Below are 69434 nucleotides of genomic sequence, written 5' to 3'. Positions count from 1 at the left end.
AAGGCCCTGCTCTGAATCACCACTTGTAGGAGCATCTTTCCTCATCAGTGATTTAAAAAGACAAAAAAAAATCTAAGAGCCTGGGAAGGGTGGCTACCTCTGCCAGCAAAGAGAGGAGCTGGGAATCCCCCTCAGGCTCATTCAGGCACCCTGAAGCTCCCTGCAGACCCTGCCTGGCTCCTGTGGCTGGAACAGAAAGCTGCAGCACGGCTGCACTTGGGCCAGGGGATGGCTCATGGTTTGCACGGTTTTCTTGGCAGCTCACAAGCGCTGGGGCCTCTCCTGAGTTCTGCTTCCCTCTGAAAGCCCAGGGTCCTTGTTGGTAAGATTCTCCCTGGGGTTTGTGACTGCATTTAGAAAACTGACCTCTGCTTATTTTTCTGCGAGTTATAGCCTTAGATCAACATTCTTATAGGTTTTATAAATAAACCCCAGCCCAGCACATCCCTTGTGAACAGCAGAGAGGCTTTGGGCAGGACTAAGGAAAGAGAGCATTCCCTTTCCCACCAGCAGATATCAGACTGTCTCATTCTTTGCGTGGCCTCAGGCCTGTCCTTCATCCTTGCTTTTAGTGATTAACAATGGTTTTACGTGTTGTGTAGAAAAGCAGAACAACTTATCTGCATGCTGCTGGGTTAGTACAGATGTAAAAGACTTGATTCACAAACCCAAGCATGGTGCAGTGCTGATGCCTGTGTGCTGATGCCTTGCTCTGATCCCGGGCTGTCACTGGCTCCGGGATGTGCCAGGTCATTTGTGCCCCCTCTGTGGCCCGGGCTCTGCAAGTTCATCCCACCTGTGTTCTCTTGGATTTTGGAGCACTGGCCAAGCTGTGTGTGGCGCTTGGCTTTGTCCTGGCTTTCAGCAACCAGGATTCCCAAGACCTTTCCTCCTTTCCTGGTTTATCCAGACAGTTGGTTGACATAGCACAGCCATGGTTATGTGCTGGGTGAAGCTGGGAATATTTAACATGCCTTGGAAGCTGAGGTGCTGGCGTGTTTTTGCTTGAATTTTCTGTCCCCTACCAATGTTTCTGCCACAACTTCTTGTTCTTTCTTCATCTCCACCCTCTCAATCTCTCAGCCTTGTGTTGGAGACTGAAGAGATAAGGGTGTGAGCAGTGAAGAGTCCAGCAAAACATAAAATCCGTGTCACAATTTGCCAGCGTGGGGTGAGTTGGGAGAGCTGTGAATAGAGAGCTGTAGACAAGAGGATCTGCCGGCTTTCTTCAATAAAGAGATGTGACTCAGAATCCTTATTCCTTAAACAATTACATGGGCATAGAATGGTGCAAACACCATTTGGATGGTGCAAACACCTGTTTGGATTGCAGCAAACCACTGATGGAGCTCAGCCTGCAGAATGGTCCTCAGGGGATCTCTGAAGCAGCAAATCTGAACTTTTGAGGACAGGGGAGTTACAAACTTTTCCTTGAAGCCTCGAATGGAGGCAGGTGTGGAGCAGAGTCTGATCTGAGCCATTCCTGGTGCTTGGTGGCCAGCAGGGCCCGGGGATCTGCACTGCCCTGGCTGCTGCTGGGTTTCCCCTCCTGCCGAGCTCTCCGGCCGCCCAGCTCCGTACCCGGTTTCCCGTCAAGGGCTGAGCATTTCTCATCGAGAATGCGGCCTGTGGTGAGGGGGTGGGAAGGGAAGAGGGGGTGGGGTGAGTGCAGGGGGAGCTGGGGCTACTGCAGTTTCATGCCTCAATCTGTATTCTCCTCTTCTCTGCATGGCTTCCTGTTTTTTCACACCACTGCTCTTAGAAACAACAAGCTGCAAGAGAGCAGGACAGGGCTGGCGGTTGGCTGCCTGGAAGAAACCCCTGGAAACACCTGCAAAAGGTCTGGGTGCAGGCTCTGGAAAAGGCAGGGGGTGTTTGTGTGCTGCCCAGGTGTGATCCTGTCCCACAGAGGTGGCTCTCCGAGGAGGGGCTCTGTGGTGTCTGAGTGCTCCCCATAAACACCCTGCTTGGTGCTGTGCAGCAGAATTATCCATTCACCTTCCTCTTTGAGCTGTTTTCCTCAGTTGCTCTTGAGTGGACAAATGTAGAATTTGTCCTGTGATAATCAGCCAGGGGTACTCAGTGTCAGGATAATGTTGAATCACTGGTGCTAGTTCTGCAGAATCTGGGATTTGATGCTTGGAAAGCCACCAGGCAGTCTAGGCTTGTCAAGTGTGTGAAATGAGGAAGGATCTGGCCTGAAGAGCAGCAGTGAGGAGCTGCCCTCCCTTTCCATGACCCTGGGCAGCTTGCACAGCTGGACAAGAGCGAACTCTCAGGGAAATGGTTCCCAAACTGAGAGTAGTGGCAACTATTATCTGAAAATTCACAAAGAACTGAAAATTCTCAAGAGCTGTGACTTCTGTTTTTAGGGGCCTGACAGCATTCTTAAAACACCAAGAAGTTGCATTAGGAACTGTGCTGTCAGTGTAATTTCTGTATTTGCTGCCATGTGTCCTCCCTGCTGTTTTGAGAAGGGGAAATGGCTTGTTTGACCATAAGTAAATGGCAAAACATGAAGAAAGCTGCCTAAAAATCTGTAATTCATCTTCACAGGTGAATAACTGCAAGGGTTGAGGGAGCTGCTCTGCCACAGGCCTGTGTCACTTTGGTGTCTGATCTGTGCTCTTGTTCAATGCTGCACGTTGAGAGGCAGCAGGAGCCCTGTGCTCTAGCCAGTGTGATCACTGAGGAATGGCAGATTATTTTTAATCTGAAATCACTGTGCTGCTGCCTCACCTGCCAGCGAGTCCCAGGTAATTCTCCAGAAGCAGCAGTTTTTGAGGAATGGAGCTCCATGGCCCCGGATGCTTTGGCTGAGGCCATGAGACAATTGGGTGTTTCTGAGATGCTGTTTCTGCTGGTGACATCAGGGCCTGGCTTTGCTGGCACGTTGCTAAGTGACTCCCAAAGCTGCTCCTCTGGCTAATGACGAGCCCAGGGAAAGGCAAACAGAGGATTAGGTTGCACAGCCTTGTTCTGGCACCCTGCTCCCGGCAGGAGGAGGGTGGGCAGCCAAGGAGCACAGCTGCTGCAGCAGCTCCCTGCCTGCCAAACACTGCTGCGGGAAGGAGATGAAAAACGGGGAAGGTTGCAGCAATTATTGAGCCTTGTAAAAATAATTAGCCAGACAACAGCAGGCAAATGGGCCAGGAGGAGAAGGAAAAACAGCTGCCAAAGCAGAGAAGGAGAGGACTCTGCTGGGGATGGGGAATTGGGTGAGATGCCCCTTTAATCAGTGGCTGGGGAGAGATGAAAAATAATGAATGAGCTTTGCATGCACATGGCAGCAGGACAAGGACATCCCCTCGCTGAAGCTGCACCAGAGGCTCCTGCAGGTTGAGTGCCATTTTTGTGCCTTTTCAACACCCACCAGTGGTGCCAGGCATGGGCAGTGACACAGAGAGGTGAGCACAGCTCCTGCAAATGTTTGTCAGGAAGGGCTGCCTGACTTTTCCGTGTAGGAATTGGTGCCAGGGCTGTAAGGGACCTGGACAGAAATTTGGTTAGTCCAGGTTTCCAAACGATGTGAACAAATTTCCATTAGGATTCCTTTTTCTCCTTCATTCTACAGTTCCTTCCAGAGCCAGCAGCAGGCTCATGAATGATTTTTGCAGTGTAATGCTGTGGTCTCTGATCTGTGGGCAGAGCTGTCTGCTGTGACACAAGGATGCAGTTAATGAGATTTGACAGCGAGTCTCCACCGCGTGCTGAATGTCACTTGGCTGTTGGTGGCTTCATGGTGACACTCATTCATGCCTTCCAGATTAATTCCAAGCATTCTTGTCCTCCTGGTTGTTTCCCATGATGAACCTTCCCAGCACCTCTGTTCAGAGTTCAGCAGGAATCCCCTCCTTGCTCTCTTGCAGGGAGATTTTTCTGCATTACTAAGCAAATCCTTTTGGGCTTTGTAAACCTGTGGTGCACACAGACAGCACAGCAGCTACAACTGCCGTGTGTGTCAGAGGAAACAGCCTGTCACTTGGCTGCTCTTAGTCCTCCCACCAGAAATTTTTCTTCGGTGAAGGCAACCAGCCAAGGAGGGCAGGGAAAAGGCAGCGCTGGGAGAAGCCCCTTTGCAGGGAGCACTGGAACCTGCAGAGCTGCTGCTGTGCTCCTCTCCTGGGGACAGCCAGCTGCACTTTTATGCCAGAGGGTGATTCACCCACCCATAAGATCTAACAGATAATCTTAACCGAGGTAAATAAACAGGCACCAGCCTAAATTACTACTAGAGTTCAGTTGCCTCTCTGTAATGGAAGGTTTCAGGGAAATTTTGGGGGAATTTGCAATCAGAGCTGCTGACTTCTTATTCAGAGCAGAGAAAAACGTTGTATTCAGAATCAGTTATGCTGCTGGCTGGGGTTTTTTATGGCCTCTTCCTCTATTTTTTTGTGACATAAGAGAAGCAGTGTGACTGGATTTAATTTTCTGCTGTAAGACTGATCCCAAGGCAATGAGTGGGGAGCAGTGCTGGACAATTCAGTGTCTCCTGCAGCTGCCAGTGGAAGGAGGCCACTTTTCCCTGGACCAGTTTGCTGGGCTCCCTCAGCCTTTGCTAATTCACATGAGGGCAGGGCATGTGCTTACCAACAGCAGCTGGCACCTACAAGGTCTCCAAAGTACAGCCAAGGTAACAGGCACAACCATCTGGTGATGAGCTGAAAACACTGAGCATCAAGGAGGTGGTAAAAAATTAATCAAGGCTTGATTGTGCTGTGGCTGGTCACTGCTGCCCAAAGCGGCTGAAGGGCACTGAAGGGACTTTGCTCTGTCAGCTCTCTCCTGGACAAGTTTGTTGGGTGTTGTCATCTTGATTTTTTTGCAGCTTAGCAGGATTTCATGTGCTATTTTTTGTCATTTGTAAGCTGAGTCGGTGCTTGGCTGCCTTTCCTCGTGTGGTCAGCTGGAACCCCACAAAAGAGGTTCAGGAAGAGGAGAAAGGGAAAATGCTCTGGTGCTGTGGACTGAGCAATTCCCCCTGCCCGTGATAAATCTGTTATCACCAAATATTGTCAGAGATAAGGGAAGACAAAGATTCAGTAAAGATGAGAGCCCTGGGGGACAAGAGCTCAGCCACACTGGTGAATGAGATCAGATGCTGTATTTGTATTTTGCCAAGAGGAGGGATGCACATTTCAAATCCCTGCGGGCTTTTGCTGGTTCTGATTCAGCAGTGAAGAGCAGAGGTGTGGGTTTGGAGGGGTTTGCTGTAATTTGGTAATCTGAGGGATCTGTTCACATCCCCAGGTTTGCTCTGTGCATCCTTACAGTGACAGAACTGTGTCTGAGGAGCAGCCAGTGGTGCTGGTGTCTGTCCTCACTGTGGCAGGGAACACAGCATGGGCAGCAATCAATAAAGCTGAGGAGGAGGTGAATAAATAATGTAGGGAGGAGTCATCACCTGTTAGCAGGGAATGGGCTCTGAGTGGGTGCCCCCTGTAAAAGCCCCTGTGGCCCACCGGGAGCTCTGTGCTTTGAACCCGTCTGGCTCCAGGGTGGGAGCCAAGAGACAGGGGTGACAGACTGGGAAATGGCACTGGGAGAGGAATCTTCTGGTAAAGGAGAAGTCCGAGGAGGGGAAGAATGTATTTTTAGTGTCAAAGGGCTTCTGAAATGTTTCTGCTTCTGCTACCGAAGGAATCACATGTGTGGTCAGTGGTTGCATTTTTGTTTGCGTTGTTGTTGGGGGCTGCTGAGGCTGGGGAGGAATGTCTTTCAAGGCAATTGGAATTTGAGGGTTGAGTAGAGCACCTCGGCTCCCCAGCACCCCAGAGCACGAGGGCTGTGTGGTCACTCCATTCCAGAGCCACCAAGTGTGGCTTGGCAGCGTGACTGTGCTGTGCAGAGCAGCGCACACCCCTGCAGCTGCTGCTCGTGGAAAGAGCATGCAAAGATTCCATTGCATTTTCCCATTTAATCCCCGAGGCTAATTCAGAAAGCCAGAGCCGTGCTCAGTGCTCTCCTTTCTGGCAGTGCTGTGCACCCAGTTCTGCTCTGCCAGTGCCTGTCACTGCCCTCTGCTGTGCCCCAAAGTGTCCCTCTGTCACTGTGGCCAGCAGGCTCTGCTCTGGGTCTCTGCCCAAGGCTCTAAAGAAGAGCAGATTCAAAATCTGGCTCCTCACTGCAGTTGGTTTGCAGCAGCTGCTCAAAACACCAAACAGAAAGTGGGTAGGAGGAAGGAAATGAGAGGTTGAGTTTTTTCCTGTTGCAGGAGCAAGGAAATAAAATAGGAAATTTAATGCAAAGTTGTCATCTTGCTGGCTGCAGGTGCTTTCTGGCTGCTGAAATAAAATAGGAAATTTAATGCAAAGTTGTCATCTTGCTGAGCCCCCCGGCCCCACAGGCTGCAGGTGCTTTCTGGCTGCCTTTGTCTGATGGTTTATTCCCCTTCGTGTCAGGGTGAATTCTGGATTTCAGGTCCACGTGGAGCTGCAGAGCAGCTCCCAGCAGAGACCCTTTGGAAAAGGACACCCAGGCACTGGGGATAATACTGAGCTAGAACACAAGGGGAGCTGCTGTGAGCTGGACATTCCAATACAGACCCAGGCTATTGGGCCTGGTGAAAATGGACCTGTATCCAATTCAGTCCAAGGTATTCACAATTTTCCAGCCCAGTGAATGAGTGGTTGTATGGGCAAAGGTGCCTGAGCTCTGTAATTTGTCACCTGCTGCCATTCTGTGAAAATGGAAAAATCACTTGGGTGCCCAGGTGGCTCCTGCTGCTGAGGGGAGACCCACCCTCACTCACACCTGGCTGCTGCTGTGTTTTTAATGATTATTCTCTCATAACAAACAATGCAGCTTTTGACTTTATTTTTTGAGCCTCACTTGCCCTTGTAGCACATAATCCAAGTGTTTAACATAGTCAGAACTTGTCCTGCACAGTTTCCCAGTCCTGGTCCTGTTTAGGCTGGCTGGATTCTTCCCTTCTGTGAAATACATCTTCTCTTCTTTGTAAATATTTTTAAAGACTTAATGAAAACAAACATTATCTATTTCTAGACCAAAATTTGAGGACAAAAATTTTGCACTTTCCCGCTACTGAAAAGAATTTGTTTTTCCTTCATCACTGTTCCCATGGTAAAAGTTGTTACCTCCAGCTATGTAAATGAGTCTTCATCAATATGTCTCAGGTGGAAATTCCCCTTTTTGCAAATGGAAATTTTCCTGTGGTAACAGTAAAAATAATTTTCTTTCAGCTAGAGCCATCTCTCATGTTAGAAAGAAAGAAGAAAAATTCCATTCACATTCCTTTTCTCCTTTTTGTCACTGGTGACTCATGCAGTGGCCTTTGCTACTTATTTCTGACTCTTAAGTGATTTTTCAGGTGGCTGCTAAAAAATTCTTAAAGCATTTGTCACTGGCATCTGCCTCACTTGGTAACACGTACATGCATTCTGATTTTTATGCAGAGAGTGTATTCATTTGGGTTCTGAATGTTGCTTAGTTTGGAATACACATTTTAAGATGTCAAAGCTAAACAAACAAAAACCACTGAAGTACAACAAACTCTTGAATTTGTGCAAAATATTTAGCACAGGCAGGCACCTGCATCTGTCTTGAGGGTGCAGCCAGCCACCCACACACGAGCCTGCAAGATCCGGTGGGACTGGAAACAATGAACAAAGACCCCCAAAATTCCCAAACGGGATGAAGGGCTTTCTTTTTAGCACTGTGGCTTTATCACTGAGGTCTAGCTTTGTGGGCTTGAGCTGTGCTTCTCAGTGTGGGAAGACTGGGTTAAAAAAAAAAAAAAAAAGAGACAGGCTTTTCCTTCTGGTAGCAAAGAAAAGGATCCAGAATCCCCTAACAGTAATTTCAAGAATAAATAGCGTGATTTAGTTAAATAGGCAGTTACAATTCATAATGGGAATGTGTGGTTTTAAAGATCACTCACTCGCATTGCAAAAAAAGAAAACAACAAGAGAAAGGAAAGTTGTTTGTCCCTCCTGAAGAACGGACAGTCAGAAAAGGGATGGAGCTTCTGGCATCTGTGTCTGACATTTTTTAGTTTTGTGTCTGACATTTTTTAGTTTTGCATCACAACCCCATCTTCAACAGAAGTGAGCCTTTGGGTGGCATTCCCTGCGAGGGGGAGATGCTGTGTTTGCGTGGCACCGTGCTCTGGAGGGATGCAAAGGTGGGTTTGTGGCATTGCTGCTCTGAACGAGTGCACTCCACCAGCTGAACACCTCAGCTGGGCTGTACAAACAGCAGAGCTCCTCAGAGCACCCGTGGAACACGGGGAACATTCCCAGTGCTCTGCATGCAGGGAAACGCAGTAAAAGCTGTGCCAGTGGCACCAAGAGGAGCAGAACACGGTCCCTTCCCTGCCCAGGAAGCCTCGGGTTTCCACAGCAGCCTGTGCAACTCTGCTGGGCATTGTTGTTTGTTTGTGGGGCGTTTTCCCCAAACAATCTCCTACATTTTGCAGTCAGTAGCTCACAGTACCCCTGACAGAGCTGCAGCCTCATGTTCCTGGCAGGGCTGGGCCAGCAGCATCTCCTCCTGCCTCCCCCTAGGTCATGCCTTCCACTCCGTTTCGGGATGATGTGCTGCTTGCAGCACCCACAGAACTTGCCTTTTGCCTCAGCACTAAACTCCGGCATGGGCAGAGATGATAACTCAGAAATTCTGGTGAAGAAACAACGAGGAGGTACCAAACCAGCCCTCATTTTGCTAACTGTGAGGCAGAATCCTCCCGGGATTGTTCTGCTGTGGGACCTTGTGGTGCTGCTGGTGGCCAGGAGGGACCCTGGGCTGCCCCTGAGCTGGCCCAGGCCATGCCTTTGGAGACTTATTTCATTTGCTCTGCCAGCATTTGTGGGGCAACCAGGGAGGAACGCGTTGTTCTCAACTCTGCGCTATCCTTCATTTAAATACATAGTCACACAAATAAAACAGTATTTTTATCTGGACAAGGACACCAAATTAGGCCACTCTGGCCTTCAGCGAGAGGGCTGAGTATCTTTGTCATCATTCTCCCTTCTCTCTGTCATTTTGGGGTCACAAGATTGACACCATTTCAGAAGCTTTTCAAACAAACAGACTGCACAGGTCCTTGAATCTCACCCTTTAATACTTCACCATCAGCTCCTCGCAGCTTGTGAAAAGGTTTTTTTAATGGCATTTTTGTTTGAATGCAGGGTCATCAAAGAGAAAAACGTGCTGAAGCTTTGTTGTGGTTTTAGTCTCTGAAATCTCTCTTGTGGCAACATCAACAAGTAAACTGTGGCCTTTTTCCTGAAAGAAAAACAACTCCTGTTAAAACCACAGTGTCCTCAGCTGTCCCAAAGACTGAGCTGTGTCACGTTTGTCTTCAGGGCAATGTTCTCCTGAGAAAGTTGCTGGAGAGGAGAGGGAACAGCGCTGGTCTGGGGGGGTGAAGGATGTTGTGTGTCAGGATGTGACAAATTAGGGATGTGTGGAGTGGCCAGTCCAGGGAGCAGAGCTGGGGGCTCGGGGGAATGCCCTTGAGCCTGTTCCTGTGCTCTGTGAGGTGCAGTTACAATACTTAGTGCAGTTTATCCTAATTCTCCTAATGTTCCTTGACATGCACGTTGCTCGCTTGCAAGAGGACCTGGGTACCCCAAATATATGTATTTATATGTATGTGTATATACATATACACACATTTGTACGTTCAAATAAATCTCCAAAGCCTGTAGCAGTGTAGTATTACCCTGTAGCACTGAGAGCTTTTGTGTTACATGCAAAAGCAAACGGTGACCTTCAAATGCTGGAGCAGTTTGGCTTGGCCAGAGGATTTGGTGTGGCCCGTGGCTGTGTTCAGGCAGGTGACCCCACGCCTCGCCACTGACAGCCAGAGTGGATCAGGGCTGCAGTTTGGCTGGCTGTGTGATCCTATTTCAGATCTTGTAGCAAAAAAAGCAAACAAAACCCCCATCTTTTGAGTTTAAAGGCAGGCGGGCTCCCAGCCGTGTCTGCAGCCCGGCGCGGTTTCCCCGCTGAGCAGCGTGAGCCTTGAGCAGTGCTAACCACATGGAGCAGAGCCCCAGCTCTCCCCAGCCTGCTCGGGCTTCCTGTTTGCCTCCTGGTGCAATGAAATGCAGCGACTTGGGTCCGTTTGTTTGTTTGTTTGTTTGTCTGTTTGCTTGTCTGTCTGTCCCATGCCGGTGAAGGACAAGGAACGCTCTTCTGTCCCTGTCTGGAAGCAGGGAATACACCTCCAGAAGTGTCACTGTTCACCACATCTGCCAACACCTCCGTGTCCCCCTGGCACCCAGGAGGGCAGCCAGGGTGTCTGTGTCTCTGGGTGGAAGCATTCTTGCTGGGTGATCCTGGGAATGCCAAGGTGTTGTGGTTCTGTGTGCCGTTGCCACCCTCCCTCCCGCTCTTTCTGCTGTAAAAACTGGCCACGTCTCACCACTGGGTGAATTTTCTGAGAGTGGGACAGTGGTGACTCTTAGGCTGGGGTCTGCATCGCCCCCCAAGCAGGACAAGGCCCCCCAGACCCAGCAGCAGCGTGGAATTGTGTGATTCTGCAGATGCAGTGGCACAGAGCACGTGCCCACAGGCAGCGGGAGAGCTTCAGGGCTGAGAACACAAAATTAACCTTTCAGACTTTTAGGAGCAGTCTGGGTGAACACAAACCAGACTGGCAGGGAGTGGAAATGGACGTTGTGATCTGGCATGCCTTGCATGTCCCTCGTCTTGGGTGCATTTGAAATGATTCCACTTGCCCTTCTCAGCAGTGTTCTCTTCCAATGCGTTAGCCCTGTTTGGCTCTCGATAGCACAGAAGAAAAAGTAGTAACCCTCCTTTCTGTTCTTCCTGGAGGTCTCGGGTCTTAATCTTAGCAGGTTGCAGCTATTTTTTCTGACTGAATTCCTTTTTCCTTTCCCTTCAGTTTCTGATGTCCAATTTCTCACAGGCCATGTGGACAAATGCCCTGTTGCTGTTCAGTACAGCTGTACATGTGAAACTTGGAGATGATGAATAGAAAAGCTGTTGAAAATGGGGGGAAAAAAAGCCAGAACAGAAACCAGAATTCCTGTAAACAGTCTGTTAAAAATATCTTCAACACATGTCAGGGCCGATGATTTAAAATAGACAATTTCTGAGCGTTAAAAGGTCACATGGAGACACGATAGAAGATTCAAATGGAGTTGAACAATGAATGTTTCAACAGTCACATCTTGTACTGTTGGCAAGATATCTGTGTTGCCAGCTAGTAATGTTCAGGGAAAAAAAATGAGTCAGATTGCAAGAATAATGAACTTTTCTTGGACGATAACATAGAGAGGAAAAAAAAGAAGAATTTATACCTTAATCACATGTCTCAGCAAAAGCTTTAGGAAAATGGTGATTCTGGGAGTCATAAAACTGCAGGACCAGTCGAGGTGATGCAGTAGCACAAACCATGCACTGTACCAGGGTTTTTTGTTTCCATGTGTGGCAGTGAAATAATTAAAATCACAAATCCACATTCCCAATATTTTCTCATTTGTGACCCAAAGTATGGCGGGCATTTCAGAGGAGATGTGTGAAAAGAGAGAGACTTTTCAGATGAGCACATGGTCTTTGAGTATCTAATTGCTGCTGAAAATTTAATGAGACAGAGAGGAATGATTGTCTTTGAACACTGGAAACATTTCTTGTCCCCATCTGCTGCTGCTTTGGAACCACTAATTTCCCGTGACAGTTGGGAGAGCTGCACTGAGCAAAGGGTGATGGCAGCCCCAGGGGTGTGAGAAGTGGGGGACTGGTGGGATGAGACCCTGCACAGTGCTTTAGTGCCTGGGTGGGCTTCCCTGCAGTCCATGGGCCTGTACAACAGGTTGGGGAGAGAAAAAAACCCAGTGGGCAACCCTGTGTGTCCTTGGTATCCAGTATAGCAGTTAAAGGAGGGCTTGGTTCTGTTCCTGTGATGAGCAGGTGGAAGTGAACACCAGGTGTGTTAAAACCCACCCTGCTCCTACTTTGGCCTGCCTCGGAGGTGTTTCTTCTCATCCCCCAAATCCATTTGACTCTGTTTGGGATTTGGGGTGTTCCCCACCCTTATTGCACTGTTACCCACTGAGTGCTCTGCAGGTACCACCAGGGCCTCTCCCCTTCTCTTTGGGGCTCTCTCCTTTTCTCCTACAGTCCATCTCTTTTCCCTCTAAATGCCTTTCTCCCTCTTTTTCTCCCAGACTCGGTGTCAGCCAGTTTCCAGGGTCCCCACAGTTTTCCAGGTGAAGAAAGAGCAGTTGTACGACCGGGGCTGTCCAAGGAGCGCTTTCCAGGGCAGGAGTGAATGCCGGCCCGTTCCACACCTCCGGTGCGGGCCCAGGCGTGCGGCAGGAGCTGCCCGAGCGAGCCGCGGCTGCCTCCGGTTCGCCGCCAGTGCGGCAGAGGGTGGCGGCCACGTCATGCTGGGGACACGGTGCGCTCGGCTGCCAGCAGCGACTGCCGGCAGCACCGACCGCCGCCGGTACCGACCTCTGCCGGCACCGACAGCCGCCGGTACCGACCGCTGCCAGCACCGACTGCTGCCAGCACCGACCGCCGGCAGCACCGACTGTCGGCGCCGGAGCGGGGCCGGGAGCGCGGGAGCCCCGCAGCCCCCGGGACCCCCCGGCCGCCAGCGCAGGTGAGCTCCGGGATGGGGCCCGGGCGGGCCGGGGGCTCGGGGTGCGCGGCCGGGGCGCTGCGGGGCCGCCTGCGGCGAACGCCGGCTGCGCTCGGGCTCCTGCAGCGAGCAGCGCTGCCGCCGCTGCTCGGGAAAAGCGCTCCTGCCTCGGGGGGAGCGGGGCCGGCAGAGCCGCTGGCCGCCGGGGAGCACGGACTGTCCTCTGCCGGTACCGACCTCTGCCGGCACCGACCGCCGCGGCCGCGCCTTCCCCGCGGCATCTCCGGTGCGTGCGGAGCGGGGCCGGGGCACCGGGCCGGCAGCGGGACCGTGCCCGGGGCGGTGGATGGATGGATGGATGGATGGATGGATGGATGGATGGATGGATGGCAGGCAGCAGGCTGGCTGTTTTGGCCGCTAACCCCTCATCACCTGCCGGCCCACCCCTCCGGGTGCTGCTGGTGTCTGCCTGGCCTTCAGGTGGCTTTGGCACATGGCGCGTTGTCGCCACAATTGTCCCTCCCGGGCTTGGGGAGTGGCAGCACCTGGTCTGTCATCCAGACCTTCCCTGGCGTAGGGCTTGTGCTGCCTGGCTCAGCTGCTCACAGCCGTGTGTGCTTCTGCTGTGGCTTAGCTTTGGATCATGTTTTTGGCAGGCCATGAGAGTCTTTTAAGAGCTCCCAGAAGAGAGTCTGGAGCATGGCACGCTTTATGTGCCCGAGATGGGAACCTGAATGTTGAATGTCATGACAGAAGTCATTAGAAATGCGTGGCTTGTGTTTTGTTTCCATCCACAAGATGGACTCGGGTTTCTGGTATTGTGGAGCCGTTGGGAACAGTTGAAAAAGCCTAATTTCAGCAACTTCTTCAGATGGAAGCTTTCATTTATCACAACTTCCTCCAACTCCCAGGCTCTGCCTGTGCCAGCAGTAACAGCAAGGGTGCAAGGATCTCATGTCACTTTGCCAGCATTTAAGAGTTACAACAGCCCTCATGAGTTACAGGCTGTACTTGTGCATGTGAGAAAGCTGAAACACGGGGGAGTTCATTGTTTGAAGTTGTGTAGCAAACAATTGTCAGGTTTGGGAGCAGAGCTGTGCACAGGGTTGGTTTTCAAGCTTTTGCTTTCACCACTGAATATACGGTTTCCCGCTAGGTAGTTCCTCAGGCAATACTGTGAACTTGCCTAAAAGCTGGTTGGAAGTTTCCACCAAGGTTCTCAAGTGTCCCATCAGCTTTTCTCACTTTGTGGTGTCTCTCTGGTGATACTGTTTTACTCCCAGAATGAGGAATGGCTTTACATTTATTTTTCTCTTAAGTTGTTTTGCCTGAACTCCTCTTTCCCTCCCTCTGGCTGTTGCTTCTGGTTGGATCTAAGGTTCTGCTGAGCCCGAGTGATGGCATATTGCTCTGATGCTCTTCTGGAGCTGGGAGCCCCAAAAACTGCAGCCTGTTTTTATCAGCACGTGTGCATTCTGCTTTCCTATCTCTGCTCTTGCTGACAGCCCCTTTCATCATCAGCCCTGCACACAAACAAGGTTATCCCCAGTTCAGATCACATTAGTGTAGTTCTGCTTCCATTACTTTTCCCTGTGAGTCTGTTTTGTGGGAGTGTGTGTGTGAGGTGGGCATTGAACAATTTAAAAGCTCAAAGGAGTCTTTATTTCATTAAGGGAAGGGCCCAAGCCTGGGGATTCTTTAGCCCCAGTGGTTGTTTAAAGCCTGTTCCACATAACCAGAACACATCTATGGATGGTAGGAAAATCCATGGTTCTCCAGTGACATCTTGGTGCACAGAAGATGCTGAATTTTGTTAATTAAGTGCTGGTTTTCATCCGCACCTCTGGGAGGGAAGGGGATGCTCTGTAGTGTCTCAGAGGCCCGAGGAGTTAGGTGTGGGCATTTTCATCCCTTGCCAGGACAGTTCATGGTACAGCTACATCCATCTAATGGTTTGTGTAAGTAAAAGTCAGATTAGTCAGGGGCTCAGAAATATCTGAGAAAAGGCACTGTCAAAGCAGCATAACTGTGTCTGGTGTGTAGAGCTGGATGAACAATGAACTGCTGTTGAAAGAGTGAGTGAATCAGTGCAGGCAACTCTGTGGCAGGATAGGAGAGATCAATGTAGAAAATGGAAGCTGATAATATGAAAAAAAAACTTTATTTGATTTTTATATTTGGTGGAGGTAGAAGTCTTATGATGGTAAACCAAATAAAGGGAATTCAAATATTCTAAACTAGGGTTTGAGGAAGGTAAAAGGCCAAGCCCTTGATTTTAGGGGTTGTTCAGTGCTTGAATGGTTTTCCACACTTTCCTGAGGAGTCCCAGTGTTTTCCTACCTGGTTCATGACCTGAGTTTGGCTCTTGTGGTGTGTTGAAGGAGGAACCAGAGACAGAGCTGTGGTCTGTGCTGAGGCTGCAGCCCTGTCCTGGAGCTGCAGGAGAGCAGGGATGGCCCCATGGCACAGCTGAGACTCAGATCCTGCTTTACAGGAGGCTGCTGGAAGCTGTGATGGAAACTCTGTGGGCTCAGGAGCAGAGTCTGCCCTGTCACAGCAAAGGGAGGCAGCTCCAGCCTGCTTCTGTGTGTGGTGGAGTGTCTGGCACTGGGTGTGAGTCCCAGCAAACCCTGCCAGGGGGGAGCTCCTCTCCCAGACTCCCGTGTGCAGGCACGGTTTGACACACTCACCTGCTGCAGGATTCTTCCCAATCCCTTGAAGGGCAATTTGGGGGTTCCTTTTGCTGCCAGTCAGCACTCAAATGACTTGCCTGCAGTGTGGACCTGTTTTATCACCCTGTGACCCCAACCAAAATATCAAGACCAAGCCCAAAACCCTCTCAGAGCTCCCCGAAGTGCTGAGGGAGCTCAGAGCTGGTTCAGCTCTGCCCGGTGCACTGACTGTGTGCCAAAGCCATGTCAAACACGTGTGTACCTCCAAGTGCCGTGGTCTCCTCCCCAGCCAAACTCATGCCTGCAATGAAAGTGACTTCCTGCATCTCCCACGCAGCCCATCACCTGTGAGCTCTGCGCTGCTCATTTCCTATAAGCTGGAGGTATTTTGGTAGTCCTGGGGTTTTGTAATTTTACAATTTGTTTGTGGGTGTTGCTGCAGCTTCCGTATCTGTCTGATGCTGCAGCCTTGCAGAGGAACCCTGCTCCATGTCTGATCTTGCTGCTTTCTTTTTTGGTTTTTTTTTTTTTTTTGCCTTTTCCTCTCCAAAGCAGTTTCATGATGTAAACACCAGAGCTGCGGTTGATGAACTCCACAAGAGGAAATTGAAATTTGTCTTAGTAGGTTTTATGTTGGCTGCTGGCTTGTTAAATACTGTCTGGGTGGTTTTAGATGTGTCTCTTGCACCCTGACACTCTGCACAAATTCACCTTTCCTCAGATTCCTCACCTGTGTTCCTCCTGTTGCTGATGCTGTGCCTCTATTCTCTACATGACATCTGGTAAAACTGAGGTTTTATTTCTGTCCTAGTGCATGGACTCATCCCATGGGGACATCAGCTCTGCCTTGGCCAGCTCCCCTCTTTGCTGAAGATACACATTTATGACCTGCACACTAAATTCTGCAAGGGGAGAGCAGCCTGTAGCTTTCCTGCATAGTAAAGAATAATGAACTGAGGCACAGGGCACAGGGGAAGTTGTGGAGTCATCTGAAAAGTGAAATTTTGTCTCATGGTTATTTTCCTCCACCACTTTTACTGCCCAGTGATGAAGAGATCTGGGCTTTAAAAATTGACAATTATATTGGAGAATTTTTTTTTTGGAAGACTGCTGCAGTGGAAGCAGAGAGTATATCTCAGATTACTCCAGTAGTGTAAACCCTGCCGAAAAGGAGTGATGCTGCTGCTCACAAATGGCAGCACGACCCAGAGAAAAGGGAATTGTAATTGTGTACACGAGGTCAAGACAGTGCAAACAAGGTTGGAGAACTCTGTTCAGCTTCCCAAGGCAAAGGGGAAGAGGGAAGTCAGGCGGTGCAGGAACACCCATCTGTGCAGAGCTGGCCTCATGGAAGAACTGTCACATCACACCTGAGCTCCAGCAAGTAGGACATTCTGAATTTAGCAATGGCAAGGGGAGAGAGACTTGGTAAAAGATGTATTAGAAACCATGAAAGTCCAGAGTTATTCTTCCTTTGGTATATTCACACCAGGAAAAGATCCTGCATCCTCTAAATGAGGGAGTTTGGAAAGACAAGGTGCTGAGCTTGAGCTGACACTGTACTGCTCATGGCTCGGGCAGGCACTTCATATTCTCTGGGATGTGGAGCCAGACAGAAATCCTCAGCAGGAGGAAGCAGCTCAGCCTTGGCTGTGTCTCTGTCTGCTGGTCACTAGAGCTGTGGTAGTTTGCTGATTCAGGCTGAGGTAGCAGATTCACCCGAAACCTGCTGTTTTTAGTGTTGATGGGCAGAGAACAAGGCCAGCTTGTTTTGCTTTATTCAGCCTGGTGAGCCTTGCCTCCTCCCGCTCTGCTGCCCTCCCTGCAGGGCCCGGCGTGGTTTGTGGTGGTGCAGCTGAGGAAGCAGGACAGATAAAGCACAGCTCGTGTTTCTGGGAATCCTGACCTCACTGCTGACAGGGAAGTGGTGTGCTCCCAGGAGCTGGCAGATAAGATGCTGGGCTCCTTGTGCTTGCTGGAGCCCAGGGCTGGCTCCTGAGGAGCTGCCAGCAGCACTCTGTGGTTTGAGAATCAGCTGCACTTTGCTCAGCTTCTTTCAAAGCCTCTGCACCCACGGCTGCAAAGCTGCCTTTCAAGTTGTGAATGGGGAAATGCTGTGCTGCTTTCATGGGCTGAGGAGAAGGGACACAGACTGGCTCAGGGCTGAGCCCCTTCCAGGCTGTTCCATGGGGATGTTCCTCTGCTGACCTGGCAGAAAAACTGGTGAGAGGGACTTGGGGTGGGCTGGTTTCTCTGCTGGGGTGCTTGCAGAGAATTAGAGCCACTTCCCTGTGTCCTGCTGGGAGCCAGTGCCAGCAGTTCCAGAGTCCCCAGCACGTGGGGACACCACGCTCTGCCACTTGTCATCCAGAGGTTTTATTGCTGTAGCATTTTGCTTGTGGGCAATGGATGGAGGCTTTGTTACAGGTCTTTGAGAAAGGAAATGTCTGACAGGCTGCTGGTGAATGCCTTTTGTTTCATCCTGCGTTTGGAACCAGCAGTTTGTACCTGACAGCATTCAGATTCTTGTTCTCTTTGCATTCCTTGGATGTACTGGAAATAAATTGTAGCATCCTGCCAAGGGACAGGCTGTAGGTGGAATTAACAAACTTATTCTGATTGCCTCACCCATCAACTTCATTTTTCTATACTTGTAGAGAGGGGATGTACAGCAGAGTATTATTTGTTTGTCTGTATGAAAATGCATGCATACTTGGAACCAGCAACAGCTCTTTCTCCCTCTTGCAGACTGGAACTGAGCTCTGGAAAAACAAAGTGGAGCTTGGAGCATGTGGCCTGAGGATTGCCTTGCACAGCCAGGGGTAGGAACTGACTGTTTCTCTTGGCTGCTTGGTCAGGGATGAGCTATTGGGACAATGCCTTTGTTCTCCAGGGTAGATAATTCTCTTATTTCTTTGTCAAATGCAGGTGTAGATGTTAATCCTGGCCTAGAAGGGATTAAGAGAGGGTTGCATTGAAATACAAACAAATGTTGTAGTTACATGTGGCTCAAAGGCACTGGAGTGGAATTTTTACTAATGCACTAACTTTTCCTGAGTTTTAAGGCTGTGCTGACCTTCCTTTCTTTGGGTTCTTTTGCACATTAATTTTCCACAGAGCCCAGCACAGAACTGAGCAAATAATACATAGTCAACAGCACCAGGTTGTTTTCCCTTTTCTTGCAGGTGGTAGCCAAGCAGTGAGCAGGATGCCCCCAGGCATTTACTGCCCTACGGAATTCTGGTCCAAGGGGGAAAACCAAAACATCCAGGTGGACTTTTTGCTGCCCACAGGCATATACTTGAACCTCTCAGTGCCCTGCAATGCCAGCCTGGGCACCATCAAGCAGGTAACAGCCTTCCACCAGCTTTGGTGACAGTCTGGGTTAGGCCCGTCTGCTGCAGAGCTCTGCCTCCAGCAGCAGGCACTTAGGATGAGAGTCAAAAAAGGGATCTGAAGTCATGTGAGAGTGCTATCCACAGGGAGAGAAGCATCCTTGGGAACTGGATAGTGTTGACAAGACTTGAGAAGCTCTTGGCTCCTGTCCTTGGCACCCTGACAGATTTCATGTTACTGGGGGCAAGTTACTTAACCCAGTTTTGCTTCCAGTGTGAGTAATTGCTGTGTTTCACAGGACCAGAGTCAGCAGGTGCTTGCTGTGAGGTGTTCAGGTGGGGGTTATTTAAATGCTCAGGCTGAGGGATTGACATTGCCCAAAACAAAAGGCAGCATGGAGAAAGGAAGCGAGTTAAAGGGTGACAGCAGCACGGTGAGGAGGGTCACAGTGTGCAAGGTGACAGAGGGAGGGTAAGAGGGTAACAGTGGCAGGGTGACGGTGTGCAAGGTGACAGCAGCAGGGTGACAACAGCACAGTGAGGTGTGCAGGGTGACAGCAGCAGGGTGACAGCACAGCGACAGTAGGGTGACAGCAGCACAGTGAGGTGTGCAGGGTGACAGCACAGTAACAGCAGCGGGTGCAGTGACAGCAGGTGACAGTGACAGCAGGGTGACAGCAGCGGGTGCAGTGGCAGCAGGTGACAGTGGCAGCAGCAGGTGCAGTGACAGCACAGTGACAGCAGTGGGTGCAGCGGCAGCTATTGGAGAATGCAGGTGCAGTGACAGCAGGGTGACAGCACAGTGACAGTAGGGTGACAGCAGCACAGTGAGGTGTGCAGGGTGACAGCACAGTCGCGAGGGCGACCGGGCCAAGAAGCTCATCAACTCCCAGATCAGCCTGCTCATCGGCAGAGGTCAGCTCGCCCCAGGGCCACGGGGCTGCTGCCTCCGGGTGGCTCTGGGTGGCTCCGGGTGGCTCTGGGTGGCTCTGGGTTGCTCTGGGAATTCTGGGTGGCTCTGGGTGGCTCTGAGTGGTTCCAGATGGCTCTGGGTGGCTCTGGGAGCTCTGGGTGGTTCCGGGTGGCTCTGGGTTGCTCTGGGAGTTCTGGGTGGCTCTGGATGGTTCCAAGTGGCTCTGGGAGCTCTGTGTGGCTGCGGGTGGCTCTGGGTGGCTCTGGGTGGCTCTGGGAGCTCTGTGTGGCTCTGGATAGCTCTGGATGGCTCCAGGTGGCTCTGGGTGTCACACAGCCCATCCCAACAGCCTCGCTGCCTGCAGGGCTGTGCTGGGACACTGGGGCAGCCGCAGGATCTGTCTGCAGGGGATGCAGAAGGGGGACACTGTGCAGGGCCAGGGCAGGTGGTGCTGCCTGCTGGCACCACTGTGGGGACAGTGCCACTGCACATTGTCCATCCATCCATTGCTGGCAGCCTGGCTGACCCTGCTTTGGCCGCGTGTTAAACACGTGCCCAGGGAGACCTTCACAGACACTTGAGGAAAAGGCTCATTTCCCCCACTGCCTGCAGACGCTCATTTCGCCTTCCCCTCTTGCTTTGCCCCCAGGTTTGCACGAGTTTGACTCCGTGCAGGACCCCGAGGTGAGCGAGTTCCGTGCCAAGATGTGCCAGTTCTGCGAGGAGAAGGCGGCCAGGCGGCAGCAGCTGGGCTGGGCAGCCTGGATGGAGTACAACTTCCCCCTGCAGCTGGAGCCTGTGGCCAAGGGTCTCAGCTCTCTGCAAATCCCCACCCAGAACATTTTTGTCAACATCAGGTTCCAGTCTGGCGGGGTAAAGCACAAAACTTTTCTGTTGCGGTGTTTGATGGTTTGTGCTTTTCCTTTGGAAAGCTCTGTGTGTGTGGAGACAGAGTAATGTGTGCCTGGACAGTGTTTCCATGTGCTCAGTGTTCATTCTCCAGGCTGGAGATGGCTGGGAGGGAGCTGCTCTCCCTCTGCACTGGCTGTACTGGTTAGCTGGGAGCTGAGATTGCTGCCTGACCTTTTTGGGTTTGGGTAGGAAAGGAGCAGAGAATCCAGAGCCTGGCTTTCCTCTGGAAGCTCAGGAGCCTGCTCAGCACACACAGCTTGCAGGCACTGCTCTGTGCTGCCCATGGGCCCCTGTTCCTGCCTGGGCTCACGTTCTGCCTGTTGTGCCTGGGCATGGAGCAGGGTCACCCTCGCAGGAGAGCAGCCTTCAGAGCAGTGAGTTGGAGCGTGGGGACCCTCCCAGCCTCTGCCCTGCTGCTGGAATGACTGTGGGAAGGTTTTGAATGGCTGGCAGCCACAGGAACTGGTGATTCTGCTGAAAATTGAAGTTCCTGATTTCCAGCCTTGTGCTTATACTGCTGAAACTTGCTCCTGCACAGTCTGGCAGGAGCAATATCCCTTCTTATCCTAGGCTGATGTGTGTGATTTACCTTCCCATGCTGCTCCTCACTGCCAGAGCAGGAGTGTTCCCTGTGCTGGTGCCTGACAGTTTGCTGTGCTGTTGGGATTGCAGGAGAGCTTCATGTTCCAGATCTCCCCCTGGGACTTCCCCATCACCCTGATGAGCTATGCTGTTAAGAAACATGCCACCGTGTTCCGCCACGAGACCGTGCACAGGCCAGAGGACTACACCCTGCAGGTGAATGGGAAATGTGAATATCTCTATGGGAACTACCCCCTGCACCAGTTCCAGGTGAGCCTCGTGTCTTGCTTTATCAGTGGCTGTTCCCACATGGCCTTCTCTTGTGGGGGCGTGGGTTGGCACGTGTTGTGAAGGAGAGAGTGCTGTTTGCAGGAGTGCAGCACAAACTGACAGCACCTGCATGTTACCTAGGACACAGGGTGCTTCCAGCAACCTAACCCATCTTTATTTTTGGGGGGCCAATGGTCTAAGCCTGTCCCTGGCTGCCAAGTGCTGTGTAAATGCATTTACAGACTGTGGTTCTGGAAATATCTGCTGGCTTGTATGGTGGGGTGAGGGTTCTCCCATTGAAAGCTGGGCAAGTAATCCTGAATCATGTGCTGCTCTGGCAGGGCAGACTGCTGCTGGGAGTGCTGAATCCTCCTCAGTGTTTTCCCTTGATGCAGCCATTTGAGCCCATTGATGAAATGCCAGCTATAAAAGGCACTTCATATTCTCAGCTCTGGCAGCATGAGGCCAGCGAGTTGCAGGTTTATAAAGCAGGAGGAGATAATTGGGAGCTGGAATTGGATCGTGGCTGTGTCCTTGCCTGGGTCCCTGCAGGGCTGGTGGCTCTGAGGGTGGCCTGGCTGACCCTGTCCCCTCTCAGCACATCCGCAGCTGCCTGCAGCGGGGCCTGACCCCCCACCTGACCATGGTGCACTCCTCTGCCATCATTGCCATGAGGGACGAGCAGAGCAACTGCATCACCAGCCCCCCAAAGGCGGCCTGCAAGCCCCCCCCGCTCCCCAAGAAAAAGGTAAAAGGGGACAGGGACCCCAGGGCTCACCCTGGGCTCCTCTGCTGGTGGATGGGCTGGGCTGGGCTGGGAACAGCAGTGGGAGCTCCCTGCCCTTCTCAGGGCATGTTCCCAGCTGGGGAACAGGGTGGGAATTTCCAGCCAGCCTTCCAGCCCCCTCCACAGCTTCCCTGGTTGTCCCAGGCTTCTTGCTCTTTTCTGTGGGGCCCAAAAGCATGGAATGGGAGATGAGTTCTGGTGCTGACTTGAGAGGCCTTTGTTGCATCTGTTTCTGATCAGAGCCCTTTTCTCTTTCCAGCCAAACTATGGCTCTCTCTGGTCCTTTGAGCAGCCTTTCTACATCGAGCTGGTGCAGGGCAGCAAGGTCAATGCAGACGAGAGAATGAAGGTGGGCCCTGACTCACTCTGGGGTTTGTACCTGTGCCTTCCCAGTCTCACCCCCTGCTCTGTGTGGGAGTGCAGTGGTGGCTGGCAGTGTGATCCCACCTGCTCCTGTGGGGCTCCTTCAGCCCTTGGGCAGTCCCTGACCTGCAGCACGAGGGATGGGGAGGGAGGTGGGCAGGCAGCAGCCCAGCCTTGGGAAAGCTGCTGCACAGCAAACAGCTGCTGCCCTGAGGTGCTGGCACTGGGCAGGGCAAACCCAGCTCTGGGAGGAGTGATGGGAGAGGTGGTGGTGGCCAGGGGAAGGCAGGAGGCAGCAGAGGCCTGGGATGTGTGGGGTGTTTGCCATGAAGGGGAAAATGAGGAGAAGGGGAACAGCTGCCCTTTGGGAAAGGCAGGAAACTGGGCAAGAACGTGCCACATTAACCAATATGCAAGTCTGCATGAAGTGAGAAGATAACAGTGCCCTCACTGAAGCTGAGTAAAGAAAGGGGTTTCAGAACTGAGTGTCTGAGTTGGGAAAGAGGCAGGAGAAGAGTCCCTGTGCAGGGCAGGGCTGCCTGTCCCACTCCCCTTGGGCACACCGGGCAAATCAATGCCCGTGGCTCACCGTGCTGCCCCTGCTCTGCGCAGCTGGTGGTGCAGGCAGGGCTGTTCCACGGCGCTGAGATGCTGTGCAAGACCGTGTCGAGCTCGGAGGTGAGCGTGTGCTCGGAGCCCGTGTGGCGGCAGCGCCTGGACTTCGACATCAGCGTCTGCGACCTGCCGCGCATGGCCCGCCTCTGCCTCGCGCTCTACGCCGTCATCGAGAAGGCCAAGAAGGCTCGCTCCACCAAGAAGAAGTCCAAGAAAGCTGTAAGTGAAGCCAGCCCGGGGCTGCAGGGCACGGTCCTGAGCCAATGCCCTTGGCACTCGGAAAGCTTCAGGGTAATAAAACGGCTCGCGGGGCCACGGACAGTAACGCCTTCAGCAGGAGCAGGAAGCTGGGAAGTGGCTGCCATAAGAAAGGCTGTTTTTATGTAATTTCTTCTCTAGAAAGGTCATTGAGAAACATACCCAGCTGGGCCTAAAGGGGAATCACTTATCTCGGTGTCCCTGTTTCGCTCTTCTGCAACTTCCTTGTTTTGTAGTTGAGGTTAAACCATCATCGCCGTTGCATTTTCTTTCTAACAAGGTCCTTCCTGCAAATCCCCAGTGGAGCAAATTACCAGCTAGGGAGGGGCAACATACTGGGGAATGCAAACATTGATTATGGCAAAGCATTAGGCAAGGTAAAATTAAAGTGCAGATTCCTCAAGGTCACTGTTCAGGTGTTGCAAACTGACCACAGAAAGTGTTACATCACCTTGGAAGCTCTTGATTTGAGCATCTTAATCAGAGGTAGTGATATTTTTCACCTTCCAAAACTTCTATCCCATTAATAATTTGGTAACTAAAAGCAGATCCAGCTGCAGCCTGCAATTGAGTTGCTGATTTCCCAGAGTTGTAACGTAAGCCTCAAGCTCTGTTCTTTACGAGCAGCAAAGGCATTTGTGCCTCTGCAAATTGTTGTCTCTGCGACCACAAAGACTGTTCCCATGCCTTCAGGAGAGGGTTACTCATGCCATCTGTGCTGGAGTGCAGAGGAATGAGGCACTGGGGAGTGAGATACAGGAGATTTCAGTTCTGCTCGCTGCTGGGAGGTTCTGAGCTGTGTTGTGCTGACATCAGTGGGGTTCTCAGGGCTGCTGTGCACTCATGTCTGGGAGCCAGCTCACGAATCCTGCTTGTGGGGACCAAGTTCTGGGTTGAAGGCTTCAGGCTGGAAACATTTTGAGGCCAGGATCAGGATTAACAGTTTTATTGTTGGGTTTCTTTTCTATTTAAGAGCAGCAGAACCCCAGCTCTTGCTGGAGGCTTTTGTTGGGCAGAAGATCTGATTCATCCACAGGCTGGATGCTTGTGGTCACACTGGAATAATTTTCAGTTTTGAAGCAGTCAGAAGGAAATCTTGCTGTTCTGATTGACAAAACAGAGCCAGTCTGTTTAGCTGAGCTGTTAAGAGGATCTTATTCATCTTTTTCCCCATGGTGAGCTACAGCTCTGAGTGAAGTGCCCAGAAATAATTTCAAATTATTGGTAAAGGCAGTTTACAGAGTGCACCCTGATTTTGTTTGTTTGTTTGTTTTGATTGTTATTTTTTTTCCTTACTCAGAGGTTAATTCCATCCATGTTGTTTATATGCAGACTGTCCAGAGCAGATAGGTGGGACTAAATCATTTATTACCACAAAAGCAGGCATGTTTGCAGGCTGACTGGATGAGTCAGAGGGTTAATGTCACCCAGAGGGTTGGCTTCCAGTATTTCTCTAAATCATGCAGGAGATGGCTGTCTTTAGAGTGCTGGATCCTTGTTTTGCTGGACCTTATCCACCAGAAATCTTGCCTTGTGTTTTGGCAGGCTCTGAGCTGTGCTTAGATGTCATTTTCTCTGTTAGAAAAGGTTATTGCTGCTGGTGGTGTTTTATTTGGCTTCTCCCTGTTGTCTGGAAGCTGATGTCTGAAATGTGATTTCACTGAAGATATTTGGAGTAATCAAATCAGCACCAAGGTTGTGAGAGGCAGCTTGGGGTGACTCATTTTGTCACGTCAGAGGGAAATGGGGGCTCTGTTACCTCCCCCAGTGCTGGGGTGTTCTGTGGGGCAGGGCTGCACTGTCTGGAATGCCCCAGATGTGTCTCTGTGGCTCCTTCCAGCGTGGCTCTGTCTGTGGGTGCCTCAGTGCAGAATTTCTGCCTTTAACCCCTTTTCCAGTTGTTTCTGTGCTTGAGCCCTGCTGTGATCTGAGCTCTGAGTGCAGCTGTGTGAGGTCAAGTGTTCCATCTGGGGAACCTGCCTGCAGGAAAGCTGAGCTCCCTCGTGGAACGTGTGTGTGCTCTGGGGCTGGGAGCTGGCTGAGGGCAGGGGCTGGGTTCCTGTCCTGGCCGTGTCCCAGGCACTTCACTTGATGGAGTCTCCCTCCTCCAAAACAGGGCTGGGTTGGATTTGTGGGGTTTATTTTGGGGGTGTGGTGAGGGATTGGCAGCATAAAGTTTGATTTCTATAGTGTTTATTATTGTACAAAGAAGCCAAGCCTTTTTTCCTATTATGAGCTATTTCTAGCATCCTTTGTCTCCTTTTCCAAAATCGTGCCTACTCTGTGTTCCCTCTTTCAAAATTGAAGTTCTTCTCCCTCCCCTCAAATTGTGAAATATATGAAATGTGTCATAGTTCCCTCAAATACTGAGTTTAGAGTAGCAAGGCCTTGTTGGAAAATTAGAGATTCTTCAGCTTTGCCCAGTATCAGGTGGTGAAGTTCCAGACACGTTTGTGGGGAGCTTTTGGTGCCGTTCAGCACCACACAAACAACCCCAGGTTTTGGCAAGTGCCCGATGCCACCTGGCAGTCAGCTTTGGAGAATTGAGCAGGGGACAGGCAGGGTGTCCTGTGCAGGGGGTCCTGTGCAGGGGGTCTCTGTGCCTGCTGCAGCTGGCAGGGCAGCCCCACGGCGCTGTCTCCGCAGGACTGCCCCATCGCCTGGGCCAACGTGATGCTCTTCGACTACAAGGACCAGCTGAAAACGGGGGAGTGCTGCCTGCACATGTGGTCCTCCTTCCCAGGTACGGCAGGAGAGGGAGCTGCTGCCCTTGGCACCCTCAGTCTCCCCCTGAAGTGGAGTGGGCGCTGCTCCGTGCCCTGATGGCAGCTGGAGCCCTGCCAAGGCGAGGCTTTGCTGAGCCTGGCTCTGCAGGTGTGACCTGAGAGGTGGCTGCTCACCTGAGGATGCCACGTGCCCCTCTCGGGGAGGGCTCAGGAGGGTGGAGTGCCCAGGGACAGTCTCTGCTCTGCTTTCTGCACCAAAGCTTCACAAGGTTTGGGCTCATGGGTTTTGTGTGCTTTGTTTTCCAGATGAGAAAGGGGAACTTCTGAACCCCATGGGCACAGTGCAGTGCAACCCCAACACTGAGAGTGCAGCAGCCTTGGTCATCTGCTTCCCCAGCGTGGCAGCACATCCTGTGTACTACCCATCCTTTGAGCAGGTGGGGCACAGGGACATTTTTGGGAATTCCCTCACTGTCCCTTCCAGTGGGGAACCTCTGGGGCAGCCATCCACAGGCACTGGGTGCAAGCAAACTTGATTAATAGATATTGTTAACTGAAAATTTCACTTTTTCCTCTCACCTAATGGATCTTTGAGTGAATACTTTTCTGAGCTATGAATTACTGAAGTAAATAGATGAGCATTTGTTTAAAGAATGGGTTTAACTGAGCTGCCTTCAGACTGCATTAGGCTCTGTAGGAAGGAAGAGGAATAAAGGGGAAATGAGTGAAAGTAGGCAGCTCCCTCCTTTCAGCAGAGTGATAACATGCCATGTGTGAGCTGGAGATTTTCCATCTGTCACTGCAACTGGCCAGGCAAGTGGAGGAAGAGATGTGCCTGTTGCAGGGGAGGAGGGAGATCTGTCTGTGCTGCCAGGAGCAGGGTCTGGCCCAGAGGCTGTGCCAGGCAGAAAGGGGAGCCCGGGAGGGGTGGCAAGTGACTGACCTCCAGTGCAGCATGAGGTGATGGTGCCTGCACTTACAGAGGAGCTGAGAGCCTTTCTCACCCTCTCCATTTGTGTCCCAGCTGCTGGAGTTGGGGAGGAATGGAGAACAGCCCCGAGCTGCCCCAGAAGATTCCGAGGAGGTGAGACTTCTGGCACCAGTTTTCAGCTGCCTCCAGCCTGGTTTCGTGGACTGGTTGTTTCCCCCTTGCCCCCCCAGCACTTTTCACCCAGCGGGCTGCTGCCCCAGCCCTGCAGGGTCTCTGTGGGCTGGCTGAGCCCAGAGCCTGCTCTTGCTGTGCAGAAGCTGCAGCTGAAGGAGATCCTGGAGCGCAGGAGCCACACGGAGCTGTACGAGCACGAGAAGGACCTGGTGTGGAAGATGAGGTTCGACATCCGCGACCAGTACCCGCAGGCCCTGGCCAAGCTGCTCGTCATCACCAAGTGGAACAAGCACGAGGATGTTGCCCAGGTGAGGAGGCTGGGGCTGCCAGCCAGGGCTCCTTTTCTGGGCCATCTTTCAGTGTCCACATTCCTGTGCTGTGCTCGGGAGCCCAGCTCAGCAGGGCTGTTCCACAGTTTTCTCAGGGAAGTTCCCAGCTGGGGTCTGGCTCTCCTGGGCTCTGTTTGGTTCTGGGGGCTGTCCCAGATTTGTTACTGGCCAGCAAGATCTTGTTTAGCCCTTCAAGAAACTGGAGGCAAAAAAAAAAATCTGTATAATTCTTGGGAAAAAAAGATATCTGGCTTGAATACTCTTAAATAATAGTAAGAGATCAGCACAAGCCCCCTCAATGGATCACTTTTTGACCTGCTATCTGCAGACTTGCTGTGAGGCATCTATAAATAGTGACCCCCCCTGCAAGGAGCTGCTCTTTCATCCGTAGAATTTCAGATTTATATCCATTGTCATAAAAGCCTTGTTCCTTTTGGTAGCTATTTTCTTTTTGCTCATTACAGATGATTTCCCTGCTTCAGACCTGGCCTGAGCTGCCTGTCCTGAATGCCTTGGAGCTGCTGGATTTCAGCTTTCCTGACCGTTACGTTGGCTCCTTTGCTATCAACTCCCTGAAGAAGCTGACGTAAGTGCTGTCCCCAGGGGAGAGGCAGAGCCCTTTCTATTTCTGCTCAGGGCTGCTGAGGGGCTGTGAACAGCAGTGACAGCCTTGTCTCTGCAGCTTGTACAAGAACAGTTATGGCACTGAGGACAAGGTTGTGTTTCATGTTTCCTTTCTGTCCCCAGGGATGATGATGTGTTCCAATACCTGCTGCAGCTTGTCCAGGTGCTCAAGTATGAATCCTACCTAGACTGTGAATTGACCAAGTTCCTGCTGGAAAGGGCATTATCCAACCGCAAGATCGGCCACTTCCTCTTCTGGCATCTCAGGTGAAGAGCAAATCTTTTAGGCTTTTTCTCAAAAATCAAGGGAAACCAGCCTTTACTGAGTCCTTCATTGCTCTGTGGTGTGGGAACTGCTACTTTTTACCTCAGGTGACTCAATAAGAATTATTCCAGGAGGACACAGTATTGGTTTTCTGTTCATTTCTTTTTGTCTTTTGTCATTGTAGTGGAGGTGTTTGGGTTAGGTGCTGTTTCCAGAATTTATATGTATTTGTGACTATATACACACATGCCTCTGAGCTAGAATTTGCTTTGGGCTTCCATGGCCACCTGCCAGCTCTGAGCCATAAGCTCTGAACTGTTCTTGCTCCCCAAGTGATGTTCTCAAAGGAGGGCTTGGGGACTGAGTCACCCAAAGATGTTTCATCACCTCAAGCAATGGTTTTCCCCCATCACCTTCTGGGGTGGGGGATTTTTTGTCCTCCCCCACTGCCCAGGTCTGACAGCAGCCAGGTGCTGTGCTGAGGCTCCCCTGGCTCCCCTGGCTGCCCTGCTGTAACCCCTGCTCCCTGCAGGTCGGAGATGCACGTGCCCGCGGTGTCCCTGAGGTTTGGGCTGATCCTGGAAGCCTACTGCCGGGGCAGCACCCACCACATGAAGGTGCTGATGAAGCAGGTACTGATTGCTTTGGGCCTTCCTCTGCCTTGGGGCTGCTTCCCAGCTCTTGGCTTTCCCAGATTAATGTCACCAGCAGTACAGGAAAAGCCTCGTGAGGGCTGCTGGCTCTGGGGTCCCCTGGAGACCCCCAGCACGTGTGGAACTCACCCACGCTGAGAGCTGGGGTCTGACCCACGCTGAGAGCTGGGGTCTGACCCACACTGAGAGCTGGGGTTTCACCCACACTGAGAGCTGGGGTCTCACCCACACTGCTGCAGTCTGTGTCCAGAAGGGGCTGAGATGTGCAGGGCACTGCTGTTTCCAGATCAGCTGGCTCAGGGGCTGTTCAGTGGGAGCTGCTCACAACCAGAGCTCCCCAAAAGCAGCAAAGGGCAGGCTGGGCTCTCGCTCTCATCCTCTGCACTATTCCAGCCAGGGCACCTCACTTCTTCCTTTGTGTGTGGTAATGTGCTTTATTCCTGCTGCAGCCATTGCCTTGCAATGCATTTGTGCCCAGCAGAGTATCCACAATTAATTATGGATCTTCCTCAAGCAGATACTACTACATTTGTTTTGCTGCAGTGTGTGAAATTGCTACAAATTGAAGAGGAAGTAAGAGATGGAACCAAGGTTTACATTTCACAGGAGATTTTAATGCTTTTTAAACTTTATCCAGGAATTTCCTGTTTGTTAACCCTGTTTCATCCCTCTCTTTTTTCAGGGAGAAGCACTGAACAAGATGAAAGCTCTGAATGACTTTGTGAAAGTGAGTTCTCAGAAGGCCACCAAGCCTCAGACCAAGGAGATGATGCACATGTGCATGAAGCAGGAAACCTACAGGGAAGCCCTTTCCCACCTCCAGTCCCCCCTGAACCCCAACATTATCCTCGCTGAAGTTTGGTAAGGGAGAGATCTGTACCTCTGAATTCGTGTGGATTTTGTGCTTTGTTTCCCACTGGAGCCAGGCTTTGTGTTATCCCAAGGTTCTTTCCTCATGGAGGTCCCAAGTCCATCAGTGGGTGGGGTTGCTGTGGGACTGGCAGCTTGGATGGCTGATGTTTTAATAGATGGAAACTGAGGATAATATTTTTATTTCCTCTAGTGTGGATCAGTGCACCTTCATGGACTCCAAAATGAAACCTTTGTGGATTGTGTTTAATAATGAAGAGACAGGTCGAGGTGGAGTGGGTATAATTTTTAAAAATGGAGATGGTAAGTCTTTATTATGCTTGTGAAAATATCTTTTAGTCTCAAGTATTTACTGGGGTGAGTGGGCCTAAATCTGGACCATTAAGATGTTGTGTAAATTAGGAACTTTAATGTTTTTGGGTGAGTTTTTTGGTAGTAATCTGAAAATATATATTAACTCCCCTCTATATTTCACCTGCTTTTACTTCACCTGCTTCCCCCTTTAATTAAGATTTGGTGCAGTGGTGATTTGGATAGCTTTGAACAGTAAAATGATCTTTTCCTCCGCAATGCTGCCCAGATCTGCGCCAGGACATGCTGACTCTGCAGATGATCCAGCTGATGGACATCCTGTGGAAGCAGGAGGGCCTGGACCTGAGGTGAGCAGCGTGCCCACAGCTGTCCTGCACTGACAGCCAGGCTGGAGAGGCTGCTTCCTCTGCAAGCTCCTTTTGCCCCCAGCAGCTCTGTCTGGAGCAGCTGGGCAGCTTCTGTGGGGCACAGCAGCAAGGGAGGAGACAGGGCAGGCAAGGGGAAGCTTAAAAGTCACCACGAGCCATTTGTGGGCAGGATTTCAGTGGAAGGGTTTCTTTCATCTCTGCAGGATGACCCCTTATGGCTGCCTCTCCACAGGAGACAAGACGGGGCTCATTGAGGTGGTCATGCACTCGGACACCATCGCCAACATCCAGCTCAACAAGAGCAACATGGTGGCCACGGCTGCCTTCAACAAGGACGCTCTGCTGAACTGGCTCAAGTCCAAGAACCCGGGGTGAGGCTCACCTCTCCCTCCCTGCCCCTTTTCCTTCAGCTGGGGCTGCCCCCCTGCCTGGCACACCTGGAGGCCTCGTGTGGATCTCATTTCCACCGAGATTTTGGCACCACCTTACTCAGAGCCCTTCGCTGGCAGACCTTGCAGCTCCTTTTTGTGAAGCAGGGGTGGGAGTCCTGCCTCCAGAGAGCACGACGGGAATCCAGACGAGCTTCCCTCCCTTCTCCTGCAGCTGCAAACAGCCCTCCCCACGGGGCAGTGCTGGAGCCCAAAGTCAAATTATCTTTCACTCTTTCCCACCCTCTCTAGGGATGCCTTGGAGCAAGCCATCGAGGAGTTCACCCTGTCCTGTGCTGGGTACTGCGTGGCCACCTACGTGCTGGGCATCGGGGACCGGCACAGCGACAACATCATGGTCAGGGAGACGGGGCAGGTGAGGAGGGGGCTGGGGCAGGTGAGGAGGGGGCTCGGGCAGGGGGCTCTGCCCAGGCAGGGCCACTCCCCTCCCTCCCTGACCCCTGTGGCCAGGATCTGCTCAATGCAGTAACTGAAGAGAGCTCAGCTCTGAGCAGCAAAAACAAGTAATATTCTGAATTTTTTTTATTTGCAGCTGTTCCATATCGATTTTGGTCACTTTTTGGGGAACTTCAAGACTAAATTTGGTATCAATAGAGAACGAGTCCCTTTCATCTTAACCTATGACTTCGTGCACGTCATCCAGCAAGGAAAAACTAACAACAATGAGAAGTTTGAAAGGTAAGTGCTGGGACTTAAACTTGACTTCAGCTTTTGAAGCTCTGAATTTTTAGTATTTATTTCCACCAATGAGTATTAGTACTATAAGTATTTAGTATTTATTTCCACCCATAAGGCAGCTTCTAGCTGCCTGTACAGATGGAAGTAAATAAATTAACTGGAGAGAGCAGGGTTCAGACTGCTTAAATGCTTTACAGAATGGTGGAGTTGCAGTGCTCACTCCTTTGGCTGCTCTTTGCCCTGCTCAGGTTCAGGGGGTACTGTGAGAGGGCCTACATGATCCTGCGGCGCCACGGGCTCCTCTTCCTGCACCTCTTTGCACTGATGAAGGCTGCTGGGCTGCCAGAGCTCAGCTGCTCCAAAGACATCCAGTACCTAAAGGTAAGAGCACAGCCCATGCAAGGGGTTAAACTGAGCACCTGATTTTGTGGCTGGGGAAGGAGGAGGAGGTCAGTGTGCCAGGCCAGATTCTGAGAAGCAGATGAGCTCCAGAACAGTGAGTGGAGTCCAATGCCCTGTGCAGGACATCAGAAATGCCAGGTGCTGGTGCTCAGAAACCTCCTCAGGTTCTTCACCACAAAGGCAGCAGGTGCCCACTGGCAGGAAGGAGGCAAAGCCCTTGGCTCTCATTTCCTAGTTTGCCTCCTGAGTCATAGCCACCCCTCCCTGGAAGCTGCAGAACACTTTGTCCAAGAGCAATCTGCTCTTCCCTGCACCAACAGAAGCAGAGTGCAAGTGTTTATCAGAGAAAAAACCTCCTGCAACTGCAGGAACAATTGAAAATAATTGGCTACTCCATTCCTCCCCTCAGTGGAGTAATTTCTCATGAATAAATGTCTTCCTGGTTGAGCAGTGCCTTGTTCAGCTGTGCACTGATTTGTGCCTCTTGCCTTCAGGACTCCCTGGCCCTTGGGAAGACTGATGAAGAGGCACTGAAGCACTTCAGAGTGAAGTTTAATGAAGCTCTGCGGGAGAGCTGGAAAACCAAAGTGAACTGGCTGGCACACAACGTCTCCAAAGACAACAGGCAGTAGAGCAGGAGCTGCCCCAGGTGCCTGAAGACTCAACAGTGGTGCAGTGGGCAAGATCCCCCAGAGATCAGACATTGCTGCACGACTGAAAAACTGCTGGCCTGTCCTCAGCCACACCCTGTGGCTGCTCTGCATCTCTGGGGGACAAGGGAGAGACGTGAGGCAATAAAACTACTGCAGTCAAGGTAGGGAGAGGTACTGGACCTTGAGAACTCCTTGAGCTTCAAATACATGTTTCAATGGAAGAGTCGAGGCATTGCAACATCCCTCCAGTGTGCTGATGTCTGTATTCCTGTTTTCTTGAAAATTTAGCTGAGCAGAGATCCCCCATGCCTGTAGCCTATCTTCTAGGACACCACTATTACAGCTTAGAGGCATTAACTTCAGCATGTGGTCACTCCTGCCCTGTGTCAGTGTCCACTGAGGTGGGACAGCTCAAAGCACACCAAAGCCAACTTGGATAAATGGTTTTACTCTGCCTTGAGACAGGATAAAAACATCCAGGCTCTCATATTGCTGTCTGTCTGCTCCAGAGGCCAAAGTGTTCTGAAACTGAGCTGGAACTCAGCTACTACTGTCTAGAACTGATGGCACAAAAGCAGCTTTGGGGTGGCCACTGGGTCAGGTACTTTGCTTTCCAAAGTTAGGCTTTAGTTGAGCCTCAAGTAATTCCTGCATTTCTGGATTTATTTTGGTTTCAAACCTGAAAACGCTAAGATTGCATTTTCAAATTAAAGTACTTACTGCTTTTTATAGAAGATGTTAAGCTGTGAGGTCTGTTCTGGTTTGGATCTATTCATACAAACCCTGTTGCCTCTCAAGCACCTGTTGGCAGAAGCAGCAGTTCTGGCATAGAAGACACCTCATTTTAATTTAATCTCACCCTGGGAGAGCCCCTTTTCCTACACCTTCAGATGATACTGTGACTGAAGCACTCAGGCTCTAACAGCTGCTTTGGTACTAGAGGGAAATACTGCAGGATTTAGAGCTCTATGCAAGCTGATCAGTGAGAAACAGTCCTGTGCCTCTGCTCCATTTTAGAGTAAATATTGCTATTTCCTTGCTTATTAAACTAATTTACAGAGCAAAAAGTCTGGGGCGCTGTGCAAGGTGAGATGCACTGAAACCACAGCCCCGATCAGGTTCTTGTGGAAGGGAAGACACTACAGTCCCAGAGCTGCAGAGGCAGTTCTCTTGCAGGGCAGAGCCAGGGGTCAGGCTGCTGCAGCTCTGGCCCCCTGCTCTCCTCATCCCTCTCACAGCAGAAAGGCCAGGCCCTCACAGAGTTCAGAGCAGTGGCTCCTGTCCTGTCCCTCACTTTGAGAAGTGCAATAACACAAAGGTGTAGCAGGATCAACTGCAAGAACTGAGCACAGTTTTACAGAGCTTGCTTGGTCTGGAAAACTTGACTTACCTACGAGCAGTAAAATCTCAGTGAGTCATGGTGTGGACCTTCTTCCCTGTACACCCTGGGGGAGAACCTTGGATAAATCTCTGACAGCTCTGTTGGGTCAGCAAAGAGCCTCTGACTCCAAATTTGCAAAGCAGCAGCTCACCTGGTGGTTTTCAGCAAGCTGAACTGTACTAAAGATTGAAACTTAGATCATTTTCAAAAATGTTCCATTTCATTACAAGTGGCTTCTCATTTTTATAAATATGCTCAGAATGATGCATATAGATGATGATAGACCTATTTCTATTTATTTAGAGATGTTTCTGTCATTATTTTTTTTTAACTCTGTACAAACTGATTGTGCTTATTCTGTTGCCTTTGAAAAATAAGTATTTTTTTAAGCCAAACCGTGGTTCTGCAAGAAGAGAATGTTTACATGTTTAGCTTTTCAGTTGCATTAGGTACATGTTTTGTAAATAAGAAATAAAGATATTGACAAATTGTACACAAATGCTGCCGAGTCCTTCTGTGCTTGAGAGCAATGACCACAAAACTCTCCTACTCCCCCAGCACAGGCAAATCAACACATTTATGTAACTGGATTCTATTTTGTTTCATTCAGTAAGAAAAAAAATGCAAACAACCTTTAGAACCAGAAATTTATTGTAGCTTATAGACTTTCCAAACTGACCTGTTACCAATATACACATCTGAAAAGTTATACCCACAGTGGCTACAAACTGCATCAGGACATTACAAGCCCTCAGTATTACCATTCATGATCAGTTTTGGTCTAAAATACAGCAGCTACAGCAACAGTATATGGAAGGATAAGTCTTCTACACATTAACACAGGACAACTGTCAGACATAAGTTAAAAGTTTCCCAGTTTACTTAAAACTAGCAGTTAATTACCACCTAAGTAGTCAAAACCATTTCCCCATTTTAGAAATCTAAAATTTTACATTAAAAAAAACCAAAACAAAACCAAAACCAACCCCAAAAAACAGTAAGCTCTGGTGTGGGTTCTTCCCCTGCTGCCAGGTCCATCTCTGTTTAAAGGCACTCCTCAGTCAGGCTCCCCCAGAGCAAACCCCATGGATCCCCGCAGGTGGGAGGGGGCTGCTCTGCAATCCAGCTGTACACACACGTGCTCAGCCCTGATCCTTTATCCCTCTGGGGCTCAGGACCCCCGTGCCCCTCTCTGGCCCTTCCCCAGTGCCCCTGGCCCTGCCCTGGCACGCTGGGCTCTGCGCCCAGGAGCGGACGCTGGCGCTCGGCTTACCGTGCTCAGGAGGGAGTGCAGTCCCAGGCTCCTGCTACAGGCAGAGCAAGTTACTCTTTAATCCACCTCCTCAGAGATCAAGCAGAAATTCATTATTCACGACTCTGCATCAGACCAAATAAAGTTAAACAACCCTGCCTGACAGAAAAAACAGCCCCCCCATGTTTGTACCTTCCAGCTACTGCCCTCTGCAACCCCAGATTGGAACTGGGATCAGAAACAACCCAAATTACATGAATTAACGTGATTCCCAAGGTTTTCTGGTCGGATAATTTATGCTACAGTTTTTCACCAGCAGGAAAACACAATTACTAAGTGTAAACAAAGGCTGAAAACAACAACAATCTGTACAAGGGGCTGCAGGGGAGGAGCAGGAGTGTTCAGTGGTATCAGCTACATCCCAAACCCTCCCACTTCCAAATTAGAAAACATTAACAACAAAAAACCCCTAAATCCCTATCCATGTAGACTGGTAGCCCAGGTGCTCAGGTACCCAGGTCTCAGACTCCCCTACACCCAGAGCTGCCTGCAGTGTGCACAGCCCACCCTGGACTCCAGGCACTCTCCCCAGAACTACCAGGAGCTGTGGCCACAGCCACAGCACACAGATCTGCCCACCATGCATGTAGTGTTATTTCCCCAATAACTTAAAAGCCTTTATGGCAAGCCATAATTGGAGAAAAAAAAATAAAATTAAAAACAAACTGTAGTGCACGGGGGAGCTGAACCTCTGCAGAGGCTCCTAAAGCCTTTACAACCTCTCACAAGCTTGTCTGTTCCCTCTGCAAAAAAAAAAGGAGATGAAAGAAAAGGAAGGAGTTGAAGGAGAGCGGGGCATGAGCACACATGGCATCAAGGCCAAGACAGAGTTACTGAACATCTACACTAAGAACTGTGCCCGTGCTCCTGCTGCAGTAGGATGAGACTTGGAATAGTTCATGCTGCATGATTTTTCACTTTAGCATGTTTTAAACCCCAATCCCTGTTTTCACTACCACAAATGACATAATTACATAATTCCAATATATTTACAAAATATTAAAAAGTCTTGTTAATCTTCTACATATTAACCTCATTCTGCCACTTTACACATGCACTAATTTGGGGAAAAAAAATTAAAAGAAATCAACAGGCTGAAATGAGCAGCTTTACCCTTTGTCAACAAGCAATCTTTGCATCGTTTAGAAAGAGAAAAAGGAACAAAGCCAAGTTTGTTTCACTGAGCAAAAAAAGACAGTTCAGAAATTCATGTGCAATGGCTACAGAGCTGTAGAGTCACTGAGCTGAGATGACATGAAGAAAAAAGTGCAAGGTGGTTCCTCACAGAGCGTAAAAAAAATCCAGTCACTGAGGCATGGCTGAAGGAAGAGGTGCTAACTACAACCCTAAACACCAGGAACTAGCTGACAGAACACAAACACGGCTTGTGTGGGGGTCAATCTACTGGCCAGAATGAATTTTTTTGTTTTAAACACCATGAATCCTTGGTACCAATGGAGTGTGTGACAGTGGAGTCTTCTAGAGCGGGAACAGAAAGACAAAGGGAGCAGCTAGAATCAATAACTGAGGGTAGAGTCATCCCACTCCAGCTGCTGCTGTCTGTTGACATTCTGTTGGTCCTCCTCCTGCTCTCCCTCTTCCTCCTCACTGCTTTCAGACTCTGCACTAGTGATGTCATCTTCTTCTCCATCTTCACTTTCTTCTTCCTCCTCCTCCTCCTCCTCTTCACTGCTGTGTTGATCCTCATAAGTCTGTTCAGACAAAAATTAGCTGTCATTACGAAACTGGCCAAAATTCTTTTTGTTCTTTATTCAAGGTATTACATTGAGGAAGAGCTATTGCAGATTCCTTGCTGGATTTAGAAGTTCAGCAGGAATTAGGCAGAAACCAGAAAAGACAAAGGAAGTAGCACATTGTAAAAGAGTTCTGTGATACTGCTGTCAGTCCTGGCACTCTACACAAAGTGGCTCTGAAGGGGATCCAGTATTGGAAATTCTACTGGAAAAGGATCTTACAACAGGACACAGAGCATGAAGGTCACACATCTTTCTTGTCCCCAATTTTCTAAAAATTCATGTCAGCCACAGGAGAAGGTAACATCATAAACACAGATGTTCTGACAATAAATTCCTGTGAGTTTAGACAAAAGCAGGCTGTGTTTAAGGCACTGTGCACATGATGATGAACACTAGTGCTGGACACTGGCCTGTAAAATCCCATTCTCCATCACAAAACTCTAACCCCTGCAAGATCCCAACCAAGTGGCCCTGGCATTTGGCACGTTTGTCCTAAATTCCCAGGTACTGTCTCTGCCCCGTGCTCAGAGCTGGTTCTGCTCTCCTCCTGTGCCCAGGGGCAATCCCAGGGAGAAGGGCACAGGTGGGAAAGGGCAGCAGGTGCCCAGGGTTACCTCCATGGGGTTCACAGTGATGGTCAGAGCAGAGTCGTCCCAGTCCATCTCGTTCTCCTTGCCCGTGTCCTGGTCCCTCATGGTTCTCTGGTGCGCGGCGCGGATGCGGAACACGCCCAGGATGATCATGAACACCAGGAAGCTGACACACACCACGATCACCACCGTGGCTGTGCTGGGGACAACTGCAGCCAAAAACACAGCAGGGGTAACTCTGACATGTGCCAACAACTCCTCCCCTTCCCTCACCTGCCAGGGGAAATGGCTTTACACAAGCATTTCGTGTATATTATTATAATTCATATTTATTACACAAAGGCAGTTTGTCTACAGGCACTTAAAAAGTCAGTAGGAAAGTAAGAATTAGGCTTCATTTCCTTAAATATAATTACATCAATCTGAAAGACAAAAAAGCAGCTCAACTTCAATGGCTGAGAATCCTAACCTGAAAAGGGATGAGGGTTTGCCAAGTTGTGCCCAGAGAGATCAACAAAGGAATGATGCACTGGGTGAATGAACTGTGGCTGTGCAGCAATGTGATTGGCATGTTCCACTGGGCTGGCTGTGTGGATAACATTCACCTAGAGACAAACAAAAGTGTTAAACTCCAGCAGTCCAATAGTTTAATTCTGAAGAAATAAAGAGAAAAAATTAAAATTTTAGCGCTTCTAATGCCACTTTCTACTGTACTTCCATCTATTTGATATAAGCATACTAAACAATAATTAGCCTGTACCCTGCTGCAGAGTTAATGCAATTTTAGCCTCTCTGTGCTTTAAGGTAATCCCTTAGTATCAGAAATTTACACATCACGAGCAAAACAACGAAGGGCTCAGCACATCCATCTGTGGCATCCCTGGAGTGACACACAAAGGTCACTCAGCTCTCTGGGCAGCACCACTCTCACTCCATTTGCTAAATTAAAAATCTGTGTTTTCAATGCAACCTTCACACCTTAACCACACTATTTCTTCTACAAACAACTTTATTTCAAGCTGAAACACAGCACTAAACCCACATTTATGTACAAAATACTGCCTGAAATGGCCACATTTCCTAATACTCATGTACAGGCCAACACCTAAATCAATAACTGATCAGTTATCTATCAGCTAATAGACAGAATGATGAGCTGGCAGATGACTGCCCCAAGGCCGGGGCAGGCACCCACCTCCACCTGGAACTCGTTGCTGACGTAGCGGCCGTTGAGCTCGGAGCAGAGCAGCCTGAACTTCCTGTCGAACAGGGACGCCGTGCGCCAGTTCCGGTAGCGGATCAGGTGCAGAACCTCCTCGTAGTTAGCCATGGTGTCCACCCCTGTGGGACAGACACAGCTGCTCTGCAAAGGACTGGCACGAATTCACAGCCCACACAAATGTTACTCCATTGCTCCACCTCAGGTTTCTTGGATTTTCAAGGGTGCAGGAAGGGTAACACCACTGACACACATGTGGGGCTCCACTGAAATCCTGTGGGCTGGTTTTGTGCTAAAATCCTAAACCCAGTGAAGCTCTGAAAGGGTTCTGGGAGCTTTTCTGTGGAACACTTTAACATAATAGAAAAGAATGATGCATGTTCCTAGGCACTGGAGTACCCGTGGAAGGAACAAGCCTTTTCTGGGGCAAAATCTACCTGCAGTTCCACCTGCTATTTGGAACAGAGTAAAGAACACAAGGAAGGTTCTAGAATCTTGTATTTTCTAGAACCACAGCTTTCCACAGAATTGCTGTGCTTGGAATTCTAAAAAAAATGAACTATTTGGAGTAAGGAGTTACAAACCACCTCTCTAGAACTGCTCCCTTTGACAGTCCCTTCAGACCCTCCCAAGAGCAGCAGCAGGACCCCCACCTGTGATTATCATGCCCAGGTTGGAACTGCTCATCTCAATGCCTTTCTGCTGCAATCGTGTCATGTCAATCTCCAGGCTCTCTTGTTCCTGATTTAGTTCCTCTCCCAGCACTGTCACCTCACACATATCCAGGTTGTGCATGATCTCTTCAGATACCAAAGACTCTTGAACTAAAAATCAGAGAAAAAGGCAAAGATTTAAGCAGAAACACCAGAACAAATGTTAAAATCTAGGCCTGAGGAGAACAAGCATTCACAAAATAACGATTTAAAAAATAAAATACAGAATACAAACAAGGGATGTTTACATGAGGATAACAGCCTGGACTTATCATCATTTCCAGGTAAGCTTCTGTTAGCCCAGACCAGAGGATCCACACCTTTTTTTCCCCTTACTGGATTCTGCATGAAAAGCCCACACCCAGGAGCACCGAGCAGGTGGGGTGGGACCCTCACCCGTGGGATCCTCGTCCCCGTCGCCCTCGGGCTCCACCTCGCGGGTGATGGTGCTGATGATGCGCAGCTCCGGGAACAGGGAAACGCCCTCGGCGCTCTCGAACTCCGAGGCAGAGCGGGCAAAGTGGTTGATGCCACTCAGGCTGATTTTTGGCTCCTCCGGCTGCAGGACCATGACATACCCCTCCACAGAGGGAATGGAGACACAGGCCTCTTCATTGAAACACCTGAGAGACAGAAGCAGTCAAGGTGGTTATTTCAGAGGCAAGCACAATTACACACAGTAATTGCTTTATAAATTTTTGAAAAGCTGTCTCAGACCCAAGAGTCTTAGATAAATTCATCAGCTGCCCTGGAAAGTATGGAACAGCCACCAAGGGAGCAATCTCACAATTAATTTTTACTTACAGTTACCATTTGGCCTCATTTCCACATTTTGACGTAGAGCCACAGGTAACCCCTCTAATGAAGCTGTGACACTGGAGACACTCCCAGCACTCTGGCAGCACTTCCCTCCCCATCTTACACTCTCCCTACTCCATTCTCAGGCAGAGAGCAGAGCACTGGTGTGGAGAACATTTGCTGTACTGAAATGTGGGATGGCCACACAGCCCAGGAGTCCTCTGCTCCTCAGAAGTGAGGTCCATGAACAGCAGGCTCCACCAGCCCTGCACAGGGATGCTCCAGCTCAGCACCAGGACATACTTGGCAGTGCTGGTGATCTTCAGCCTCCGAATGCCAGGAGTTGGGAACTGGCGGGAGTTCAGGTAGGAAATGTGCTGCATGGCCTTGTCCACCCTGTCAATGTCATCCCCCTCTATGGTCAGCGTGGACTGGCTCGGGCTCATGTGGATCTGAAAACGAGGCACAAAACCATAAGAGCACACCCAGCTGAGTGACATGATCTGGCAATTCACACTGGACTTCAGCACTGGTAAATGCAGGACAATTGCAGCCACATTCAAAGCAACAGGGTCATTATTTCCTGGCCTTGTGCACACAGTCTGAGCTCCCTACTCACTGCCTCACCCCAGTGCAATGTATTTGTGCTTCAATCTTTAAGAAAAAATCTAAGCACATATCATAGTTCTGGTTCTAGTAATACAGAAGAGAGACATCCAACATATAAGAGAAATTTAGCTCTGTTCACACAGCCCTGCTAGTGAAAAAGCCACATAATCTCATTTTATGAAGCTGCTTGTTAAAGATCTCTTATTAGACAATCTGCACCGCTGATAAAACAGAGGCTTACAAATATGGAGTTTCTCTTCAAGACTTAAAAGACAGCAGAGTAACTTTCATTTCTAAGATCAGGTTTATACAAGAAAAATTTCCTAGTTTTATGTAATATTAATGCAGAATGTAACAAGAGGTGAGCTTGTTATATTTGGGGCACCCTGTTAATGCTGCCAGTAAAACTTGCAACTCTGATCAGGGAAGGAATATCCACATTCCCTTTTGTTTATATGCAAATTTACCTTCACACCTTTGCCAACGCCATCAGCCATCTGCAAATCCAGCCCCTCTTTGCAGGTGTAGAGGCAATCAATCACCTTCTTGTTCTCCAGTTTACCAGAACGGATCATCAGCCCTGCCAGATTGCCTCGGAAAAACTGAGCCATGCGCAGTTCACCACCTTCAAAACACGAGGGAGGAAAAATCTTCACTTGTTATGATTCTTTTTGCTTTTTCTTCAGTAAAACAACAAGTATGTATGCCAGCTGATACACACAGTATTATACACATGCGGGTTAGTTTTCATCCATTCTGGGTGTTAACCTTGTGATTATGGTCAGGCACAAAGAAAGAATTGAACAGTTCACCATGCACGTGGCCTTCAGACAGCTTGGCCACCTTGAACTGGCTGTTCCATGACAAACATCTCAAAAGAAGCCCCATACAGCGAGGTGGTGCTCAGAAATCAAACACGATGGGATGAGCCATGAAACCTGAATCCTCTGAGGTAACACCTCCTCCTAGTCAGGACACAGGGCAGCATCCCTGCAGGTGTGAGGGCTCACCTAAACCAGCACTGCAGCTTCTCCCTACACGCCAAGGGGAGAAAGGAGCTTTGCAAAGTCACTCAGCTCGTTCTGAGAGAGCTGTCCAACAGTTACCTGCCCCCTCTAAAGGTGCCATCTTCTCTCTGTGGATTCCAGTGAGCAGCTTGAACCCAGGTAACTCAGCTGAGCTACGTCTGATAACAGCAACCTAGCCAGCCCTTTATTCCTCGCTGTTTTTGAAGGTGATGCCACAATGATCAGCTAGTCCATCTTGCGAAATCCTGGGGCCACAAAACACCACCTGGAAATGTGTATTTTCAAGCCCATGACTTACTAAGCAACCTGATTTTAGAAAGATGTCTAAGCTTGTTTTCGAAATTCTAAGTGATAAAAGATTCTTGGTACAACTCAAATATTCAGTGGTGCAATGTCCTGTTAGAAATTACACAATTTTGATATAGCTTCAGCTTCTGGAGCCCCTGGATGCTGCTCCCTCCTTGCCAAATTAAAATGCAATGCACAGCTAGAAACCTCTTGCCAGTTACATCCAGACTATTCCAGCAATTCTTAACTTTTACAGGCAGGGTACATATCTTGAATCCACTTTTTAAAATATACACTAATTTTAAGTATCCCAACTCAAGACACAAAACCCACCAAACTATCACTAAAATCTGTTATGAGGAAATAACCCTGTAGCAAATCTGAAATACCTGGTAGCCCTTTCACAATTAGAATTTTGTATAAATACCTGACCAAGTGAGTACCCCCTGTAAATTACAGGTCTGTCTTCATGAGGAGCCTGATCTAAATATGAAATCAGTCTTGTTCTCAGAGGGGAGCAGAGGGTGCCCAATGTACTGAATAAATTCTATAATAAAGACACATACCTACATGCATCAGTACATACATTTATATAGGATGACGTGTGTTTATGCTTTAACAAAACTGGATGAAAGAGATTATAGCTGGTATTTTACAACAGCAACTTTTTTCACCACTTCACTGCAATCACAACTGTTGCAGATTTGTACATGGAAGTACATTTGGACGCAACAAAAAAAATACCCAAAACAAACAAAAAACCCCAAAACCAAGCAGAAGTCAGCTGATGATGCTCTGCAAATAGAAGCACAATGAAGACACAAGCCTAGGAGAGGATTATGTGAAGGTCAATGGCCCGAATGCAATGCCTGCATTTCATGCTGTGTGCGAGATGAAGCAATGTCTTGGCTTAAAAATGAAATAAAACAGTAGGGAAAAAAACTCCAGCAACCTGCAGAGGTCTCGGGCACAGTTTCATTGTCATTTTCACTTCCTGTATATTCTGTAGAAAAGCAAGACAAAGAATAGGACAATAGGGAAAGGACCAAGTAGTTACAATTTGGCAAACTCTCAAATCCCAGAAAATACAAAGCAGCACATCCCCCAAAGCTTGCTCATATTGGAGCCAGCTCCTCAAGGGTTATGAGTTCTTGGAAACACAAGGAGCTGCAGTGCAGGGACACATCACTGTGCTGTTACAGAACAGCCATGGCACCACAGCCCACAGGGCCCCACACACAAGCAGCAGTGACACCAGCAAGAGCTGCAGAACCACGAGAGGAAACCTCACACAAACCACCTTTAGTAAGAAAACACAAGTCTAACAACTGGCTCCATTTGAGGGGAAATTAATGTGAGATCCAGACTAATACAGTACATCACCAAAAGGTACTGTAAGCTGATCAAAAGGAGCCACTTTCAACACAGATTCCTTAATCAATAATAGAATCACATGTATTGAGCAGTCAATTTATCAAATGAAAGCACTAAAAATGAAAATTGGCTTTTAATTTTTTAAAATAAATGTTAAAAGAACTTCTTCAGAAGGATAAAATCTTTTCCTCCTTGGAGAAGGGCTATATATATAACTTGGAGCAGCCTAAATGGAGCAGACAATAAAGCAGATGTCTGTTTTTGTAAGCAGAAATGGTAAAATACCCAAGAGACAGCACTGCCGTGTTGCTCTGCAGAGCTGTCTGCTGGACAGGCTTCCATTGATGAGAACACTTTTCCTACAAGATGCTTTTCAACCTACTTGAAATGAGGTGTTCTGCTTGGTAATCTGAAGTATATGAGGCATTGTTAGAACTACTATTAAAAATAAGCTAACAGTATTCCCCATGGCCACCACAAAACTCATGATGATGGAATACAGGCTGGTGAGCAGCCTGGTATTTCACACACCTGTGGCCAACGAGAAAACAAACACTCATGGAAAAAAATGACTCAGAAATATGTGATACCAGCTTGGAGCAAAACCCATCTGCAAGAGGCAAAACAAGTTACATTCATGCACTAGGACCTGCTGGGTAACGCTAGATAACCACAGAGACTTCATTAAAAGAAGTTAATTAGAAGTATTAACAATTGTCAATATTTACCTTGCCAGCATGCTCCAACCACCAGCTGTGTTTCTATCTTGGAAGGGTGGAGTGGGTAATCCTCAGTGACTGGGAAAGGATCGTAGGAAACCCCATCCACGTACAGAGACACGGCGGGAAATTCGACGTTGACAACGTAGTGGTGCCACTCTTTGTCACACACCTGAGCACAGAGAGTTTTAAAAATTCTGTTGGTTTTTTTTTCCCATTACATTCAGTAACTGATCTGGTGCCATGTTTTACATAAGCATACATGCAGATGTACCAACGACCTACAACACAAGCCTATACAGACACAGTTGATCTTTCACACACATGGCACACATCTGAAAAGCAAACTGACTGCCAAACATTAATAAAAAGTTTCTTTATTCTGTTGCCAATACAGGAAGCTGCATATACTTACTTTCCTTTAATTTTTATATTAAACAACAGCATATTTCAATCTAAAAATATATATCTACATGCATGCACATCCTGAAGTACTGTTATAAGACAACCTTACTTGACAAAAGACAGGTATTTGCTGAGAGAAACTGTTAAACAACCATGACGATTTATCATAGATCTCAGGGGGCTGAGAAGATGTCACATGCTCAGAAGTACTTGAACGCTACAATCAACCTGGAAAACCTCCTGTTTTCTCATGCACTCCACCTCAGAGTGCATTTAGTGAAGACAACTAAAGAGACAACAGACTCACAGCTGTAAGACTGACGCTGTATTTTCTACTTTATAATCAAGATGAAAAGCTGAAGCTGAGCCTGCCACTTATCACAAGTAAAGCAAGCACTGCTGGGCTCTGCAGAACAGGAGTGTGCAGTGGCAGGAAGTATTTATTACCAAGTACACTGCCAGGGACCTTAGTCCTCGGTGGCTTTCACCCTGGCACTTTGCCCATCAGCCCCAGGCTCACCTGATTGAGCTTCCAGTGGAACTCGGCAGGTTTGTAGGACTTTCCCTCGGAGGGGTCCTGGCGGAACAGGAAGACCAGGCGGCAGTTGTGCACGTACAGCATGTAGTGGTGCCGGTTCATATCTGCGGCAGGGCAACGGACAGCGTCACCTCCTGCACCCTCACCAACAAAACAACCTGCTCTGCAATTCCACACCTAAATACCACAGCCACTGCTAGGCACTAATCGATGCAGAAGGAAATCAGGCAGGGTAAGAGGAATGTAAAATATCTGCAGCAGTAGTGAGGACAAACACTCCTGAAGAACCCGTGAGGCTGCAGAACAGATAGAGAAGTCTCTACCCAAACCCACCCTAAAGCAAGGCACAGCACTGAAGAGCCAGAGATAAACCTGTCAGCAGGAGAAGAAGAGCTCTACTTGCAAACAGAAGGGCTTTTTTTGATACAAATGGCAATTATGGAAACAGGGTTATCACATTTCCTTCTTATTAATGGCATTTTCCAAATTATTGTTTCTGTGTCATAAGCAGAGAGTGAAATTATGCACAGAATAAAAAAAAAAAACTTCATCCTTGGAGAAAGAGAAATTAAATCCTCCTAAGGAAAATAAAGATACAGCAGCAAATGCTGTCACTAGACCTGATATGTGTGTCTTAATGTTTTTAGGCAGCATCAAGAACAAGGCTATCTTTGGAGATGCAAACTCGAGGCTGCAGTGCCAGAATAAGTAATCTACCACAGAAAAAGAAGTGCATAATGTAAACTGAAATAGAATTAGAAAAACAAGTCTGCCCAATCTGAAGCTACATAATCTAAGGCCGAGCCTAAACATAAGCACAACAGTGATTTTTAAAGTCAACTTCATAAAAATGCCAAGAAAACCTTAAGGTAGAGAAAACACTGTCACATGCACTGCCAGAGCACATAAAAAACCGACCAACCAAGAAGACTGTTTATAATTGAAGTATTGACAAACCTGTCTTGTCTGAATTGCACAGAATTGTCTCTTTCTCCTTGGTTCCGGGCCCGTGCCTCATCCATACTGAAATCATGAAGGGCTCTTTCAGATTGACTGTGACAACACCATCTGGAATCTTCACAGCCTGAGTGCCGTTAAACTCGAAGACCTGGTCGCTGTCGTGGCCATTATCCGTGGGCAGCCCCACAGTCCAGTTAGCAGCACTGCTTGGAGGGGGGAGCAGCTCAGCTGTGCCAGAGGCAGCACCTACAACACAAATGCTCAAATGGAAACACAAATTTAAAAGACCACCACCGGTTTCAAATCCAACTGTCTATCTCAGCACTAATTTCTCAGCACCAACTGTCAGGATTATGCACTACCATCACCCAGTTCTCCTTTTAAACAGTGTGGCGCTAATTACAGGCATCTAATACCATGGTAACTTCCACAAATTTCACTTCTGGGTAGACAACTAATCTCATCATAAGCAAAACAGTTTCAACCTCCACAGCTATAGAATCTGATTTTGCCTCCATCTCAGGAACCCTTTCATTAAAGCCGCTTGTCCCTCAGCCCCAGGAGCACAATGCCTTTCTCTGGACACTGTACCTAGCTGTGAGACCAGAAGGGATCCAGCTGAGGAGGGCACAAGCACCCCCTCCCAGATCACTGCCTGCTCACAGCAGTCAGCAGCAGGTACCCTTAATGTCACACTGACCTCAGTCAGGGAAGAGCTCAGGAATTGCCTGGGTCTCTGGGGTTACATGCTACTCAGACTTTCAATTACCTTCAACTGCGGTTGACGACATAAATCATGAGTGATAATTCATCCTGTAATCTCAATTCTTCCATATGGCTACAAAGGATTCACTGACTTTTCTAAGACCTTTAACTGCAGTGTAAGTGGATGCCAAGGGCATTTATTCCTAGGGCAAGCATGGTACAAATATAACTCATCCAAGTTAACTGTTTTTTTCCAAACCACTCTTTCTTGGTTTTCTCTAGTTTTTCATCATGGATTTCTCAGATTGCAGCCACTATATCCATCATGCTCAGAAAAACTGAGGCTTTCACAGCTATACTCTTCCACACAAATTCTTCCAGCTCTTGAATACAAATCTCATGCAAGGGACGTTATTAGTCTAGTAAGACAGCAGAGAGGCAAAGAGATTCTTTACCACATTTGAGAATTATTATAGAAGTCACCTTCAGGCAATTTCATGCCTTTTGCTGCCAGTGAGGAAATGAGTTGAAGGAAACTATGTGCAAATGAAGACCAGATCTACTCACTAATTTCTGGTCTAACATAAAATTCAAAGTAGAACTAGTAAGCAAGAGAGACCACTTTTACTTTAACAAAAGCCTTCTTACCACAGAGCCTGTGGATGGATTTCTCAGAGTAGGTGTCTCTATCACAGCCTTTACCAATATGGTTGGTTTCTAGTTCCACCGTTGCTTCAACTGAGGTTATTGGCTCATCACATGTCTCCAAATGCATCCCAGGGAACAGAGCCAAGGAACCAGTGCCAGGCTCGTATTCTATTCTTTTGCTCCAACCTGAATATTTATCCAAAGAAACAATATTAAAGATCTCTCGTGTTTAACTGAAGGTACCAGCAAATGCTAAAAGCAGAGAGGAAAGACAGCAAACTAACCTTGCCAGCCAGGCTTGCACGTAGGCTTAATGCTAATTTTAACCAACACATCCTCAGCAGCTCTCTTCTTCCCACAGTCATAGGCTGTTACTGTCAGTTTATACTGGTGTTCTTTACCATAGCTTAACTTTTCTGTGTTTTTTATATAACCTGACACAGAAAAAAAGGCAATTGTCAGACATCAGGACAATTCTTCAGGGTCATTACTGCATAAATTGCATCCAGGTACCATCTATGTACTTCATACAGGCTTGAAGGAACTCATCTGCAAGGGAATCCCCCTGCAGTGTTTGACTTTTCAGTGCCAGCCCGCCGCGCCCAGCGCCGTGTCTCACCGTCCTTGTCGATGGCAAAGGGCACGTCCGGAGTCACGATCTCGTAGCTGCAGATCTGGCTGAACTGGGGGGAGCAGTCTGCATCCACGGCCTCCACCTTGAGGACGCTGTCGTACCTCTTGCCCTCGATGACCGTGGCCTTGTAGGACTTCTCCTTGAACACCGGCGCGTACTCGTTCACGTCGTTCACCTGGATGTGCACGGTGGCCCTGCAACGACACACAGGGCTCCAGGGACTGCACGCCCTGCTCCTGCCAGCACTGCACACAGCAGTCCCTCTCTGCCAGCACAGCCACGGCACTCCTTCAGCCTCAGCTCTGACCCTGCACTGCTCCTGTGCTATGGGCTCCCTCCAACCAGCCTGGACCCAGCCTCCCCACACCCAGAATACACCAGTGACATAAGGTAAATGGCATTTATACCACCAGAGAATATCTGTTGCAAGAATTACACAGATAGGTCTAACCAAGGAATAAGAAAGGAAAACCTGTGTTGGAAGTCTGTTTCCTAGGTACTTTAAACAAGCAAAAATCTGCATTTTACATCTGCCTTTTTTTCTTCCAGTCCACTTACTTCCATGAATGTGGAGATTTGGGGTTTGATTAATAGGAATATTTGTACCTGGTTCTGAATGATTGTCACTTTTCTCCTGTTCAAAGAAATGCTTTTAGGGTGTTACAGATTCTGCCAAATCAGTTTCTTCTTTTTCACATGAAGCCATCCTTCAGCATTGCAGCTCTCAGAAACAAGCAACCACTGACTAATAAACCCAACAATCTCAACTACCCTAACTAGGAAAGCAGTGGCTGTTTCTCCAGTGTATTGCTATATAGTTCAGTTTTGTTTTATTTTACATAATTCAGTATGTTTTGTTTATTACCACTGGTTATTTGCAAATAAAACTCAAACCCTTGTATAGTTATAGAATAGCAAGTTTTTGTTTGTCACCAAGCTGACCTCTGCTACTCTATTCCTCATCTTATTTATGCCCCTCTCTTTGCTTCACACAACTGCTCATCTCCCACATGCTCTGCAGATGTTCACACCAGAGTGTCAAACAGTTATTCTCAAGTAGGTTTTCTAGAGACTATTTTATATTGTGGTTTTTCCTTAGATAAAGATAAGCTAAAGGCTGCTTTGTTCCCATTCTTTAATGTAGGCAGAGATGAGCCCCATGCTATTGATCTTGGGTTCTCTGGTGGGGCTGTCTGGAAATGATAGAAACATGAATGCTTTGGCATTTTCTTAAGCTTAATAGACTGACTTGTTGAAACAGTTTTTTGGATTTAGAAACTGAATTCCAAAACAATGTCCAGGCCTGGTACCCCGTTGCAAACTCTACCTATTCAAGACAGATTTTAAGTGTATCAGCAGCTTCCCATCTTCTATCCCCACCTGGTTTTCTAACATAAATCCAGAGACACCAAGGGATAAAGCAGTACCACGTAAGATACAAGAGAAGGGGTCTCCAAGCAGTTCATGTCCATTTTGCTGGCATTTTTATCACTATTACTGCCCTGCTTGAGCAGGGAGGTTGGACCAGATGACCCAGTGTGGTCCTCCCCAAGCTGACCCATTCTGTGGCTCCATGTAAAGCCTTCCAGGATGAACACTTGGTTCACATTTACTCTCAATACACAGACCATAAATCACCACAAGCAGGAGACCCCTGGGAGCCAAACTTCCCCTCGGCCCACCCCAGACTGACTTACTTGTGGGATTTTTTTGCGTTTGCTCCATCTGGTCCCCTCCCACAGTCGTAGGCCTGGATGGTGAACGTGTAGTCCTTCTGCAGCTCACAGTCAAGCTTTTCCTTAGAGCGTATTATTCCCTCACCAGTGGATTTATCCACTACCACTGCTTCAAAGGGAACATTCTGCCCGTGGATTTTAAATCCACAAATCTCACCTACAGATTAAAGTAAAGATAGGTTAGAACTGGTCAACATGATGATGCATTTCTAAAATAAATGACCAAATATTTTGCAGCCAGGGGTTTGTGAGGGTCTGTGGACAAAGCAAGAGCATTGTGCCTTAAAATGGGTGAATTCTGGGAACTTTAGTAAAAAGAAGCAAACGTCTGCCTTCCAAGCAACTTGTTTACTTTGCATCCATTCATGCAGGAGTACAAAAGAGAAAAAGAGAAATGTAGACAGGCATTTCACAGGAGTACTTGAGACAGCTCTAGGGCAAGAGTAGATCTTATGTGAGCATACAGCCAAGGCCACTGGTAATATCTTCTATGCCAAGCTACTGGCAATAGCTGGGCAGGTGGTTTACTTTGACCAGAGCAAGAGGTTAAAATGCACAGTTACAAGTCAAGGGATGAAAAGGCTTCGAGTACAGGTTCAGCACCATAATTACAGAAATTCTGTCAACAGATCAAAGGACAAAGTCTTCCTGTGCAATGTACCTGGCTAAAATCAGGGAATCAAAATAAACTACTGAATGAGAAAGGTAGAAATACCAACTTCTCAGGCATCCATTTCAACAGCTACCTACTAACACAGGCCAAATGTTAGTCAGGGAAGCTCTCAGGAAACGCTTTAGAAGGCTTTCCTTCTAGTCAAAGTCTTCACCCTGCAAACTTGGAAGAGAAGTCCCCAGCACACCATTTTTAAGCACATCACGACTCTGGCTGGCACAGCTGGGTGAGCCCAGCACACAACAAAAGCCACTCCATAAACTCCTTGACCACCTACACTGTGCTTTTACCTCTGCAACTTGTTATATTTTGCTGGGGATTTTCTTACAGCAACAAACCCCACTATTTTGCTATTATAGTTGCAGTGGTTTCTTAGTACCAACAACACACTCCTAATGAAAACATGTCTAGATGTATTCAAAAAAAGGGGGGTGATTCATATTTTAAACCACTGAAGCCAGTCCTGAAGGGTGTGCACTGCAGGAAGGTGCTGTAATGCACTTCAACACCACAAAGCATGTGAAAACTTCTGTCCCAAAGAAGTGATCTACAAGTGAAATATCAGAAAATGCTAAATTTCCCCAAACAATTTCTTCACTGTCCACACAATGTACAATAACCCCAAATGGTTCAAATGGATGTCTGATTTACAGATATTTCTAACCAAGGGTTTGGTTACATAACACTTTTTATCAATATATTTTAAAATAGAAAAAAACTGGGAGAATAAATGGGATAAAAGAGCATGACAGGATCTTCTGTTTCAGTGCTGATTCCCCATTTCATAACCAAAGTTAGTATGTTAATATTCATAAAAGGGATAGAAAGAACCCTTTATCACCTTCTTTGGTGACTGTCACCTCAAAACTCTCTAAAGGGAAAAAAGACAAACCCATGTCAGTAACAGGAAAGGTTGAATGGGAGCAAATAAGGAAAAGGCAAAGATGCACACATTACACAGAAAAGCTTTGGAAAAACTGTATTTTAAAATTCCAGCGGTGATTTGCTGTAACTGCTACAATTTTAGAGTTTTAATTATGGTAAATATGATTTAATCTTTTAACTCCAGGTTTTCATTTGGAGAATTTTGAAATATTTCATACAATCAAGGCTTTGTTTTCTCCTTTTTTTTTAATAATACCAACTGCTAAACAAGGTATTTTCAAAACTGCATGTTGATGAATAACTGCCTATAAAGTAGAATTTATCTGAATTTATTTGCATTATTCTGTATAAAGTATTGCCATAATTCGTGACTAAAAAATATACACACTAAATTGTAAGCCTGATGAACACAAGTTTTAATTCAAGGAATGTGGAGGGAGCTATGTTTTTCTAGCAGTAAAGCATCAAATTTGACACAAAAATTATACACACTAAATTGTAAGCCTGATGAACACAAGTTTTAATTTAAGTAATGTGGAGGGGAGCTATGTTTTTCTAGCAGTATAGCATCAAATTTGACACAAAAACGCATGAAACACTATTGGCAACAAAATTTCCTCTTAGGTTTGCTACCAGCTATGCAAGTGAGCCACGGACGGGACAAGAGCAAAATCTGTTTGCGTACAGTGTCATCTCCTCTACAGGACACTTCTTTTGTAAGAATCCCCCTCCCACCCTGCCCACAGCAGCAGAGCCTGCTCCTAAGCACACTGGGGCTGGTGGCACCAGCACTGTCCCACCCCAACAAGGGAAGCTGCCTCCAGGGAGAGGGACCCCAAGGGCTTCCTGGATTTGGGGGACTTTTTAAAAGAATCTATAGAGATTCTGCAAGATCCTTTTCAAAGCTCTCCACATATCCGTACTTCAAATTAAAAATTCCTAACCCCCACAAAATATTACTTGCATGCTAGAATAGCAAGAGGGAAATGAAGGGCTGTGGCTGAGAAGTGGTTTTCTCCAGGGGTGGGGGAAGAGGGACTGAAGCCCTGCTACAGGCACATCAAAAAACCAAGGGAAACACTTCAAACATCTGGCTCCGAGAGCCTGCACTGCACATTCAGCTGTGAAGGCATCCAGATACAGCAGTGTCTGCTTCAAATGTAACAGAAATTCAGTTCCTTTATGCACAGTAAAGGGGAAATCCCTGCTTGAGAGCTTCAGCCAGCACACTGGTTTTAGGCACAAACAATAAACGTACAATAAAAAAATGTAACTGTCCTTTATTTTTTTGAGCAAAACCATTTAGGATCAAATTCCAGCATGATTCAATTTGATGCAGAATAGTCACTGAGGAACAAGAATGGTCACTGTCTTCTCAAGCAGATCTGTAACAGTGATGGTGCAGAAGACTGATTCCATCCTGTCCCTATGTGCCAGGCAGCTTGACAAGGCAAGCTGGCATGACTATATTCACCCTGTTTCCAAAAGTGTGTCATTTCACATTTAAAACCATACAAATAAACATCTACATAACCCCACTTATTTTTACACACCTGAATTTTAGGGTCCTACCCACAGCACAGAGTGAGCAAAGCAATAAATGTTACTTTTACTTGCCCCACAGCGCATGTACTACAAAGCATCCAAATGAACTCGTTTCGAGATGTTTCGACATGCTCCAAATTGAAATAAAGCAAAAAAGCTCCACTTAAAGTATTTTAAATCTGCAGACAGTTCAGAAGTTTCACAGCTCAGCTAGAGGGCACAATTAATTAAAATATCCAGCCTTTTGAAGCATGAATAAATTTGATTTCTAAGCAGGAGTAGAGCAGCAAGGCTGAAGCAGCCAGTTAATCCTGAGCAGCGCTTTGTTTGCTGTGAAAGCACACCCCTGGCCCCGTGGGCTCCTCACACAGAACCCCCCGACGTGCTGGGCAGCAGCAGTGCCTGTGCCAGGACGTGAGCACAGCTCCAGCAGAGCTGGGAACAGGCAGCACTCACCCAGCTGGGGCTCCTCAAGGACAGGCTGCAGGACTGCTGCAGTTCATGGCCCACAAACCCTTCCAAGAGCCCACAGCACACTCCTGCAGCATTTGTGCAATTCAAACCCAACAGCCTCATAACAAGAATTTCTTTGCAATGTTCATGTGCCATACTCTAAACTTAATTTCTTTAAATCCATTGGGCTAAAAAGGAATGTCCATTTTTAAAAGCCAAAATATATTGTTTATACAAATATATTCTGTTTATACAATTTCCAGTTGATAAAAATGTTCATTTAATGAAAGCAGGTTTATACAATTTAGATCAACCCAACGGGAAAAGTCTCATTTAAGAAATGCTTTGACATTGGATTTTCCTCTGCAAACACCACAAAATATCTGAAGATACTCTGACAGTACTTTCTTGAAAACATTCCTATCCAAGAGGAATAAAACTGCCATTTTCAGAATCTGTTCAATGCTGCTGAACTACCAGCACCTACATTTAAAGCACTTAAGAACTGCAAGAGGTGATTCACACTCTCCTCATCCCTGAGAACACAAGTCAGGCTTCCCATTCCTCTTCTTAATGAACAGATTTTGTGTATCCCAACACAATGGGATACACACTACTCCGTTTGGCAATGGAAGTTTTTTGTCCACAGACAGCAGTTTTATTTCCAGTTAAGACAGTAGAAGAGCCTCTGCCATATGTACCCAATACACGAGGAAGTTTGAATTTCAGAGGTTTAGCATTATCTCAACTTCTGAGTAGCAAATTTACCATTATCTTCAACTTCACTGGAGATAATTACAGCCTTATGATAATGCAACAACACTGTTACTTTAAGCAGCAGCTCAAGAAGATGGTGACCAAACTGCCACAAAACTGCAGCACTCAATGCAGTCAGCTGCTGAAGATTCCAAATTGCTCTTAATTTAATTTAATCATTCTCCTATCTCTTCCTCCATGAAGCCAGGCTAAGCAATGCTCCCAAAACTGGCTCATGTCACATCCATTAGGTACTTCACTAGGATTCTTAACTCTCAAATAAACTTCTCCAAATATCCAATTTAAGCTTGTGTTATCCACTACAAGTAATTTAAATACCTGCAGATGCCCAGTGGTATTCTTCAAACACATCTTTCTAACACTGTCAAATGGACTTTCCATACTATTGCATCCAATTAATGAATACAGTACTCCTAAAACAAAATTTTTCAGAAAAAAATCTACTGCAGAAGTTTATAAGAAAATTGTCAGTCCTTTGTTCAAAGTGAAGAATTAGCCCACACTTGGCAAATATCTTGTGTATCACTCTCTATATTTTTTTGCTAGAGGAGAAAAAGCCTTTTCTTCAGCCAGAGGAAGTTGTTCAGTTTTTAAAATACCTTAGACTGTTAAGCAAATTTATTATAGACATGCAATCCTAATTCTACTAATTAGTATTTTCACTTTATTAAGACACAAAAAATGCTAAGGAAGCCAAAACTCTCTTCAGAATGGTAAGAATATCATTGTTTCAGAACTCCCACGCTGAATGCTGTGAAATGCAGAATCAAGAGGATTGAGGCAAAGGATAGACACTACAAAAACAAAAATAAACCACCAGAAAAATTACTGTGTACACATGGAATTGAAAGAAGCAAAGTACATTCTGGTTTGGATACTTGGATACAGCTGCAAACCTGAAATGAAACACTGGTCCATGCACACATTTCCTAGGATCTAAAAGCTTTGAAATGTTATGCTACTGTTAGGGAAAACACACTGACACAGAGCATTTGCCCCCAGAAAGCATTTCCACATCTTCAAACAGAAATGCAGATGAATTCTTTACCTGCAAAACGCAGAGGTGCATCTTTGTCCAGGGCTATTAGAGGGGGGTCCAAGAGCACCGTGTTGTCATTTTCTGTAACTATGCCATGATAGGTTGTTTCAATCCATGGCTTATGCTTGTTAACTGAAAAGAAAACAAAACACAAAGTCAAAACATTTGAAACTGGCAATATCTTTAAAAAATGCTTTATAATACTAATTTCCATATTTTCCTCTTTTGTAATTCTGAATCAAGGTTTTAATAAACTAAAAGATTTGAGACAAAATCCTGGCTAAGTACGTTCAGAAAATTTGAGTGTCCCTGTAGGCTTTTCAAAAGTAACTCAGAGAATTTAAATTAGTTTCTGACTATGCTGGGATTTAAGATGCCCCTGAAGTGCAATTCAAAACCTGCTAACAGTGATGGGGAGCTGCTGCCATCAGTGCCAAGTGTGACACCAGCAAAACCTCAGTCAGTACCACACTAGGAACATGAAACACCAGGGCTTGTTTAGACTGTTTCCCCCCACCACGGAAAACCTGGGATACAGCTGGTGGAGTATTCTTCAGAACAGGAACTCTGTTCTCTTGCCAGCTTTTTGTCCTGTATAGGGGGCTTCACTATCATTAAGAAAACAGGTGGAAAAGAGGTCAAACTTCATTTCTTTAGTAGTTGTTTCAAGATACTGGGAAACTCCACTAAAAAATCTCACACGAGAGTATCCTTCACCTCTGCACAGAGGAGCCTCAAACTGATCACCTGAGCCTGTCTCAACATGACTGGTCTTCCTCTGCTGCAAAGAAATGCAGTCTCTTTCCCTGTCAGCCTCAAAAAGAATTTTTTCTACTACATCACTGAAGATGCAAGATCAAATCATGTTATCTACTAGGCTGTCATCTACTGTGTGACAATCCAGCAGGAGAGTCCCTTAATTATTAAATATTTAGCTTTATGTTATGATCCCCAGCTCAGGCGGTGGAGTGTGACTGCTTGAGTGGCTCCTGGATGGTTATGTTTCCTTAACAGCACAATTTTCCCACATGCAATTGTGGAAAATTGCATGTATCCAGCTGCTTAGAGCCTATTGAAAAACATCCTAAAGGGCCTGAAAACTGCTCCTTACCAGACAAAACCAAGTAAGCTTCAGCAAATGATGCGTATAAGAAATGCTTTGCCAGAGGTTACAACAAACCCACCAAAGAGCATTCCATAGGCAACATCACCCAGGTTTGGGTCTGCAGGAGATCAAGAACTTAAAATTTATCAAACGCATGCCTGTGCAATTACAGCAAAGTATACACTAGAGCTTGAACACTATCACACAGCTGAGTCCTGCTATTTCACCTCTAAAGAATTATATAAGCAAATTGTCAAAACAGGCAGAGATGGAAGGCTAACCCAGACTCTTGAATCCTGTCTCTTCAACCAACTAAAATGGATTCATGTCATGTGCCATATGCTTACCATGGGGAATTAAAAAACAGTGACAAAAGGACACTTCAATAAATGAGTAAACCTAGAGAACTCATACAGGAAACCATAATACTCCCAATATGCTTTCATCTGCAATCTTTTACTAGTTAGTAGCAACAGCAGACAGGATGTATTATCTTCATCCACGACAATGCAGCAAGAAAGATCTCACAAGGAACTGTTTTAATGCAAACTGTCTTTAATTACTGCATGTGGTTTTACTTAATATGGCAACACTCTCTTCATTGCCTCGGTAGGCTCACACAGGCACACTTCCAGCATGCAGCACAGCACAGAGGCAGTAAATGCCAAGCACACTGCTCTATTTACCCAGAGAAGCTGGCGTTTCAGAGCAAACCTGCTCCTCAGAGGCACCAACACAGACTCCTCCCTGCCAGGGAAGGTGCCAGGAGCTGCTCAGGTCTGAGGCTCCCATGGAACACCCACCCACAATTCACACCTGGTCTCAAGAAAAGCGTCTCACTGACACAGCTCTGCCTTCAGGAGCACGAGGAGGTCACAGCTGTGCATTTTGCTGTCAGTACATCCAGGACAGTTATACCCCAACTGAAAATCTGAGTCCTTTCATCTGTTCATCTTCATCCTTGCAAGGATGTGGTAAAAAACACCAGAACAGATCTCTGCCAGAAAAAAAAACCTCCATCTCCATTCTAATGCTTCTGAACGTGGATTACAAAAATACTTAGGGGTTTTTTTAATGTTCTGAGAAATCTTCTCCTAATTTAGCAACCTCCTAAATCCCACTACTGCTGGGTAGGGAGTTCTATAAAACCTTGAAGTACTGTAACCACATATGAACAGAATTTTGAGTATGCTGAGCATCTGCAGAGTCTAGTGAACCTTCAAACAACAGGCCTAGTTGAAAGCAAAGTCATGTCTTTTTATTGTGCTGCAGACAATAAAATCATAAAGCTTAAACCCCTTTGTGTTTTGGAAGGCTAAAGCATCACCAGATTTTAAAACATAAAGCTTAAATCCCTTTGTGTGTATGAAGGCCAAACATCACTGGATTTTAAAACACCAAACTTACTGCTGAATATCCAGGAAAGGCCCGTTATCCATATTTGTGATCTACTGACTTCAGCACAACCACACACTGGAAGGAACTCTCAAGCTAGCAATTGAAATATGAAGTACAGCTTATGAGCAATACACCACTGCTTCCCTTCAATCAAACTGAACCAAGTATTATCCTGATCTCAGCTGCTTAAATAGCATTAAATGCTGGACTGTGAAGGGGTAGCTTAATTGTCACAAAACTCCTGCAAGCTACAGAACTTGTTCAAAGACAGACTGGTAATTTCAAACCAGAACAGCAGCCTGTCCCAAGCTTGACACTAACGAAGTGCCCTGAGCTGTTAATCTCTTGCCATTTAACTGGGATAAACTACACTGGTTTCCTTGAAATACAATATTCACACTATTTGTAAGCGCCTCAGCTGGAATCTGCTGTAAATCCCAAGGAGCATTTAATCTAGTCAAGTGTGGGGAGCCGTGCTGGCACAGGCAGCTTGCAGCCTGGCTTTTAGGGGGCACAAAGAGATTCCAAGGCCAGCTAAGCACAGGCACTGCCCGGAGACGCTGGTGCAGAGCCCTGCCTGCTGCCCAGCTGACAGAACACGTCCCAGGGAGAGCAGCAGCCTCCCCCCAGCCCTGCTCGGCAGGTGATGGCTGCTCGGTAGGCTGCACGTGTGCCTCCGAGGCCAGGTTTGGAAATACCATCTGCTCATTGTCTCCCGAAGCACAAGAGACCGGCCTGAGCGCTCTGCAGCAAAGGGAATGCTCCTCAAAGCAAGGATGCTTCCTTCCCAAGAGCCGTGGCTGATGCTGCAGAACACAATCCAGCACATAACCAGCAGCAACCTTTTCCTGCTGCCTAAAAGAACTGATGAATGTAAATGAACAGGTAGGCAGGGCAGCTGGGTTTAGGGCTAGTATGGAAGCTTTAATCACAAGCTATTAAGACAATCAGATTAATTCAGTTCTGTCATTTGAAAGCACATACTAAAATGAAATGTACTTATCAAAGTCCTTTCTGAGGACTTCTGTTTTCTTCTTACAAGTTTATTTGACTCAGATGGGATCTGGTACCTACATGACCAAAGATTTAAACACACCTCACCCAGAAAGGACTGTAGTTGGACCCCTTTTTCTTCTAGATAACTACTTCTAATATACAGCACTGTCTAGCCACGTTGCATATTGTTAGAACAGAATCAAGATTATTAATGTAAAAAAAATTCTTAACTGGTTAAACATATTAAACTCAGTAACAAGTACTAGAGTTTGAAAGCTATTTGTTCAATCCAGCAACAGTAACCACAAAATCCTCATTCTGAAAATGTACCTTTGAGACCTCATGAAAAATGCATAGAAAAATTCACAAAAAGAGAACTAAGTCTCTGTTAATACAGATGAACTAGTAAAGAGTCCTTTACTTGTCCTGAAGGTCTGACAAAAACTGATTACTGTGTATCTTTTGCTTAATTGTCTTCCTCTGGATGTTAGAGATCACAAGGATGCCTTTCGGTGAGACAATAAAAACCCCAACATGTCTTACCTTGAACAGTTGTAATTTAGTACTGTTCTGATGAAATTTCAAGCCGTATCATTAAAAGAACAAATCTGTGCAGTACCTAACCACAGAAACATACAGTCCAGCCAAGGAGTGCAGAGCTACACAATAAAATATGCCTTCTCCACCCTGAAAGCAAAGCTGAATAAGAGAAGGCGTAGCCTGGCCTGATTACAATGTGCGTTCTGTCCTGCCCAGCCTGCCACTCACAGCTCCTGCCTCCAAGAAAAAACACCCAGGATTAACTTTGGATATAAGCAACTTGAAATAAACCAATGGTAATGAAAAGATGTATTGTGCTTGTTTATTTAACTGGGTCTTCTCAAACCTAGAATTTTATCAAAAGCCCTTGTCCTAGAACCAGGTCCAAACAACGGGAGAAAACTGAACACAAGTTCTGCTCAAATGCTGCCTCCCTTGGTAGCGTGGAACTTACCCACAGTATGAGGTTCCAAGACAAACTACCATTGCCACTGCTGGGAACTGAAGGCAGCAGCAAAGCCGGAGGGAGTGAGCCCAGGAGACTCACCTGGAACACCCAGGGGATGCCCCAGGACACGGATTAGGTAAGGACATCACCATTACCCTCTATGGTTCTGGCTGAAGGAAAAGCCGGTGGTGGAAATTCACCCCACAGGTTCAGATCTCTGTCTCGGATTCTTTGCCACAGTTAAGGAGCACTTTTAACTCCTGCTCTGGAAGCTCAACTGCCATACCCCTGAGCACAAGATAACGTTTATAATCTAGCAGTTGCCCACACTATCAGCCTGTACAATTAACACTAACTCTCCAAACACCACATTCAAACCAATAGCTGTAGGGACTCAACAGGGTTTTATTAAATTGTGTTTTGCCTAGAGAAAAATCACTAGTTTATCACCACTTACAGAAAGTTTACTGTTCTCCACTGAACCAGTTAGCTAAATCTGATTTTATTTGTACAAAGATACATGGAACTTTTGCTATAAGCCTGATGCAACTAAAAGACATGCAAATGACTGATTAGAAACTATTTGCAATTTTTACTATCCACAACTGCAACAGAAGAAACATTCAGAGCACCAAAGACCTTAGACAGAGGATATACTGACCAAATTTGAATTTGGATAAAAGCCTGGCAGAGAAAACAAAGATTCCACCACAGAACAGTTTAAATAGGATTAAGACAACAAAGCCTTAATTTCAAGTGAAATTTAAAATGTTTTACACTAAACAGAAGACTGAAATAGAAAACATAAACCTTTAACTACAAACACTAATTTAATAAATGTTATCTTAAATGTTGCTAATTATAGTGCAAGAGTGGAAACCCCTTTCCTTTTAACTGTTGTCATATTTATAAACTTCACTCCTTGAAAGGAAACAGTATTTAGAAACACAGCAAACATCACCCCAGTATAGCTGGCACTTCTGGCTCTACTTGTTGACTCCATTTAAAAACAGGGAAACCCACTGGGAGCAGTAGCTGCAACTTGTTTTCAGTCAGATACAAAGCAAGCGAGATGAGACCTAATACGATAAACAAAGGACAGACAGACACTTCTTCAAAGGCACTGAGGTTTCCAATAATCCTTTCTAAAGACTCCTAAGGAGGTTTAGTCCCTGCAGAAGCCAATGCGAGTCAATCAGTACAAAACAAATAAATTAGAGTGCAAAACAAGATTTATTTAAGACCAAGGCTTGTGCCTCACTGAACTCTCCCATGTTGAGGTATCATTTCTGTCTTTGACAACAGTGATAATGCTACAAGATATGTGGCCCTTAACACCACAAACCATGTTTCTGAGAGACTTCTCCCAATGGAACTAGAGAGAATGAGATAAGGCTCAGAAAAATGGCAGAAGAGCTTTTCTTCAGAAAACTTTTATGACTACAGAAGTTTTTTCCTGTCTGCATAACAGTTTCAGAGCCACAAGCCACTCAGCTATCACATACTTGGGCTTCATGGCAGGAAGCACTGCTTTACCCAGAGTACCAGCATTCTAAGCTGTGGGATGTTCACATTATGCAGAGCTTGGCCTGACCTGGGTTTAACTTCAACCCTTCTAACTCTCATGGCACGCTGAAGCCCAGGAGCCCAGCTTCTGTCCTTCTCCTTAAAAAAAAAACTTTGCAATTATCTGCAACTGGTGATTTTGTGTCTGCAGAAACATTACAACCTCAAACCAAAGATACATTTATTAAATCTAGAGAAGTTTCTGTTGACAAATTTTCCAGTTACCTCAGCACAGACAGCACAACCTGCAGCCTGGTAACAGCGGGGAAGACAACCAGCACAGGAGTATTCCAAACATAGTGTAAATCAGACCATCTCTCCTCCATTTCAGTTTCCACAGCAGTGCATTATTTTAAATAACACATACAGAAAAAGATATTAAAATTGTTTACATGAACAGATGGGTGTATATAATGCTTTCCCAAGCACTATACATTGTACAGAGGTCCAGTACTGGTTAATTCTCTCTCTTCTCAGTGGTTTCTGGCTTTCATAAATACTTGGAGAACAAAAAAGAACAGGCCACCTAAACAACCAAACAACCAAATTGTCTCTATATCATGCTTTAGGGTAGTGTTACATTTCCTTGCCTCTAGAAAGGAGAAAGAAATCTACCTAATCCTCAGCCCTATATTAAAAAGGCTGTTCCCATGTCAAAGAAACATCTGCAGCAAGACTGTGGTAGTAACAAAGTGGTTTGTGGTTTGGATTAAGACACTCACAGCACCACATAACTTCCTGAAATAATCACAGATCAGCAAAGTTTCTTCAAGATAGTATTACTTTCATCAATACCCTCCCCAAATGATAGTGAGTTGGAAGGGCCCCAAGACAGCAGAGGTCCACCACTCTGCCTGGTCAGGCCCTGGAAGCAGCAGCCAGGAGCTGAGTGCCGCCTCCTCCTCCGGGAACTGCTCTGCTCCACTCCCATCCCGCTCTGGTCAGAACATCCAACTGCTTCACCCACAAACACAGCCGGAATGCACCGCTGGGTACTGCTCTTCCATTGCAACAAGCTTTCAAATATTTGGGTCAACTTGATCAATTCCAAAACAAATTCGATTAGATTACGAGTTCTGCACCAGCTGGACAGGAAAATGCCTCTTCAGAGCCCAAAATCGCTCTCTGCACCCCTTAAAATAACTACAGGGAAGATGGTAGGTCAGCTAGCTCACACCTGCCTTTTGTGCAAGATCGCATCCCTCAAATGCTATTTCACTTTCTTTCCATCATCAAAAAAGAAACCACTTTTCACTCCCCTGTTCCAATGACAGGAATGGCAGAACTGCCAAATTCAACTGTACTTGGGGAAAAAAAAAAGGAACTCGCAATACAGCACAAAATGGAAAGCTCACCATAAATGCTTCCAAACAAATGCCTTTCCTAACAACAGGGAAATAAAAACGAGCAGCCCTTGCAGCTTTCCAGGTGTCCTCCAGAGCTTACTTGTCACTAAGTGCATCTCCACGTAATATCATTAACAGGCCTGCCTACAGCAGCCAAGATGCTGCAAGGACTAAGGCAACTGCACATACTAAGCCGAAGCAGCCTTCATTCTGTAACACAGTTACGTGTGATGAAGTTAAACAGATCAGGAGCGGCAGTCCAGCAGCTCTGTACGTCTGACTGAAAACAGGTACTGCCTCCAACAAGCTGCAGAAATCTGCCTACCAGCGCTGTCCTGGATAATGCTGCCTAAATTTGCCATTTGTTTCCAAGCAGCTTTCTTGGGAAACGGCTTTTGATCTTAATCTTATTCCTAATTTCAAACGATGGAATTCAAAGACGCTATGCTTGTGCACTGGTGTGGTAAATACTACATGTAACGATTCCAAGAACAGATTGTACTTGAGGGATCTTACACAGGGAAATGATGGCCACTGTCAGAACAGCTGGCAGAGGACTTCCTAGACACACTACAGCACCAGCTTCTTCATCCCACACAGGGAAACTGCAGCAAGATGTGCCCATAACAAGCTGTTTTTTAGATCAAGAACTTCCCTTCAACGTATTTATAAGCCATTTTACAGCCGCACTTCTAATGTACGCTGCTGTTCAACGCTCTTAAATCTCATCATGCGATCAGCTGAATCTTGCAGAAGCAGCATTCCCGATGCCAGGGGTAACCTTCAGGTGAGGAAGCGTCTCCGAGCCTCTCACAGAAGCCTGCCGGGGAGCAGCCCCGCAATGCGTATGATGCTGCTGCTCCTCGGGATCAATCAATAGCCACCAGGCCCGCGCTCGCAGCGCGAACCCGCACGGTCTGGCCCAGGCGCTGCTCCGGCTCATCCCCGCACGGAGCTTTCCCACGCCAGCCCAGCCAGGCCCGGCTGCCCAGGGGTTTTATCCCGGCTCCCGCCCCGGCTCTGCCCGGCCCCGCTCCGGCCGGGTCTGCCGCTGGACGCTCCCGGCAACAAGTGCCGCCCCCCGCCCGCCCCGGGCCCCGTTATGTAACCGGCGGGCGGACACAGCGAGCGCCGCCGCCGCGCATCCCCCGCCGGGCCGGGCCGGGCCGGGCCGGGCCGGGCTCTGCCCGCCGCGGCTGCGAGGGCTCGGGGCCGCCGCGCGCAGGTGAGCCGGGAGGACGAGCCGCCATCCCCTCGTCCCCTCTGCAGGTGCAATGGCCGCGGCGGAGTCACGCCGGCCCCAGCTCCATCCTCCCCCCTTCCCCTACCCTCGATGCCCGCCCGCCTCCGCGCTCCCTCCCCTGCGCAGGGCGCCAAGGACACCGTCCCCTCGCCCGCCCGCGGCGCGGCTTGCCAGGCGACCAGGACCATCGCCGTCGCCAAGGCGCCGCGCAGCCTCCCCCGCCCGCCCCAGCCGCGTTACCTCGAGCGGCCGCGGCCGCTCCGCAGAGCAGCGCGGCGAGCAGCAGGCGGGCGGCGGGGGCCGGCATGGCAGCGCGGAGCGGGGACGGCAGCGCGCAGCCCCGGCTGGCGCCCCCGCTGGTCCGGGCTCCGCTGTGCGGCGGGCGGAGGGCTCGGCTCGGCCCCGCGGAGGAGGAGGAGGAAGAGGAGGAGGGAGGAGAAGCGCTGCGCGGCCCCGCTCCGCTCGCCGTCCCTCCCCTCCCTCCCCCGCCCACCCCGCCGGCGGCTCCTAAAATGGCGGCCGGGCCCGCGTCGCGCACCAGGCGGGGGAGGGAGCGAACCAACGGCGCGGGGCGGGAGGCGTCGGGAGAGCCCATTGCGGACCCCCGCGGGCTGCGGCGCGCCCCGCCCCCGGCGCTGAGGGCACTGCGGCACCGCTGCCATGGTGCTCCCTCACGGGCATCGCTATCGTGCTCCTTCACGGGCACCGCCGCCATGGTGCTCCCTCACGGGGATCGCCATGGTGCTCCTTCACGGGCACCGCCGCCATGGTGCTCCCTCGCGGGCATCGCCATGGTGCTCCCTCACGGGCACCGCCGCCATGGTGCTCCCTCACGGGCATCGCCATGGTGCGCCCTCACGGCCACGGGCATCGCCGCTCCCTCACGGGCACCTCCCGCTCCCTCATGGGCATCGTCGCTCTCTGACGGGCACCGGCCCATGGTGCTCCCTCACGGGCACGGGCACCTCCCGCTCCCTCACGGGTATCGCCGCTCCCTCACGGGCACCGGCCCATGGTGCTCCTTCACGGGCACCGGCTGGTGCTCCCTCACGGGCACGGGCACCTCCCGCTCCCTCACGGGTATCGCCGCTCCCTCACGGACGCCGACCCATGGTGCTCCCTCACGGGCACCTCCCGCTCCCTCACGGACACCTCCCGCCCGCCGGGCCCGGAGTGCTTCCGCTGCTTCGGGCGCTCTGGCTGCGTTTGGTTTCTTCCCGCGGGCTGAACCGGGCTGTGGGCAGGGAGCAGAGCGGCCACACCGCTGAGGGAACCTGGTGCCCATCCAAAGCCTCACACAGCTGATTTCATAAATGCTGATTAAGCCCCCAAGTCGTTAGAAAAAGTTTAACCCCGTATGAAGCTATTTAAGAAATAATTAACCCCATATAAAGCTATCAGAATGCTTTTGCACTAACATTCACACATCTTTCCAGAAAACAAGACGAAACCGCTGGGTTTTAGCCATCCCAAAGCTGATGCCAGAGGCAGGCAGGTACAGGGCTGCACTGGGAATGGGACACACAAACCTGGAACAAACTGCCAGCACCCGGTGCTACAAGCATCGGGTATAAACCATCATTTAGGTTGGAAAACACCTTTAATACCATCAAACCCGACCATTAACCCAGCACCCCTGCCTCGCTGGTTTGCCAGCTCGAGAAGTGCAATCCTGCAGGAATGTGTCCAAACACAAACACACCTTGGTGCATCACTGAGTCTGTCCTGCGGAGTAACAAACCCTTTTAGTGTAGTGACTTCCACCAAAGCAAAAGATTACCTCTCTGGAAAAATTTCCAAGTGCTATCTAAATCAAGAATTTTCATTAAGTTGCACAGAACTTGTCCTATAATAGAAAAGTTCTTTGCTCTACTATCCAAAATTTCAATGAGAAAATATTTCAACAAAGGAAAAAAAAATCAATACCACGATTTCAGTTCTGACAATTAAATTACAACCAACTTCTTTTATAATTAGATCTGACTACTCATGCTTTGTACCTATTAGCCATTTCACTCCCACAGTGAAATAAAAATAAAGTCCATAATGCTCAGGATCCTAGAAATGTGGTATTTCCTTATTTTCTGTGCAATTTAAATTGGCCATTGCCCCAAGATTGATCTTGCTGGAAAAGCCTCCTCCTCCCTCCTGAGGCGAGCCCAGGGCTCACTACCTGGTCACCCCACACTCGAGACGGGGAGAAGCCAAAGGTGAGAAACCAACCCATTCACTGCCCTGGAGCAGCCCCTGCTCTCACGAGGACAGTCTGGTCTAGCCAGTGCCTTTGGGTACCCAGAGGAAGAATGTTCTTCCTCTTCCACGCTCCAAACCAAGCGCCTGTGCTCGCTGTTCACCTGCAGAGCCTTACCCCGCGGCCCAGGACTGTGAACATCCCCAGCTCCATCCTGTGCTCTGGAGCTCTCCCTTAGCCAACGTACTCCATTTCCACGGACTGTAGGGCAGCTGCTCCATCAAGAGCTAAGACATCTTTCTTTTTTTAAATAAAGCTAAAGCCTCAGTCTAAACCTCCCTGATTTCTCAGCCTGGCTAACATATGCTGGATGGCAGATCATGTCAGAAGAAGCCTGGAGCCCATCTGTTGCCAGAGAGCTGAGTCTTTGCATTCTGCCAACGCAGCTTCAGCTGACAGGGTGCTACATGATGTGTTTTTCTTTTGTGTGGAGTAGGACTGTCCAGCACAGTGTGGCTCTCCAACTAGGCTTACCAACGTGCTGTCTGAGTAAGAACCACCCCATTAGTAAAGATTTGCTAGGCAAGATCTCATCAGTTGAAAGATGGTTGCCCATTGATGAGTACACGGTGTAACACATACCCAGTACTCACCCAAATACTGGGTTTTGATTGGGAGCCTAACTATGGACAGAGCTTTAATGTCAATATAAAGGCATCTGAAGAGGGCTGAATGTCTGGCCAGTCAGCATTCACATACACATTCTCTATTAAAACATCTTTTGCAAAATAAATTATCATTAGGTGTGGCAAAAACACAGTTTAAAAGAGCTCTGCATTTCACTTGGGCTGTACCATGCATTTTAACAGGAGAAAGCAGAGCACCATGGACCACAGTGAGAAGGGAACTTGAGTGTTACCAGCAGGACTCGTTTAAATTGTTCTGATTCTGCAGAATTAGGAAGAAGAGACACTTTTAAGAGAAGAAATGCTATGTCTGGGTAAACCTTATTTATTACACAGTAACACTACCAGCTCAGATGAATTAATCAGCTGAATCAGTCATGCTGAAGCTGGGAAATTTCCAAGGAAGGAGAAGGCATTGATGGCATTTCACTTTCTAAGCAAAACTCCTCCGAGTCAGTTGTGACTAAGGCACTGATTCAGTAAAGCAAACACTTCTTTAGGCTGTATTTTAGGATCAATTCCATGGCTTTGTTTCCTTGCTGACAGAGGTTTGAACAGGCAGTTGAGAGGCTGGGCCCTGCACACGAGGTGAGCAGCCACGTGAAATCCTGATCCCTGTCACCACGGATGTCCCACTGGCACTTACTCTGGAAGTGCAGCAAATACAACATCTTCTCATTTTGTGTCACCAAACTCTATTTGATTTCAATCACCCAGTGTGGGACCTGCTGTGCACCAGTCCTTCTGGCTGTTAGGCAGGAGCTGTCCTGTTCCTCCTGTCTGCCAGAGGAAACTGCATTTCCCACGCTGACAGAGATCCTCACTCTATCCCAAATGCCACATGCCATTATTTCAGAGAAATTCAGGGAACTAACTTCAGCAACTTCATTTTACCACTCATCTCCCTCCTACTCTCTGACCTGCTTCTCCGGTTCCAAAAAACCATTGATCTTTATTTTATTGGTAAGCAACAAAACTGGAACAAATGGCTCCTGGCAGAACATGTTTTCTGTTTCAGCTGAAAACCTATCGGCCTGATGTCCTTGAAATGCACAGTGTGACTAATGCCTGGCTTGCAAGGACCCAGGAGGACACATTTATTGTGCTTGTCAGAGTGGGGCTGAGCAGCCAGAGCAGGAAAGATAGGGTGATAGGGGAAAAGGAATGCATTTGCCTGCTCCTGAAAGGCAGGCAGTGCACACTGAGAACAGGGAGCAGCAGGACACGCTCGGGTGCATCAACATCAAATCTGGATCTGCCTGCTAGAGCTCAGGATCATCAACGATTTTGAATACATGCAGAATATTACACTTGACTCTTGTTTAAAGGGGGACGAAAGGGAAAGGGCCCAAACTTCAAATAGTCTAGAACTGCATTGAGAAAATGGTTATCTTTAAATAAAGAGTCTGGTACCAAGAGTCTGGGCTTGTTTTTCATCTCAGTGCAATTAATGTCTGCATAGTAGTGTGTTTGCAGATGATGATTTCTTTTAATGGGAAGTTAAAACCCAGCTTTATCTCCTCCACCAGTTTATCACAGCTGCCCTGAAACCACTTCTGAGAAGGGGCCAATTGCCACAGAGACTATGCAGTAATTAAGCTCATGAGAGAGCTGCATGCACACCCAAGCTAAATATTAGATGAGGGCAACAAGAGAGCAGCTTCTGAGAAGCTGTAACAGCAGCACTCTAGCTGCTCCCATCCCCACTGGAAAAGGAAACAGGACAATCCTGAAATATTTGGGGAATTTGAATTTTGGTGTTTTCTGGTTCTGACATGGCTCAAGAACAAACAATTATGAGGCTAAGAAAAAAAGATAATTCAGGGTGAATATAAAGGATTCATTCTGCACAACAAGGTCTATGAAACCCCAGAATACTCTTGTAAGGCAACAGGCAGTAGTGGCACCTTTTAGATCATTCAAAAGAGAACTCCACAACACAATGCCAGAGCAATGCCCCTGCCAGCTGGCAGACAAAGCACACTTAGGTGACCTGTCAGATAATTCCTAGTCTTGCTGTCCCCAATATACACACTCTGAACACAGGCATAAAACTAGAGTGTTTTTAGATTCAGTAGATTAAGACTTTATTATTATTATTTTTTAATGCTTTGGAACCTGACTGTGTATTTTAGAGGACAAAAAAATTTCAGGACTGGTTTTCCCCACACTTGAAAATTTCCAGAACTGCTTTGATCATGTATGAGAATTGATTTAGGGGATGCAAATGAAGGCCTTGGCAATCTGAAGAAGAAAATCTTCTCCCCTGACATTTCTGAACGTTCAGAGAATTCTCAACAAGCCATTGAAGTAGGGGTTCACCAGAGAGACAAAAAGAAAATTCAATAAGCAAAGAAGTACATGAAACCAACCAGCTCCCTCCCAAGAAAAGCAGCAGCATTAGCAATCTT

At 47.9% G+C, this 69434-nt stretch overlaps 2 protein-coding genes and 1 long non-coding RNA gene across 6 annotated transcripts; 2 read left to right on the top strand and 1 right to left on the bottom strand.

The window, feature by feature from the left end:
• Nucleotides 1-12542: 12542 nt before the first annotated feature.
• Nucleotides 12543-18594, top strand: LOC121349628. Of its 2 annotated transcripts, none has more exons than XR_005954568.1 (3): nucleotides 12543-12598; nucleotides 17998-18071; nucleotides 18435-18594. It is a non-coding gene; the product is annotated as an uncharacterized LOC121349628 (long non-coding RNA). The 2 variants fall into 2 exon arrangements; XR_005954567.1 differs by lacking the exon at nucleotides 12543-12598 and adding an exon at nucleotides 17296-17472.
• Nucleotides 18595-19444: 850 nt separating this feature from the next.
• PIK3CD (phosphatidylinositol-4,5-bisphosphate 3-kinase catalytic subunit delta) lies at nucleotides 19445-32946 on the top strand. 2 transcript variants are annotated; one of them, XM_041460247.1, is made up of 21 exons: nucleotides 19445-19499; nucleotides 20147-20370; nucleotides 21100-21261; nucleotides 21860-22009; nucleotides 22308-22397; nucleotides 23024-23245; nucleotides 25931-26027; nucleotides 26317-26447; nucleotides 27035-27094; nucleotides 27256-27423; nucleotides 27909-28030; nucleotides 28192-28335; nucleotides 28866-28965; nucleotides 29669-29847; nucleotides 30050-30159; nucleotides 30437-30515; nucleotides 30740-30907; nucleotides 31217-31340; nucleotides 31518-31663; nucleotides 31912-32044; nucleotides 32560-32946. In XM_041460247.1, exons 2-21 carry the CDS (start codon nucleotides 20203-20205, stop codon nucleotides 32695-32697), a joined length of 2691 nt encoding a protein of 896 aa, XP_041316181.1. In that variant the 5' UTR covers nucleotides 19445-19499; nucleotides 20147-20202; the 3' UTR covers nucleotides 32698-32946. The 2 variants fall into 2 exon arrangements, with proteins under 2 accessions (XP_041316181.1, XP_041316182.1); XM_041460248.1 differs by having other exon boundaries at nucleotides 21082-21261; nucleotides 27927-28030.
• A 1786-nt stretch (nucleotides 32947-34732) lies between these two features.
• Nucleotides 34733-64641, bottom strand: CLSTN1 (calsyntenin 1). 2 transcript variants are annotated; one of them, XM_041460245.1, is made up of 19 exons: nucleotides 64387-64641; nucleotides 55514-55636; nucleotides 51647-51676; nucleotides 50094-50289; nucleotides 48382-48590; nucleotides 48047-48196; nucleotides 47763-47948; nucleotides 46407-46655; nucleotides 45432-45553; nucleotides 44516-44678; nucleotides 43366-43416; nucleotides 41565-41722; nucleotides 40792-40940; nucleotides 40087-40313; nucleotides 39631-39801; nucleotides 38954-39099; nucleotides 38228-38363; nucleotides 37783-37967; nucleotides 34733-37123 (listed from the first exon to the last, which is right to left on the bottom strand). In XM_041460245.1, exons 1-19 carry the CDS (start codon nucleotides 64451-64453, stop codon nucleotides 36929-36931), a joined length of 2913 nt encoding a protein of 970 aa, XP_041316179.1. In that variant the 5' UTR covers nucleotides 64454-64641; the 3' UTR covers nucleotides 34733-36928. The 2 variants fall into 2 exon arrangements, with proteins under 2 accessions (XP_041316179.1, XP_041316180.1); XM_041460246.1 differs by lacking the exon at nucleotides 51647-51676.
• Nucleotides 64642-69434: the final 4793 nt, after the last annotated feature.

Source organism: Pyrgilauda ruficollis, unplaced genomic scaffold (genome assembly GCF_017590135.1).
Source record: "Pyrgilauda ruficollis isolate IOZ18807 unplaced genomic scaffold, ASM1759013v1 scaffold141, whole genome shotgun sequence".
Taxonomy (NCBI): domain Eukaryota; kingdom Metazoa; phylum Chordata; class Aves; order Passeriformes; family Passeridae; genus Pyrgilauda; species Pyrgilauda ruficollis.
Note: the sequence above shows the minus strand (reverse complement) of the source record. Positions and strands in the feature narration are given on the sequence as shown.

Coding starts and splice junctions, on each gene's coding strand:
- CLSTN1 (XM_041460245.1), bottom strand. CDS start 64,453: ATGCCGGCCCCCGCCGCCCGCCTGCTGCTCGCCGCGCTGCTCTGCGGA. Junction 43,417..44,515: donor GGTTGGAGCATGCTGGCAAG/GTAAATATTGAC, acceptor GCTTTTCTACAG/AATATACAGGAAGTGAAAAT. Junction 41,723..43,365: donor TGTGCCCGAGACCTCTGCAG/GTTGCTGGAGTT, acceptor CGTGTTTTGAAG/GTGGTGAACTGCGCATGGCT.
- PIK3CD (XM_041460247.1), top strand. CDS start 20,203: ATGTGCCAGTTCTGCGAGGAGAAGGCGGCCAGGCGGCAGCAGCTGGGC. Junction 29,848..30,049: donor ATTATCCTCGCTGAAGTTTG/GTAAGGGAGAGA, acceptor TATTTCCTCTAG/TGTGGATCAGTGCACCTTCA. Junction 30,160..30,436: donor AATTTTTAAAAATGGAGATG/GTAAGTCTTTAT, acceptor AATGCTGCCCAG/ATCTGCGCCAGGACATGCTG.